Source organism: Carlito syrichta, unplaced genomic scaffold, assembly GCF_000164805.1.
Source record: "Carlito syrichta isolate Samal-C Ts95f unplaced genomic scaffold, Tarsius_syrichta-2.0.1 Scaffold147036, whole genome shotgun sequence".
NCBI lineage: Eukaryota > Metazoa > Chordata > Mammalia > Primates > Tarsiidae > Carlito > Carlito syrichta.
In genome coordinates this window covers 233,553-305,366 of record NW_007091132.1, presented here as the reverse complement: position 1 = coordinate 305,366, position 71,814 = coordinate 233,553, and the positions used below count along the sequence as shown (strand labels likewise).

At 41.0% G+C, this 71,814-nt stretch overlaps 1 protein-coding gene across 1 annotated transcript; it reads right to left on the bottom strand.

The window, feature by feature from the left end:
• Positions 1–12,460: 12,460 nt before the first annotated feature.
• Positions 12,461–34,875, bottom strand: STOX2 (storkhead box 2). The gene is made up of 3 exons (XM_008050453.1): positions 34,656–34,875; positions 25,045–27,310; positions 12,461–18,969 (listed from the first exon to the last, which is right to left on the bottom strand). Exons 1-3 carry the CDS (start codon positions 34,840–34,842, stop codon positions 18,774–18,776), a joined length of 2,649 nt encoding a protein of 882 aa, XP_008048644.1. The 5' UTR covers positions 34,843–34,875; the 3' UTR covers positions 12,461–18,773.
• Between the last annotated feature and the right edge of the window lie 36,939 nt (positions 34,876–71,814).

Below are 71,814 nucleotides of genomic sequence, written 5' to 3'. Positions count from 1 at the left end.
CCAGGTGGGTCTTGAACCCGCGGGCTCAGGCAATCCACTCACTTCAGCCTCCCAAAGGCGCGAGATTACAGGCTGAGCCACGTTATTTTTAAAATATGTTATATCTCAAATATTTTTTGCATCACAATGATCTTGTTTAAAAAAGACTGATAATAATGTCTCCCTAGGAATACTAAAAATGCCCTCCTAAAAATATGTCAGTATGAGATAGGCAACTACATGCATCTGTGACTTTGTCGGAGGTTGTCCCATCCCAAATGCCTACATTCCCTCTTCCACTCAGGCATACATAATGCACTTATTTGTTCCTTCACTTGTTCAATAAACACCTATGTCTGTGTCAGCAAAGAAAATACAAAGATGACCAAGACACACACAATCCCGTCCCTCAAAAGAGTGTTGCCCACTCACAGGGCAGAAAGACACATATACAGACTATTTTGAAACTATGTAGGTCATGTTCATCAGCATCCTCCTACGGAAGATTATTTTGTCATATGAATACCTTTGGAAAAGAGAACTGTTCAAGGTTGTTCTTGACTTCTCTCCTGTACACACGAGATGCTGACGGAGAGAGAATAGAAAAGTGGCTCAAGATAAATGTACCGATTTTCCATGTTTGCCAAGGGGGCAGCCTTAGGCTTGGCCTTCTCTCCTTATAGAAGGCATATGTCACTGAGTGACTTGAATCCAAAAGCAACTCTTCCTGGGTTTGTGCTGGTGGAGAGGGTGCCAGGGGCACACCTAAACATCTGTGGATGGTCATTACAACGACCTAAGGATGAAGTTTTCCATTTAAATAGGTTTCTTGTAATTGTAGGAAGAATTTTTTTTTTTTTTTTTTTTTTTTAAGGATTTCAGATCCTTGGAAACCTTTGTGGTTGTACAGAATGTCTCCAAAGAATTGTCTTAAGGCTGAGACCTCCTGGCTTGGCAGTGACACAACTTCAAGTGTGGCTTTCTAGAACTACATCTGACGAGGTAGGGGATAAAAGGGAAAAGTGCTCCCTGATTCCTGACGACTGTTTTCAGAAATCACCACCAAGCTTTAAGCTACTTCTTTTCTGAGGAAGGGAGTATGGGTAGAGGAAACAGATTCAATTTTAGCCAGCTTCTTGTCAAAATATGCATGCCTGGGCCCACTCTGGACTTAGTGAGTGAGAATCTTGAGAGAATGAGGGTCTCCTTGAAGACCAAGCATGTATACTTTGGAAAGATTTATCCAGTAACTAATTCACGTCATCCCCATCCCACCCACGGATGAGAACGATTACTCTAGACACTCCGAACTGCCACTCCACAGGAAATATGTTGTCAACTGGAAAGAAAGGGATTCACCCAAAGACTAGAAGTAAAACATTTAGTCAGGCAGAATATCAAGACCACATGACATGTAGCTCATTAATTTACTCAGCAAATATTAATGGAGAGCCTACTAAGGGTCAGGTATTATGTTAGGCTTTGAGGGTACAATGAAGATCAAGAGAGACTCAGTAACTGGTCTTTGCAGGTTTATTGTCAGAGAACAGAGAAAAGTAAAGAGAGGGAGTGGTTGCCCAGATGCACCACCTGTCCCCCACTGGAATGAAGGATGTAACCACCGGGAATGCCACTGTCAGACAGTTTTTAGCTCTCACTCTCTTTAGGAATCATCTGGGCTCAAAATAGCCACCGTGTCCAAGGAAGTCCTCGCATCCCAGGGGCAGCCTGCATCCAACGATTGACACATGTAGTGTAGAAAGGTCGGACTCCTTTACTCTGTCAGGGGACAACTCTACAGAGCAATCCCTGATCGGAGGCTTTCTCTGGGGCTCAGCTATGGGCTTTGATGAACCCGCAACACAGCAGAGAAAGAACAAAAGAGCAGCCACTGGTATTCAGAAGCTGGTCCAGCCCTGTTATTCTCCTACTGGATAGAAACAGTTTCATGGAATGCCAATCTCAAGTAAGGGTACACTGAGACCACGATGAAAACGAAACAGCACAAGGCCTCTTCATAGTTTTGTCTAAACACAGACAAAAATAAACTCGCAATGCCACTCAGAAAGATAACAAACTCTGCCTCTATCCTTCTTGGCTAAAACAAGTGATTGCTATTCCTTCCCCCAATACAATTTTATCCTCATTTTATTCCCCTTTCCGTATCAATAAGATTTATTAAGATATCCAATCACAGAAGTGCTCCCACTTTCTGGCAGCATCCAATCTAGAATTGATTTAGATCTTCTTCCAAATCACTCATCTGAAGCCCAAATCCTATAATAGGTTCTTTCTAACATTCCTCTACTGAGACACTCCACAGCTGCCCAGGGTCTGTGTTCTCCCTCACTGCGATGAGTAAGAAATCCAACTTATTCAACTGTAGGTGTTTTCCTGGTGGTCTTTATCAGAAAGGTATTGATCCAGCTCAACTTCTCCTTGGCCAGTCCTGCTTCTTCCCTTGTCTTCCCCATAGGGACTGATCCCAAGAGTATTCCGTCCTGCACAAATCTTCACCTCAGAGTCGGCATCCTGGAAACCTAGGCTGTGACAAGAACTTCCCAACTCTGAGCTGCAAGTGTTAAGGGAACCCTCACAAGAGCTCCTCCAGGCTCAGCAAGCTGGGGCAGAGGTCAAGGAAACCTAAAGACAGAATCATTAACGGTGCTGTCACGGGGATGGTGGGACTGGAAGACGCTGCTCCAGCTCTCTATGCTAGTATTTCTAGTGCTCTGGAGGCAGCAAGGAGACTGAGCTGAGGTCCTGGCTGGAGCCCTGGAAAGTCAGCCCTGGAGAGAGGGTGGAGAGACAGAGGTGGGAACCAGGGCCAAGGGGACCTTCCAAGTTCTAGTAAAGAGTGGGCGCTAATTTACCTAACTGACTCCTGAAAGGATTTAAGCAGGGAAGAACATAGTTAGGCTTGTATTTGAGATTAATGCCTCTAGCTACAGTGTGGCAAAAACAGGAAGCAAGAAGTCTATGAAGAGGATGCTGAAATAATGTAGGTGAGATTTAAGGGTGGCCAGGATGAGCATAGTGATGGTGGTGAGGCTGGAGTTAAGTGCGCTGACTCAAAAGATACTTAAGAGGTAAACAAAGACAACCTGGTGATGATTCCCTGTGAGATGCGAAGGGGAGATGAAGGCCCAAGGAGGACTCCTGGGTTTGTGCCTTAAGCAAGTGGGGGCTAATGAGATTATTTGCAGAGACTGAGGGCATAGAAAGGACGGCCAAGTTCTGATGGGAAACATGCAAGTGTAGCTTGAAATATTGGTTTGGAAGAAATGGAGATGTCCAACCTGAAACTCAGGGAGGAAGTCTGGGCTGGAGATTTAGATACTGAAGTTGCTGACATGTAAATTAACGTAGGAGGCTCAGGAACAAGAAAAAAAGAGACCTGTAGATCAAGGAGCACCAATAATTCAAGGGGTGGGCAGAGGGCGGTGGAGGAACCAAAAAAGTAAGAGGAAAATCAGAAAAGTGTGATTTGGGGTTCAGAATCTAATGTTGCTATTTAACCATGTTAAATCAAGCATAAAATACAGTAAGATCATGGCATCTTCACGTTCATGACTATGGTACGGCAGCTTAGCCCCAAACTATAAGTATGTCAGAAGTCTGGAAAATGCATTCGGCTTTTTCTCTACCCAGGTGTAAGTACATGCTTTTGTGAGTGATACTTTGAAACCTACGCATGAATTTGACTGTCGGAACGCGTGACTGTGTTAACATTAAGAAGGAAGAGTAGCCCAAGTGTGATGGCTCACACCTGTCTGCAATCCCAGCGCTTTGGGAGGCTGAGGTGGGAAAATCACTTGAGGCCAGGAGTCCAAGACCAACCTGAGCACCATGGCAAGACTCAAAAATGACAATAATAATAAAAAAGAAAGAAAAATTTTTTTAAAAAGAAGGAAGAGCAGTTTGTCAGAATCAGATCAGCAATACTAACTTGGCACCAGTCACTCTGCCAGGCTCTGCATCGCAAAACATTCCCATCTTCAAGGACTTTGTAATCCAGCTGGGGACACACAACATATTCAAGGGGAAAAGTACAGAACACAAGAGGGAATGTACCAAAACAGAGGGCTTTGCATCGAAAGTTAGTCAAGGCAATAACTGAAAGCCAGGGGTGGGGGTAGTGGCTCCACGTGAAGACAAGACATGAAGCTGTTAACAGGTGACAGACTTTCCATGGGCCACAATCCAATGCTCATCTTTAATGTTCTGTAGCAAAATTGTGTTGGAAAAATTATTTGTGATGCTAATTTTCCACACCTTTCATATACACAGCCAGCCTTTATGATGCTAGACCTTAAGTCTAGAGGAAGATTCATGACATATGTACCAGCTGTCTTGCAAATGCTGTCTGCTGCTCCTGCTTTTAAGCCTTTGTTATCCATGCCTGAAATACCTCCAAATCCCTCTGTCCTTACCCATCTCAGACCTTCTTTAAGGGCCCCACGTAAATTCCAACTGTCTGTAGTAATATCACAGACACAATAGCACAAAGTGAGCTCCGTATCCCCTGAAGCGGCACTACAGCGGCTTTACCTCTTACCTGGTAGATATGGCTTTCATGGCTCTTGATTAGTCCTCATAGAAGTCACTGTGAGGCAGGGAAAGCAGGACCCATCCCCACTTTAATAAGACCATAACCCTGGCCTCAGAGGTCAGATGAATGATGCTGGCTGCCTAATCCCGCAGTCAGTGAGCAGATGGGGTGGTTCTGGAACCTGGCAGGTGCTCTCTTGTGCTATCCGGAGCATTCTGCAGTCTGGCTGCATCACTACTTTTCCAAGTGTAGAGGTGACTTTCCCTTCTGAATCCCCTAGAAGGCAATGATCACATCTTTTACTTTGTGTCCTTAGAACCCATCAAGATAGCTGGGTGCGGTGGTTCACGCCTGTAATCCCAGCACTTTGGGAGGATGAGGCCAGAGGATTGCCTGAGCCCAGGAGTTCGAGACCAGCCTGAGCAACTTGGTGAGACCTCGTCTCTACAATAAATCATAAAATTAGCTGGGTGTGGTGGCACATGCCTGCAATTCCAGCTACCTGGAAGGCTGAGGCAGAAGGATCGCCTGAGCCCAACAGGTCGAGGCTGCAGTGGCTGTGAGCATGCCACTGCACTCCAACCTGGGACAGAGTGAGACACTGACTCAAAAAAAAAAAGACAGAAAGAACCGATCAAGATGCACAGCACCCATGAAGAAAGCACTGAATATTTGCTACTTAAAATATCCTTTGTATCTAAGTTAATAGCCAAAAGACATTGTGATGCTTGCAGGTATACATGTGCATAATCTTTCTATTGACGGGTTCCTTCCTCAGTGTATTATTAATTTCTGAATTTGGAGATGCAGAATTCAAGGTACTATCAAATTTAAACCTCATCTATTAAAATGCAAAACCTAGTCTATAGCAAGAAGGTCCTAAATTAAAAAAAAAAATGCAGCCTCCATACCATGTGGACTACCTTTTGGGGTGATATTGTTAGGACTTAGATATATGTTTCTGCAGATTCTGATAAGGATTAAGCACACCATTAATTGACAAATACTAGATTTCTGGGTCCACAGGAAATGTCTGAAGATTCTCACTTAGATTCTGAGGGAAAATCAATTAGTGTTGGCAAACCATTCGGGGAAAACGTTTGCATATGGAAATAAAGATTTCAAAGAACAAGCTGGGCGTAGCGGCTCATGCCTGTAACTCTAGCTACTTGGGAGACTGAAGCAGTAGAAGTCTTCAGTCCGGGAGTTTGAGACCAGCCTGGGCAACATAGTGAGACCTTGTCTTTTTTAAAAATTAGGAGAACAAATCAAGCACCAGCTTAAACTGACTACAAATAATTCATTTGTTCTCCCTACATGATGGTTTTTTTACTGAGGGAAGAAACAGCACTTAATCTGTAGTCTTCCCCCGCCCCCACTCTTAATCCCACCTCATATTAAGAAATTCTGGATTGTGCTTTATTGAGACCAGGAGAATCTTTTGGCTCTGGATGGCAGGAAGCACATCAATTTGCAACTTGAGAAAATTAATAAGGCTTTCCATACTTCAAAAAAAAAAATCCATCAGCTTCAAAATCCAGCCTCCATTCCTAGAGGTGAAGTAGCTGAAAGATGCCATGTTGAAAGGAAGGACGTGCTATCCAGAACCGCTGAGTACAAGGGCTTCGAGACAGAATCCCCGAAGTCACAACGTGAAGCCTTGCTTCTGTTTATTGTACCTGTAAAACATTCTATTTTTCCATAAACAGTGTTCTGACTCTAGAACACATGCTTACTGTAGAAAAATTCTAACAAACAGGCAACTCAAATTAAAAGGGGCATTTTTATGAAGGTAAGGTTTTCAAGAAGTGTCGTTTTGGAAGCCTGTGTTCAATTTACTTATAAGGCCACATATCCCAATGGGAACTTGACTTTTTAGTCCTTCAGCTCACCCTGACCTGCACCCAACCCAGGCTGTGTCTGAACCCTGATGCCACAGGAATAACGTCATTCTAGCAATTCTACTGAATATGTCAGTTCCCAGCATCTCAGGTAAGTCAGAGCTTTGAAGACTCTTGGTACAATACTGGCTCTTTTTTTTTAAACCAAGCTGAATATTTGGGAGTAACAGCAAGTAATTTTTTAGGGTTGGACCTCCCTGGTTAAGCTTTAAAAATAGCCACATTATGGCTACAAAATGAGTTAGTAATAATTGGAGAAACTGTCTAAGAAGATATGAAAAAGGTTATCAAGAAATAAAATTCAAGGACTTGTTTTAGAAGCATGCAGGGGTTGGGGGGAGAAATGAGAACATTAAAATGAAAAATTAGCTGCAGGCAAAATCCCACAGATGCACAAAGAGAAGGAGCAGGAGGTTGGGGGGGAAATGACAAGAAACAGAAAGAAAAACATGCAGCCAAGATGGGGGTGGGCGGGGAAGAAAACTTAAATCAAGAGAGAGAATAAATTTTTTGTTATACTTTTATGGAACGTTTGCATAAACAATAGTCAGCTGTCTTTAGATTTAAGATACGGTTAAAAGGAAACATATTGTGACCGCGGTCATAAATACTCCAACCACTTTAGGGCGAACCTGCCCCCTCGTCTGCAGCCCTGCCGAGCACACAGCCTCATGGTCCCCCCACAAATGTACCACATGGTCCACCCAGCAAGATTAGGCTTCTCCTGACCTGCCTGCTCAGTAGCTTTCCCTTCTCCTCTTCTGACTCCCCTTCCACCTGGTGTTACACACACACACACACACACACACACACACACACACGTTGAGGAGTGTCATGTGGAAACACAACTGCTCTGCTCTGTCACAGCCAAGAACGAAGGACCAGGGCCTCTGCAACACGTGCGCGTGCAACAGGAAGACCAGAAGCTTCCTGCTCAGCTTCTTATCTTTTAACAACTTCTCAACATTTCAAAAGCCATCACTTAGTGGTTGGATTTCTTTGGCTATAAAGGAAGACACGTGGAAGCAAAGAGGAAGCAGCAAGCTAGTGAGCACCTTCCCAGAAGACACCTGGGGGGAGAAGCAGCCTTGACCAAGAGTATTCAACTTTTTTGAAATCCTGTTCCAAGCCCTTGCACTGAGCCTGTTTCTTGCACAAGGGAAGGTCCCTCCAGGATATCTAGGAAATAGCATTAAAATGGGGTGAATTGTTTAGCCGAGGGTATGGTCTTGGGCACAAGTCTGCTTTTATGACAAAACATGAGAACACAGGGCTGGAAATGATACATGTTGTACTGTAAGAGAGGGAAAGAGGACATGCTTTCACTAGCTTGGGAGTAAGAAGGATTCTCCGAGAAGCCCACGTGAAGGAGACAGCATCTGAGCTAGACCTTGGACTATGGTGAAAATTTAGATATTCAGAGATGGGATGGGTGAAGACATGTGGTATATATACTATTAAGTCAACATATGGCTTCTTTCCAAGTTCTAACAGTACAACAAAAGGAAGAACACATATTGAAGATTATTCATCATGCCTCTTTTCCCTCTGAACACTAAATTTTTTAGAGCAATCCCATTAGGGCCCAATAAGTTTACTAATAAGCTTATAATCTTCACTGCACTGTCCCAGTAAGTAAGCCACCTACTAGGATTAATTTGAGAAGCTGTTTAACTTTTTCTTCACTATTTCCATACTTATCAAATCAGTTTTACAAATCACAATGGATGAACAATTACACACATTACTGCCATTGAACAATCAACTAGAGGGATGGCAGGTGACGGGAGGAAAGTTGGAGGGAGAAATCACAGACAAGCAGGGAAGGAGGCCAGAGTGACCCATGGAGTAATGAACTGGGGCTGGGGACAGCAGTAAGAATTCATACTTGGCTTAAGAGATTCAGATGGTTACATACAGAGCTATCTATAGATATGTGTACAGACAAAAATTAGTGTACGTACACATATCTCCTCACTATGTCAATTGAAAGAACCAGCAGTAATAACTCTCCAGCAGCAACATATGCACCAAGCACCCAGACCTTGGTTTCTAATACCATTCTCTGGTAAAAGAAACCAGGGCTCCTTGGAAAAATGGCCAATTCCAGAGGGGAGGGGAATACACACTAAAGCTTTTTACAGTGTGGGGGGCAGGGGATTAGGACATGTTCAAAAGCCAAACACACAAGAAAGCCACGATGATGGGGTATGTCAAAGGGATACAGGAACCATCTTAAAGAACTCTCAGTGCAAAAGTTGGAAACATTTGAGCAATAAAATAAAATAATAATGGACTATAACCCGAAGTATAAAATAAATCTCTCCCATGAATCATACCAATACGAATAAATTTTTGAACCCATAAATTTATGGCGAAGAAGAGACAAATCTGTGTAGGGCTCCAAATTATGTATGCAGACACTCTGCCCTTAAGGAGGTGGAGCATGACTCTCTATATAGCGAATTTCTTCCGAAAAGTACAGGATGAAAACAGAGAGAAAAAGAGTAACTTGACAGTGAAGAGACTTGATAGGCACTACCTCAGGCCAGATGGCCAAAGTGAACATCAAGGCAGAAGGGCCCCGAGGAAGGGACGTACTCAAGGTGTGAAGTGATGTGAATGGCATTATCTCTGAGGTTCTCCTGCCCAAAACACAGAACTCCAGTGTAACCATGAGAAAAGCATAAGAACTTATGAGAAACTGAGGAACTCGGTACAAAGTACCTGGCCAGGACACCTCAACACTGGCAGTGTCATAAGAAATGGGAAGGGGAGGGGTGGGGAGGAACCAAGATTAAGAAACTCTCTCAGACCAAGAAAGATTAAGGAGACATGACAACTCACTGTAATATGGCATCCTGAAGAGCTCCTGGAACAATAAAAGGACTGTAGGGACAAACTGAGAAAATACGAATGAAGGATGAACTTTAGTTAACAATAATGTATCAGTAGTGGTTCATCAATTGTGACCAAAGTGCTGTACTAAAATGTACGATGTAAACAATAGGAGAAACAGGATATAGGATATACAAGGACTCGCTGTACTATTTTTGTAGTAATTCTGTAAATCTAAAACTGTTATAAAGTGAAAGGTTTATTATGCAATGTAATCTAAGTGCTTTGTTCTCAAATGCTACAAAATATGCAGATTGCTGAAATCCCTAGACAAGTTTCTCTCAAGTTTTGGTACCTTTACCAACTCGCTAGAGCAAAAGTCAAGTGTATGTAAAGGATACCCTCTATTCCACTAATTTTTCTGACTTCTTATGGAGTCCCCTAATCCACCTAATTAGGTCCCCTTTAAAGATAGAAGGAGACATGGAAGGAAAGTTACAGTGGAAATGACAACTTCTGTTTTCATGATTGTTGCTCTAGCCCAGAGAATCTTGAAACTTTCTCAGTCTGAATATCAACCCTTTGACATTCAACACAGATGTCTTCTCATGAACTGCCTTCAAATAACATATGAAGAAAAGGAGGGGCAAAAAAACCTGTCTACTCTGACCCACTTATGATTTGTTAGTTATCTGTCACACTTGTCTAATCAATAATGACCAAAAAAAAGGTGAGGTTGCCCTGTGTCAGACAGACCTACTGATACCTAAATGCTAGAACCATTGAGCTGTTACTAACTTTAAGAGATGTTTCACACGGGGCGCAGCCAGAAAGGCGGCTGCCCCCTCACCCATCATGCACTGCACATTCGAGGGGAACCTGGTGCTAAACCATTCGTAGACAACCTGCTTCTGGGCTGGGCTTTTGCAGGTAGCAGAGCAGCTCCCTCATGGTGATCTATTGAAGGTCAGCCCTCGACACAAGGGCTTGTAAAAACAAAAGAGATGTGTCAGGTGAAAAAAAACCTTTTCCCACAATATAGCATATGATAAAGAATGGCAGATAGGAGAAGATTCCAATATATTTTCCCAAGATGAATTCTCAACACATTCAAAGGAAGCAACACAAAAGCCAAACAATGTTCTTTTGCATGACATCTCCTTCTGTTTCATTGCTATTTTCAGACTATAAGAATAGAGATCTTTGGTCTAATGAAATCTCTCTCTCTCTCTCCCCACCCCCAACCCATCCATCATCCATCCACCCACTCCTCCCTCCCTCCATCCATCCATCCATCCATCCATCCATCCATCCATCTCTATAAGCTACCAGTTATCTAACAGGCCTCTGATAAATCAGCTTGCAGGAGATAGATGTGTTGGAGAACAAACGGCTTTTAACACAAAGGTGAGCAGAAAGGGGATTGAGGGATGACAGTGGTCTGTGGACCAAGGAGGGAAAGGCAATATAAACATGAGATTTAAAATACTAGTCATCGTTGTGATTATCAATAAGTGAGACGAGGAATGATTCCAAATATTAATAGCATAACAACCACCAAACAAAAATTCTTGGTATTATATGAAGAAAAAAGTAGTGAAGTAAAATAAACCCAAGGTAATAGAAAAGAAAAATTATGCATGAAACTTGCCCCTAAAGCCTAGATCTGCCTGAGAAAGAATTTGCCTTTTATTGAACATCAGCAATTCTATTTTGCCCTCTGGATTCCAAATGAACTTCTCTGACCTCACTTCTCTTGTCTAACATATCACATCACACTCTTACTCTTAACTCCATATTTCTAGTATGATTTTTAAAAAGAAGGTTCACCAAAAAACTCTACCCAGCCTCTCTTAAGTGCAGGTGCCTTGAATTTTCTTGAAGTTCCTGGATGTGCTGGGTATTCATCACACACGATTAACTATCTGCTTGTCAGGAAAAGGTTGAAGTCACTGAGCCTGAAGAGGGGGGATATCCCTAAATCCACATATTCCCATGGTAGGGAGAAGACTTTACAGTTAAATTAAAGTCAGGTGAACAATTTCTTTTGATTATTTATTAGTTCTTGGTTTCACAGCCACCAGCAGGATAGGAGGCAATAATTGAGTACTCTGCTTGGATTTTCTTAATGAAGGGGGCAAAATCTCATTCCTCTAAACACTTAAAAACTAGGTTAAAACCATACCATTTCCTTTGGAAAGAAAATATTTTTATGAACTGTGACCATTCTCCCAAAGAAGTCAGAATTCTGCTTTCCATCTTCTTATTAAGTCTCCACATTTTCTCCATGTGTCTAGTTCACTGCGTTGCCCTCAAGGGAACATATAATTACCTTTCCTAGACCACAGCAGCTTTTGATCCTAGAGTAAAACTCACAATATACTCCTAGTATCCTTGTCTTCCTAACTTCATGCCTGAAAAAGGAAGTATCTGTATTGAGACAATCTAAAATATACAAACATACAACTAAAATAAGACTTGATATTCAAAGCAGTCACCTTAGGGTCTCCAGACTTATCCAAAGACACATCATTGTTCAAAACAATTTTTGGAAGTCTGCTTTGGGCATTGCATAATTTCATACAAGAAAACCAGGCTCAACTTTATGGCTCCATATTGTTTTTTACTAAAAATACCGTTTCCTAGCTCCATCATTAACTTCACAGCAAATCACTTTAGTTTGAAAAAAATTAGGTCCATTCTCCAAGAACAAAGATTTGCCACACCGAGGAGAAGCAAAAGAATGTATAATAGGTTCTGAAGGCAATTAAACATGGAGGCATTCCGAACCTGTGCAAGTGACTCACCGGAATATGTGAACAGCCTCCTAGTGTTTACTGGGGACAGAACCACAGATACCTGGGGACAAAGGCTGTGATAAGAGTGCTAATGAAAAAGAAACCCCCAAACTAACCACATTCCTCAATAACTTTATACAGAAAACTTAGTTATATGCATCTCTAATCCTCACTGTTTTAAATTGTTAGCTAGAAATGTGACTTTTTTTGCAACATTCGTGGAAAAATATTTTTTATCAGAAATTTCCATTTTTTAGTTGTTTTGACTCAAAAGCTCTAACAATAAAGACTGCACAAAAAACAATTGTTACAAAATATTAACAGAATAGAGAAATAAATTGACCTCACGTAAAATATTTTTTCTCAAGTACCAAAAGAAATCCACTTAGACATATAACCAAATGTTATTTAATATCTTAAAAAGTAACACAATCCAAAATGGATATTTCACACAACACTACATAAACAACATGAACACAATATTACCATATGGAGGGACTTTCAAATATAGACTTACAAAAATCCCTGTCCTTTTTTTTTCTTTTAAGTTATTATACTAAGCATGACAAGTAATCATCATTTACAATATGGTACACTGACACGATAAAAACCATGTTACAAATGTGCTGTTATAAATCAGTAACATTAGGGAAGACATTTCATGAACTGTAATTATTTCATATGAAATACTATACAATATAAACAGAACATCCATCTTGGATGACCTTTACAGCAACCAGAGACCAAGTAATTTAAAATTTTTTTTTTTCAGTGCAAACACATTTTATTCAAGGCAGTCTTGGCTGCAAAACTCCTTTCTAACATACAGTAAATCCCACTTGCACTTAATTCATTTACCCTAATGCAATAGTCACATTCAGTCACTCAGAGAAAGATACCTGCAAAATTATGATCCCTTTAAACTTGACGTTTAAATTTAATTCTTTTTGAAAGTAGTATCTATGACAACTGCTCTAAGGACTTTAATTTGTAGCTGTCAATTCGTTCATGAAGGTGACCCTAGGGCAGCCCTATTCCTAACCCAGCAAGCGTGCACAATACTGCACAGTGTTCTGCCCTTCCAATGTGGAAACCGTGGCGGTGTGTCTGTATCTAGGCGGGGTGTGGGAAGGAGGACCTCAGAGGACAGAGAGTTGCTGCTGAGTGTGTACTTCATGACCAATCTCCTGAAATGTCAAGGACTGATATGGGAGGAGAGCTCAGGTCTTGCACTTAGTACTTTTTTGGTGGGAGCAAGGGAACGGGGGTGCCAAGATCCGCCTTGGGACACGGAGGTAGGCAGCTGTACGTGGACCAGCGAAGCTTCTATCTTGATGCTCTACCCAGCCTTCCAGAGTCACCTTATTCCAGCCCTCCAGTCATTGCTGCCTCGCTTGGAAACACCGCACTCCCTCGTTGGCATGATGTGTGTGTGTGTGTGTTTACATATGAAGCCAATAATGAGCAGTTAAAGCCCTGTAACTGATTATATACAATCATCAGAAGAAAGTTGTGCCTCCCTGGAGTCCTGCGGAATTTGGAATCTTGCAAGTCATCAACGGTAAGTCACAGAACAACTGTAAAGGTGCAGGATTATGTTTTAGGGAAGCCATCTCTGTGAATCTCTATCTGGGTGCTGTTGCAGAGATTAACTAGGGAGGTGCCAATGTTTGAAACACACACGGAAATTTAATAATGGATTTTTTTCCATGTATGCAATTTATAGAATGTCTCCCGAAAAAAAAAAAATCTATGGGAAAATATTGGATGCATCCTTAATACTATAAAACCTTCTGGGAGAGGAATGGGGCGACAGCTGATTCTTTTATCTTACTTGACAAAGCTCAGACTGATAATAATCTCTTTCCTGCCCATATTTTACTAGCCTAAAGCAAAACAATGTTTTTCCATGGTTTTGCATCCATCTTTCCTGTGCTCTAGCTTCCCCAAGCCCTAAACATGTGCAGAAGAGTCACTCACTATCAGAAGAGTGCTGGATGACTTTGACAATGGGCAGGGCAGTCCTGCGGGGAGGGGGAGGGGGAGGGGAAGGGGAAGGGGAAGGGAGAGATCGCCTCTGCTTGGGCCCACTGAGGTCTGACTTCAAGTTGGTTCTGTGACTGGCTCGTGGTAATGGAGAAAGATCCCTGTCAAGGATCTTCTGTCTCTGAATTTCAGAAAACACTTAGAACTGGATGAGCTTCCTCAGAAACCAGATCCTCCAAAGGAGGGCTCGATATATTGTACTGAATTTCTACTGTGCTAGGGAGCACTGTGATGAGTACTTGATAAAGTTTTTAATTAAAATTTGTTTCAGCACCTTCCACTGCCAGGAGCAGTCATTTTCCTGAAAAACGGCAATTGAGCACGGGAATTCTAGAAACCCAGCATGAAACTGTAAACAAGGGTGTGTATATCCAGATCTGCCTCTGACTGCAATGACATCTGGGTGGATTTGTCAGGCTCTCATTTCGCATGTCAATACCAGTGAGGTGTGCTGTGGTGTAAAATTCCAAACACCCTGAACTTTTTGAATGAAAATGGACAAAAGTGTAAAGTTGTATTTGTTTTCTTTGACTTTATTAGCACACATCAGAAAAATAGCATTGTATTTAGTGATTTCTCAGGATGGTCTATCAAACAGATAGAAAATAGATCATTGATAGCTGCCACTATGTTTCTGGATAATCTTAAGTCACTCCTTTTTATTGATTTCAAGTATGGGTATTACAAAGATGACCTGCTTTGTTAATTGTTTACGAATCTAAATGCTTTGGAAGCACTTTGAGATCCCAAAATAAACTAGGCAAAGTCATTATCAATTGTTGGTTTTTAAATCAAGCTCTGAATACTGCCCATGTTATAAATGGTGAGACTCTCAAAAAATGATCACTATTGTATTGTGAATAATATGCCTATAATTTAAGTTAAAAACTTTATTTTCAAGTACACTTGGTGGTGATAGTGGTTTATCCTGGGTAGAATTTCACAAAGCTGCGCCAGCCTAAAAAAGGAACGATGCTTCCGTTTCCACTGCACAGGTTTCTTTTCCCCATGGTGACTGCAATGCAATTTAAATTTACACTTTAGAAATGCTGGTTGGGTTATGAAAAAGAGAGATCTGGGAACAGCTGGTGTTCAGATCGTTGTTCCTCCAGATTAACTTTCAATGGAAGCTTTCTGAACTTGAGCTTCACAACATCAGAGAAGCAGTGATTTGTTGTTTTTGTCCTGCATGTCCCCTTTCACCTCTTCTACTTGTTTTCTCTGTCTGATGGCACCCCCCCATTTCATATGCTCATTATGGTCCCCTGAGATGTGCAAAATATATATAATGGAATACAAATGGTTTAACAGAAGTTGTGGAATGCACAGCACAGCTCTTTCAACTAAAGTGAAGTTTGGGCTCGATGTGGCAGCATGCGAGTGAAGGCGGGGCCCAAAGTGCTTCAGGGTGGCAGTCCAAATTTCCTGTGTGTCTTCCGTGACAGAAAGCCTATCCTTCAAATGAGATCTCAGGAGTCAACAGCTCACTAAATTATGTCTACAGCCTGGCTCTTCACCAGAGAACTTCTAGCAGGAATGGGAAGTGAGATGGGGGGGCACTACAATTTTTGAACTTCTGTTGACTCGTAACAAAATCAAGTGCGCTTTTGTGGGGAGGAGAGGAGAACACAGGATTACATCTGAAAGCCAAATAATGCTGCAGGAGGAAGCCATGGCCATGGGACAGTCATGAGTCCACATAGGCAATCGCCGACACACACACAGAGAAGGCCATGGCCTCGTGTGTAAGAAAGTTTCAGACTCTGCTTTTCTGAACGATACGCTTGAACACACGGCTGCCATTTCATCAAATTTATGGAGGTAGTTATATGTAAAAATAAAAATTACCATAAAGTAATATGCTGTATCATAATAATACATAAGTGTGCAAAATGCCGACAGATGTGTTGACCCTTTAACAGAGATTCAACCAAATTCAGTTTTGTAAACCTTTCAGTCAATAAACTCTAAGACTGGAATAAGCAGTCGTGGACACAAAGCTATGATTTCATGGAGGAAAAGGAAATTGGCGACGCTTGAAGGCCCCGGGGTGTGGGCGTTGTGAGTCTCACCCTCGTGGTGAGACCACCTTGGCATGACATCTGCTATGCGCTTCTGGCCACCAGTCTCCCCCATTCGAGAATCCTGATTAGACTCACACGGGAGTAGCATTTCTACACGGAACTTCTGCTTCTACAGCATCATCTTAAAAGTCCATCATTTCTACACTAATGGCTGCTGGTCTAAGGGAGTTTTTTTGTTTTTGTTTTTTGTCTTTTTTTTTTTAAATCATGTACCTCATAGCATCAGGCAAAGAGTGTACACATTTTATTTGAATAATGTCTTCTGTAAACCTATTTCTCACGAAATAGCGATAAACTCTTATTTTAAAGCTTCTCTTAAAGGTAATGCTTTCCTTTCCTGTTCACACAGCATTTAATTAGTTCAATGGCTACTTTCAGAGGACCAGCTAGAGGTTTTATGTATTGTTTCAATGGTTATATTATTTTTGAACTGATGGTATAAGAAAAATTTGAGAGCAGGGTTTTAGAAACAGTGAATTTAGACGGAAAAAATTAGTAACCGTATGGTATACAAGTCCCCAAGGAAACAGACTATGTAGTCTATTAGATACATTATCATTCCTTCTGGACATATTTAAGCAATGAGACAAACAATGGATTTCTGAGCAATCAAGGCATGCCTTGGAGGAAATAAGGCATGAGACTGAAAGCCAACTGGCTTAAGCATTTCAATGATGTGGGAGTTTACCAAGAAACATGTTGAAGTTTCACTACGATAAGCACAAAAAGGAACTCAGACTAAATGTGAGGAGTCCAGTTTGATCCAATGTAACTTCCAAATAACTGAAAAACCATGAGGGAGAATTCAAATGTTTCAAGAATTCATCCAACTATGTATATGACTGTGCTCTTTAAACAGATTGCTAGTGATTAACCCTAATAAGGAAACAGACGTGTCTCACAAATTTTATGCCAATTACTGAAATCTGAGGAGAAAATATTTTAGATTTATTTTTGGATATGTATATATTTTTATGGTGTATGGCTCCAAACAGCAGATGCCGCTAAACTAAATAAAACTTTATGTCAGATCCATTTATTTGTGTCATATGTAACCCTTTTGCAAGTAATTTTCCATTATCTACAGGTCTATTCCACTGTTCTCAGAAAATAAAGCATGGAAACTCCGAAATGTCTCTTTCCTATATGACTGAAATAGAATTATCTGTAATCCCTTTGCTGCTGGATCTTCGTATTCAACATGACATTGTAAAACAAAGCAAAATGTGAGCAAACCATTTTGAAATAAGTTGGGCTAATAACTATACATCCACCTAAAAAAAACACCTCCTGAAATTGGTTACAAAGTATCTTGTAAACATTACTCTGGCATAGTTCATGTATGCATAATTGTTATTCTGATAAGTTTTAGGGGAATACAAATTATGATTATACCACACTAGCAGAATGAACACATTCTGTTGGTTCATTACACGGGCACATGTATATTTCTAATCAAAAATTATTTTTTAAGTTTTCTCTATAGACATCTTCCCAGGAATCAAAGGCCTGAAGTTCAACTCTCCCTAAATTTGCTCTTTCCTATAACCACTAAAAATTATCTCCCACAGCCTAATTTAGGCATTCTATTTAAAACTACATAAAATAGATTTATGTCCTTCCATTAGAAAGAATAACATCCTCGGGCCATACTCTTCATTTGTATCACAAAGAACATTTTGCTTTTAAACAAACTAATTATTGTATCTACTATAGTAAGATAGGCTCATCGTAAGTATCACAAGGAGGAAATTATCTTCCTTCAATATTCGATTAATACCTTTTAAACGTCCACCTTACCTCTTCCATCACTTAGTGCTGTGCCCCAGGCAGACCGGGAATTCCCTTTCTGTGTCCGCTTCAGATTCAAAGGCCTATATTCCTGTTTGTGATTATGGAAGGTTAAAAATCAGACAAGCATCTGTTATACTCGAGCACAAAACCTTGAAAACAAACACTCCCAGTGTCTCCATTGCGACCCCTTCTCACACACTTCCATGGGCTCCTGCAAAATAGTGTCACGAAAACTCACAGTGAAAAATGACTGGTGCAAAAGCAATTCACACACAAAGGGTTGGGGTCCCATCTAGTCAGTTTGGCATTAATTTCCCTCAAGGTGGACCCTTGCATTTGACATTTTGTGGTGGCTTCGTTTTTTTTGTTTTTTGGAAGTGTCAAGGATCAGTTCTGTGGCACCATTTAACCACAGACTGGGAGCAACACGCATCTGTGGCATTTTAAAATGGAATTGGCAACTGCATGACATTGAAAATGCATATTACACTTACAGTGTCTAGACTTTCCTATGTGTGCTCAGATACAATTAGTGAAGCAAAAGTATACATATCACCCCTACTGCTATTCAGTTGCTACAGCGCCATAAATGTGAAAAGCAATATTCTGAAATAAAGATTTTTGTTTTTTTTTTTTTGCCCTAGCCTACTTAGCAGCACAGTTTAAGTAAACACAAAAACTGTGGTTGAGATGCTTGTCTTTCCAAAGATGTAAACATCAGTCCCAGTGTCGTAAACTTTGCTGTATCGAATGAGACAGAAGATCTGAGGCAGAATGACTATCACACACTAGTAACAGAAGCTTGCAAGCAGCTGGAAGGTTTCTGTAATTTCTCAGCTTCATTTGTCGGGGGATCCGTGCTCGCTCGGAAGCTGAAGGCTGGGCCAGCTCCGCCATGGGCTGGGCTCAGAGCAGGGTTCTGTCGACGGTTACTTTCAACAATGCTTGATGTGTTGGAAGCCAGGCTCTCCCGAGTGCTAAAAGAGTAAAAAGGGGTTGTTTTGTTTTGTTTTGAACATAAATAATTATATATTGAGCCCCAGAGGAAGAGCAAATGATGTCATTAATGGATTTCCTCTGTTAGTTCACAATGTCATATCAATGTACATCTCAACTGATTATTCACATATGCCTCTCTATCATAGGCCCCAGAAGCTTCCACAGACATGTTATAATCAGCAGCATGCTAAGTGAATAGAGGGTTTTTAAACAGCTAAGTGCACTTTGAAATGTCTTCCCCTTCTTTTCACATTTAAACAAACAACTTCAAAATGTGAGGTGACAGTTATTGCATTAGTTTTGAAAATGAATACTCAAATATATCTAAGTCATGATTTCATTTCAGACTTAAAATTCCATGGCATAACTGCTCTTGAATAAGCTCTAACGATTTCATTTTCATCAGATTTTGACTTGGGTGGACTCGAAGCATGCCACTGGTTAGCTGGCTACACTGATGGGGAAAAAAATTGTTTTTAATGCTTTACACCTGTTTCAAATTTTAACACTTTGGTTAAAATATGTGATATTTTCAGATAAAGGACTTTAGATTTTTCCCATTCTTTTGTGAAGTTTCATTTCTGACCCCTTTAGCAGAAATATTTTCTTTTTAAAAGAATTCTTATAGAATGGAGGTGGTTTTGATGGACTATTATGTAGCCATAAAGAAGGACAAAATTATGAACTTCACAGCAACCTGGATGGAGTTAGAGTCTACAATACTGAGTGATCTATCACAGAAACAAAGAACTGAGTATCACAAGTTCTCACTCACAAGTGGACCTTGAACAATTATCATAATACTATAAGAAGAGGATCGGCAGTAGTGGGAAACTGCCAGGGGGTGGGGCGGGATTGGCAGTAGTGGAAATCTGCTGGGCGAGTGGGGGCACACCTCATTAACAAGGGGACCTGCATAATGAACACTTGTAGACCTAACCCTGAATTGTACCCCACATCTTTGAAATAAAAAATTGGGCCAGGCTCGGTGGCTTAGCCTGTAATCCCTGCACTTTGGGAGGCTGAGGTGAGTGGACTGCCTGAGCCTGCAGGTTCGAGACCAGCCCTGGCAACTTGGTGAGACCTCGTCTCTACAATAAATCAGAAATTAGCTGGGCGTGGCAGTGCGTGCCTGAAGTTTTGGCTACATGGAAGGCTGAGGCGGAAGGAGCCCAGCAGGTCGATGCTGGGGTGGCCATGAGCGTGCCACCTCATGCCAGCCTGGGCAACGGAGTGTGACTGTAACTGAAAAAAAAAAAATTAAAAAGAAAAAAAAGAATAGAGGTGTTTTAAAGATTTATATTTTGATTTCTCTTCTAATTTTTTTAAGCTATAAATATTTGAATCTATTTTATTGCTTTAAGCAAGTTAGAACATTTATGATTTCAAATGTATAGGGCAATGGCAGACATAAGATCACTGGATCTGAAGAGGGGAACCGAACAGGTTTCATATTCAAGATCCTCAACATAGCTATAAAAAATGTAATGGCTTACCCAGAGGTTGAAGAAGCCATAAGCATTCTCAAAACACCCATCCCATGGGGTACAGTCAATGTTTAGAAAGTATTCTATGAGAGTTGTTCCCCATAACAGATTTAAGCCTGCTCCAGCTAGTCAACAGGTCAAACTCCTATAGTGAAGACATTCTCTTTTCTCCTCTTTCATTCCCATCTTAAGCTGATAGCTATTTTATCTGAATACTATATCCTGACAACTCTTTCTAACACATTATTTAAGGCTAAGTCCTCATGGCCTTGAGTTTGCTTCTCCCCATGAAGACAAGAGTTAGTTGTTTAAAAGGCAGTTTGTTCGTCAACTATCAAATAGGCAACTGGACCTTTCTTGAATGTAGAGGGTATCTCCAGAAAGTTAGACCATTTATAAAGATAAGTCAAGTTCTTTCTTTATGTCTATGGTAAATCTAGCCACGCCTAAGGGATACTCCAAAATGTCATCCCTGAAAGGATGGAAAGGTGCCAGACTTATCTACTTACCTGCCTGACACCTTCTCTAAGAAAATTCATCAGTAACTCACCAGAACTACAACTGAGGCATGGGGTCAGGTGAAGGAAGGAGGAAGGGCAATAAATATGGAGAACCTCAAAGATTTCAAGACACATTCCTTCCATTTCATTCTTAATCATAATGGTAAATTTTTGTAGTATTTGAATTCCTTATCTCTAAACTGGGTAGAGTCACGACGTGATTTACCTGCTCACAGGGTGACTGTGAAGAAGAAATAAGGATCAATGAAGAATTTGTGCACTAAAAAGCTACAAAAATATACATTATTTGTTATACATCGAGTAATGAACTAAATAGTGAGTGTGAGTTGCCTTGGGAATTGATATTTACTAATGACATCTTTTCTATGCATTTTAAGGCCCAAAGACCAACTTCTAAAACCAGCTTTAAAGAATTGGCTTAACATTTATTATGTGCTATATGCCAGGCATTGTAAATACCTATCATTGCAATGGACCATCTATGCTAGCATCTGTCTCTACTGTAAGATTCTTTTTACCATCCTCAATCATATCCAACATATTAATAGTGACAAATATATACAATACTCCAGTTTCTCCACAGAACATATTTCATTATTGTTGTAATAATAATGATTGCAGTCTGTGACACTCTCACTGAGGGCTCTGGAGATGATGATGAAAAAGTTAATGAAGATGAAATGTTACAGTAAGAATATTCTTCAAATTTAAAAGTGTGTGTGTGTGTGTGTGTGTGTGTGCGCGTGTGTTTTAAAGAGAACTCATGGAGTACAACCTTAAAGTAAGCTTTCAGGATTTTACAGGCAGGAGAAATGACCCATGCGGCTGTGTTAGTCACTGTCCTGCATGCGTGTGTCCCCAGGCTTCTCCGTAGCACATGTTCATGCAGTACATTAAGCAGACACATCCCTGGAAGCCTCTCTGATTTTCATACTGTGTTTACCAACCAGGTTTTGGCCTCAGATTTGGACTAATAGGCTTTTCACGGCAAGAATTTTATTTTCAATATTAGATCTCATAGCATAGTTTGAGTTTCTTTTTTTCCTTCTCAATATTCTGTAATTCCAACAAAGGGGGTTAAATAATTTCGGAAATGTGGCTGGGCATGACTTCTGAGCCAGCATCAGAATCCTGGGGTGTGGAGAAAAATCTTCTTTTTGTATTTTTTTTTATTCGGTTTTAGTTGCTTAGTGAGTTATTTATTCAAAGTGTCTAATAAATGGGGGGGGAATATAATGTGAGTCACATTTGTAATTTTAAATTTTCTTGCAGCCACTTTTTTAAAAAGTTAAAGGAAACAAGTGAAATTTATTTCAATAGCATAATTATTAAACCAATCTTCAAAATATTATCATTCCAACATGTAATAAACAAGAAAATTATTAACAAAACAAAAGATTCCCATGTCTTACAGCGATGGAAGGGTATCAGCATGCTAAATAATGTTATTTGACTAAAATACTCCTCATACTGGTGAGCAAAACTCTTTGTAAGTCAAATATTCTTTGTAGAACATCATAATACATTAAAAAGACAGTGACTCTATTAAGGTGTAAGAGAGTAAGTTTGTCACCCAGCGTCTAATCAAAGAATATTAGGTATAAAAGGGGTAAAATTAGGAATATTTCTGGTAGATCCACTAACTGCATGAAATTTACGGGTGATATCTGTATTACATAGAGAAAATTCTACCTACTATTAGTGGACAGATGTGTGGCTAATGTGTGAAGGTTGTCTCCTTAGAACAACCTTTACCTTCTACCATGACAAAGTAAGTACATGTATGTGAAACATAAAAAGAAACTTACTTCAAGAAATAATCCCAGTCACGAATTCTATATTCTGTACCCCAAATTTAGAGATAATAAAATATAATCTGTGGAGATACTGGTTCAACCATTTCATGAATATTTCTGTTTACCCTCAAACAAACAAAAAACTTCCAGCAAAAAACCAAAACTATTCTGCAATGGTAAGTTTTTGAGTTGGAACCCATTATGTTACTCCCATTGTCTCTTTAGTAACTATCTCTGGAGTATGGCGGATTTCTGTCTCTGGAAGCCCAGGGGCCAAAAGGGCAATGTGAAGGGTTTGAGACAGCTGTGAAAAGCAGGCAGGCAGGCAGCATCTACATAATAGTTAACAGCAGAATGGAAAGATAAAGGCAAATAAACCACGCCTTCCATCACTGATGGCTTTGAACCTCCACCATGGCTGGCGAGCCTTCAGTTATACTTATCTGGTATCCATTACTAGAAATTCAAGAGGAAAGAAAAGAGAAGAACAGCAAAACAGGATAAAAAAGATAGGTGAAATAAACTAAGATCTGATTTGCGATAAAAACTATCTAGCAAAAATAGTTTCTTAGAAAAGTAGCTTAGTAGGTCAGTGGTTCTCGGGCGGAGGGCCACGGGTCCCTGAAGTCTCAGATGTTCCTCAAAGGACGGGAAAAGGAGAATGCGACTTCTCATTTCCCACCATCTGTTCAGATGTTAGATTTCCACACACATGCCAACTTGGAAGAAAGGCTCTATGACCAAAATAATCATAATCCCAATCAAGAACCAGCCTTTCAAGAAACCACAAAGGCCTAATATGATTAGGCCTAAACGGATGAATGATTCCCAATTCTGATATTGCCAAGCTCTCTTCCAAAATTATCCAGAGATACGGTGAAATCATCATGACAGAATTAATTTTAATTCTTAATAATTAAAATAAATATACAAAACATAATCCTATCTGAGTACTTGTTAAAATGATAAGTATAAAATCTTGGGAACCAGAGCTCACGAGAAAGGTCAATCTCTCGTAGTATTTCTGCATCTCAGAGTCACCAATCTGGAGTAAAATTTAGAAGGAGAATTAGATCCCATGTTGCTCTTTGAGAAGAAGGAAGAGTGAATGAGAAAAAGGAAAGTTGCATAGACCCTTGTTTGCTTTCTTAACTCCTGAACAACTTCAGAGTTTTGGATATCACCATTGGATATTACAAATTCTCAACTGTCGACTGTTTGCTGAGTGACTAACCTACTAAAAAGAGGATACTATGGTCAACCTTCCTAAACAGGTTGTGCCAATCCTGCAGGAGGAGAAATAAAAGCTCTGGCACATGCTTTGATCTAAAAGAGCACAGGCCCCTAACCTTGCTGTGACAGGAGCCAGTTTCCACCTCTCTGTAGCCACATGGACGGTGAGAGGACGGATAGGACAAGAGGGACAGGCTGCACAGAAAGCAGGAATCACAATGGCAACAAGCTTCTAGACCCACTAGAAAGGTTTTGATATCTGCTTACTAGAGGACATCCCCCAATCCTAGCATCAGTCAGTTCACTCCCAACCCCTACCTCCCACTGACTATTCATTGTAGTCAAAAAGTTATTGTTGGAGAGCTTAAAAAACCCCTTCCTTAGCATAACAGCCAACATGAACACAGAATAAAAAATACTGGGAGCCGGGCTCGGTGGCTCAGCCTGTCATCCCGCGGCTTTGGGAGGCTGAGGTGAGTGGATTGCCTGAGCCCGCGGGTTCGAGACCCGCCTGGGCAGTGAGACCTCATCTCTATAATCAATCAAAAAATCAGCTGGGCGTGGTAGCGCATGCCTGTAGTTCCGGCTACTCGGAAGGCTGAGGCGGAAGGATCGCCGGAGCCCAGCAGGTCGAGGCTGCGGTGGCCGGGAGCGGGCACTGCACTCCAGTCTGGGCGACAGAGTGAGACTCCAACACAAAACAAAACAAAAAACCAAAAACCAAAACCAAAACAAAAAAAACTGGGAAATGGTGGTCTTAGTTAGATTGGACTGATGCAAGTTTGAGGGAAGGAGCCAACCCACCAGTCCAGATTGGTGATCTCTACAGCTGCAGAAACATTTTTTTCAATTCCTGAAAAAGAAGTCAGAAATAGGTTGCTAACGATACAGCTCATACAACTCTTAACCCTCATTCACAGGACAGAGACTGTGAAATCAAAAACTTTTCAAGTAATCTGCAGAAAGCCCCAGGCCCTGATAGGTGTATGTGTGTGCAGAGAGACACCTCTCCCTACCGTGGGGAGTTGAATCCACTGTCCACCGTGATGCTGCTGCTGTCCATGCTGTCGAGCCGGGCTGAATGGGTGGCTCTCTGGTTGCTGCTGCTGTCGGTTTCTTTTGGGGCAAGAAGGGTGAGGTTCTTCTCAAATTTCCTCTGCAAGTCTCTTTCCTTCTCCCTCTCGAGGAGCCACTGCATGGTACCCACATCATCTCTGTTTTTCTCCTCCTCTGTGTTCTTGTTTGCCCCTTCCTCAGAGTCGTCATCATCGGAGACGTTGTAATAGTCAAAAGAGGTTTCCTGGTTCCCTCCTGACTCCTGCTGACGCTGGGATGCCGGCACAGCCTGTGCTGCCGAGGTCCCCAGGGAAGGTTCCAGTTTCTCACATCGGCCCGGCAGTGCGTCAGCAGGTGTCTTCGGGTGAGATTTGAGGAGGGACAGGCTGGATTTGTGATAACTGTTTACAGACAAGGTGCTGTGAAGAGGTTTGAACAGTGTGTCTTTGCTGAATATCTCTTTCCTCTTGTCCAAGCTGCTGGGCTCGGCGCCGTGGTGCTGGATGAGGCGTCCGTTGGCCATCCCCTCAGCCGCGCTGCCCGAGGCGGCTGGGCCCCCACCTGGCCCTTTGGGGGACTCCTCCTTGTGCCCTACAGGCTCCCTGGAGGAATGGGGGGCCTGCCTATCGGACGGGGACAGCTTTTTCACCCCTTCTGCCAGGGTCAGAGTGTCGTGGTCCTCCTTGTTCTTTCCCAGAGGAGAGGGCGCCGTGAGCACTGTCTCACTAGAGGTGTTGCACTGGAAATAATCGTCTGTGGCTGCTTTTGTTGGACAAGAGTTGAGTTCACCATAGGAGGGCAAACTCTCGGGGGGTTTGCCTGGCTCCAGAAGGCTACAAGCACTGGAAGGCTCCTTGCCGCCACTGATGATTTCTGGGATACACACTTCTTTATAGCTGGTGGACGAAATGTGAGCCCTCTGATGACCAACCGTCTGCGCAGGCCTCAAAGTACTGTCATCGATGTAGGATTGGCTGGGGGCCTGGTCGTCTTGGCTGCAGCCTTCGGCAAGGTCTTCAGGGGTCCCCAGAGAAGACGCTCCCAGAGGGCCTTTGGAATTATCCATCGATCTAGATCTTTCCTTGGCTTTGTTGGATCTCTCATTCCTGGACCTTCGGTCCTGGGTATGGCTGTGGCTCCGGTGAACTTTTGAGTGGGAGCTTCCCCGGGAAGGTTCAGGAAAAGGCATCTCAGTTCTCCTTTTGGCCAGTTCTCCAGACACATCCCATTCTGGCGTCATGGGGAAATGGGACTCAATCACGTTTGTGCTGCTGTGCATGATAAAGTTATCTCCCTTGTGCTCGATGATGAAGCAGCCTTCCCTGGGGGCCCTGGTGAGAGGGTCACAGAAGTCATACTCTCTTTCACCGGGGATATCCAGGTGGGAACCATCGGAAGGGTCTCCCTTGGACACTCGGGTCTTGCTGTGAGACCGAGACTTTCCGTGGGACTTCCGATGCGTCCGACTCTTTTTACTTCTTCCGCTGTGATGGGCGGACGACCCAGCTTTACTTCGCTGGGCCTTTTCTTCCTCAAGCTTCTTCATTAGTGCAGTGTGTCGCATGACGTTTTCCACGGTCAAGTCTGGGTTGATCCGCCTAATAATTTCCATCTCCACTTCCCGAGGGATCGTGGTTGGCGTGTCCTCATCTCTCAGGGGCCACTCTTCAGGAGGAAACTGGGCAGAAAAATTGGCCAGCTGTTTGGTCTTGTCTTTTTTAAAACTGAGCCGGAATAGCTTGAGCCCAAATTTTTTGGACTGCTTCTCGCTATCTTTAGGTTTGGAGAGAGTTTCTGTCTTATAGGAAAAATTGACAGTACTTTTGCTCTTTTCAGTGGGTGGCACCTGGCACAGAGAAGGGGGGCAGTAAGGGTCCTTGCAGTCCTTGGCAGACTTCCTCTGCAGGGTCGACGCATGCATGTTGTGCAGGTCTTCTCGGCAGCAGTGGCAAGAGTCGCAGTGGTTTCTGGGCAGTGTCCTTTCCCGGACACAGCCTGAGGCAGAGGGCGTCATGGTTCCGGGCTGTGGAGAGGTACACTGAGACCGGTCAGGTATCCTCTCGTCCAAATGGTACCATTTACTGTTAGTTCTTATGAGGGAAGGAGTTATGAAGTAAGTCTGTGGGGTCACAATGAAGTAGCCATCTGGAGTTGGATAGATCTTCCTCTCCCGTACCAGTGTGTTCAGCGTGTGCCGCAGAATTTCTTGGCTTGGGGTTGGAACACCTAAAACCCAATAAACAAACTTGTAAGAATGAAGAGAGAACAGGTTCTTGATTCCCGACATTCAGAATCCTATTGGTTTTGCCAAGATTCAAAGTGTCATCATGTGGCAGATAAGGCGGATTCAGACAAACATGTTCGTTAAGTTTAACAGGCATTCTAGTTTTGAATCTGGTAACTGTTATACTACTACCTAAAGAATGAGAAAATAGAAAAGCTGGGAAGAGAGAGGTGGAAGGTAGACAAAGTTAGATTGCCACTGTTATTACAAAGCCTGAACTAAATCACGAAAGACAGAATATTTTTAAGTGAGAGAAAAAATGATTTATATAATATGATATAAATGTACAGAAAAGCCTTTTTCAATAAAAGCAACTAGAGAAGCAGAGTTAAAATAGCTACCTTGGTAATGAAAACAAATCTACCATATGTAGAGGATACCACATGGAACAACTCCATATGCTCATTTCAAAAAAAAATTACATTTACTTAATAAATTTAATTTTATAAATTATGTAAAAGGACAACTAGACTTGACCACTGTTTATGAAGTACCCTCTAATTTAAAAATCATCACCTCCAATTCTGAAACTGGCTATTGCACTGGTGAAATTCCAGTGAGAACACTCTTATTTCAGGCATAAGTCAGCGAGGTGGAGGGGTTTTTTTTCCTCATTTCTAAACAGAGAGCCCTAATAAACACAAAGTAAAAGCTTTGACACTTTATTATCTGTTTGTCCAACATTCCTATATTTGCTAGAAGAGAAATCCCAGAAAAAAAGATAAAAGCTTCTGTGTACAATGACTGATATTGCTTTCAAAGGATTTTGTGTGCATGTTTATGCCTTGTCTACCTTAAGAGATGGAATTAAGAGTATACATTCCGGGAGTATAAATCCTCTAGGTCACAGCCTGTTTATTTTATTTTATGGATATTTATCATTCCTCAGTACTGGCTAGGCACATGAAGAGTGATAATACTTTTAAGAGTGATCTGAATGATATAATTTGGTTGAATCATATAAAACTGCCAATATTTAATTTAACTGTGTCTTACCCACAAAAAGGGCAATTTCATGTGGTCCAACCTAACACGAGTAAGGCAGTGTAATTTGGAGATGAAAAGCTTGAATTCTAGAGCCAGACTGTAGAATTGAAATCCCAGACTCCACCACCACTAGCTGGTGACACTGGATCAGTTTCGGGCGTGCCCCGTTTGTGTGTTGAAATCCTAATCCCTAATCTCCCTGTCAAATGTGACCTTAGTTGGAGAAAGGGTCGTTACAGAGACAGTCAAGTTAAAATGAGGTCATTAGGCACTAATCCAATATGATTGATGTCTTTCTAAAAAGGAAAAATATTGACTCAGAGACAGGCCTAGAAAGAAGATGCTACCCAGAAGCCAAGGAGAGGGGCCTGGAATCGCTTCTACTCCCATAGCCCTCAGAAAGGACCAACCAATCTGCTCACATCTTGATACTGGACTTGTGACCTCCAGAACGATAGGAAAATACATTTCTGTTGTTTAAGTCACCTTCATTTTGTTACAGCAGCCTACAACAAACAGAGCTGGAGTCACCTTAGGCTACTTAACTTCCTGAGCCTCTGTTTACTGTTATCGAAATGTGGACAGTAACAATACCTACCCTTCCAGAGCTATTGTAAGTCTAAATGAGTTTGGTATATGTTGAACAGAGCCAGACACACAGTGAGTAGGCAATAAATATTAGCTATGAGTTAGTCTCAACTTTGGGATAGGCCCCATGGAATCCAAATTACCTTCAAAGAACATTATGCAGCAACCTAGAATAGCTGGCTGAGCTGAGAAAGTTTGGGTACCCCCAATCCTTCCCAAACTACAAAAACAAGAAATAAAGGCTCAAGAAGTGGCCTGGGATTCTCAAGGGGAGAATATCCAGGAATATGAGGTAACATACACACGTCTTGTGTTACCATCTTCAGAAGGCATCCTTAAGTGACTGAGAAAGAACAATGAGCACTGTTCATAAATAACGTATTATTTAATATCATCACTGAATTTTTGTATCACATATTTTCCTTTTGGCCTAATGCTCTCCTCTTGATAAGTGTACATTGGTTCTTTTACAAATGATTGTAAGACTGGTATGATAAAATTTGTCTTGTGCAAAACAGAAATGAATTCCAACTGAATTAGCGATACGACCCAAATCATACACATGCACGCAATTCTTGAGCATCATGATAAAACAAAAAAATGCTTGCACGTAAGGTAAGCAACTTACAAGAGCTTCTACAACCTATTGACAATCAGGGCCTTCTGTCAAGTAAGTGCAGGGGACACCATTCACATGGAATACAACTCCTGAGACGAGGACATGTCATCTGCATCATATTCTCACAAATGATGCCTACTTTACTGTGTGGCACAACAAACCACAACAACAAGACCATGTTTAAAACTGACTATCTCTCAAATGGTAGCCCACTTTTAGTCAACATTTTAACAAAGTTTTCCAAAGCATTTTAAGGTTTATTGCTAAGAATTCACGATTGACCAGTTTACCACGGCTGCTAATTAAGGAAAGTTGAGGTGTATAGTTCTTAAAAATAATGATTACCATATACAAAAATTCAGGTGTATTTGCTGTTGACTGCAGGCCTTCCAAACGACGATCTCAGAAAATTCATGAGGCTATGCAGAATGATGACTGCAATGTAGTCTTCTTCATTTACCTTCAAGAACAAATTCTTTGGTTGTTCTCAAATGAAGAAATAAAAGAGTTTCCATAGAGAACTGGTATTTAAGTTTCTTTTATGTCTTGTATTTCCAGGTGTATCAATCAAATCATGTTTAATTTGAAAAAACAAAGCAGAAACACTCTTTGTTTTCTGTTCAATTTGCCATGCTTCCTTCCGCCTGTGAGTTTTCGAAGACTTAACTGAAAGTTGCTGATATTTATGATTACTATTTATAGTTATTGATATTTTTACTTGTCGATGAAATCCACCAGAAATATGTTGGGTTGACCTGAAAAAGTGATGGCTGTGATGGATGTCTAACGTTTGCATATCCCATCACTTCCAGATTCAACTCCTAAAGTTCATCATGAATTTGGATTTTGAGGGCTTAAAGAACAAAGATAGTCTTTACATCCTCACAGGGCTGAACCTGACCTCTCTCCTTTCGACGCCTCTGCATCTTCCAAAGCAAAAATAGATATTTATAAAAACACTGCATGACAACGTGATGTTACTTAGACCTACATAGTGCTGTAAACCTGCAAATCTGACACTCAGAACAAAGAGCACATATACATGTTCTATTTGTTCAGCATTTTAGGTGAAAACGTTTAATGGGCATCTTCAGACTGTTCTTGTTGGTAAAGAATGCTGGCTGAGGGAGAATTCAGTAAGAACCAGGCTCGGTGTGGTGGTTCATGCCTGTAATCCCAGCACTTTGGGAAGCCGAGGTAGGAGAACTGCTTGAGCCTGGGGGTTTGAGGCCAGCCTAGAAAACCGTGTTTCTACAGAAAAAAAATTTGAGCCCAGGAATTTGAGGCTGAGGTGAGCTGTGATTGTGCCACTGTACACCAGTCTGGGCAACAGAGTGAGTCCTTGCTCTAAAAAAAGAACCAATGCAAGGGGATGTACTGGAGACAGAACAGCGTGTATAACGTTAACATTCTCCAGCAATCTCTTAAGTTGACTTCAACTCTCCTACTCAGTCTTGTAAGTCTAATCCTATGTCCCCGAAGGTCAGTCTTCCTCCCTGGAAGATCCAATGTAACAACTTAACAAGTACTAGCCCAATTTAAATGCTCATCCCATTCTGGATGAATGGATAAATAGTTATTTAGAAATCTGAGAAGCAAGTATTTATTCTTTTTAAACCTTTAAAAATATTCTTGATCCTGTAATGAAAGCTAGTATCGAAAAGTTGTTGAGTTGGTTTTTCAAAAACTCAGCTGTACAGAAAAGTGATCAAAAGGTTTAAGTTTCAGTATCTAAGACATTTTTACTAGAAGACTTTTCACTAAAAACTTTCTTTATAATATGGATGTCCAAAACAGAAACAGAAACCAAATTCTAGACTATTCTTTTTAGTTATAAAATACGCATTAAATATGAGAATTCATATATTTTAATAATATTTAGACTTGAAAACTTCACTTTCAAGTAATAAGATATAAAAGAATGAAATACTTTACTCTTAACTTTAAAAAACAAAAACATCAGCAATATTTACACCTCTCCAGAGTTGTAGCATTGTCACTGAAAACACATTTTTCGAATAGAATCTGAATAGTGTATTCTAAAGTGCTTTGTTCTGCTGTAGCTGAAGTGACAGGCAAAACAAAGGCAAACAGATCGAAGGAAAGAAAGGGAAGCAGGGGAGGAGGTAAGAAAGGAAAGAAGGCAGGTAGGCAGGCAGGCACGAAACAACAGCTCATTCATTAGGCAATACTCATTTAAAATCTGAGCGCTTTGCTGCACAAGATTTTAAATAATTACCACCATGCGCTAGACCAGGGGTCAGCAAACTTTTCTGTAGAGCTGTATAGCAAATATTTTAGTTTTGTGAGCCCTATGATCTCCATTGCAGCTGCTCAACTCTGCCACTGTAGCAGAAGAAGCCAAAGATAATGTACAGACCAACAGGCATGGCTGTATTGTAATAAAACTTTATTGACAAAAACAGGCAGCAGGCCACAGGAGGCCTCGCGGCCACAGATTACAAACCCCTGCCCTAGATTTAGGCTTGTACAGTGTACTAAAACTCATCAGTGTTATGTAGAAGAAAAAGGTTTAATTTGCTCCTCTCCGTCCATATGAAAACCAAGGCCTTGGGATTTGAGTTCACTTCCCACAAAAGCTAGCAAAGCAATTATCCTTTTAAGTACAAATGACATGGATTATGCTGCAAAATTTCCCAACTTAGTGATACTGTTGTCAGTTGTTGGACAGTGATGAACTCTTTATTATTACATACTAGCTTTGTGTTCTTTAGTTATTTTACAGCCCAGAAATGGGAGGTACATAACCAATTTCAAAATGGCTATGTGATCTCTCTCATGAAGTTATATAAAAACATAAGAATTTAAAAGCTGCCAAGTTGTTTGATGTCAGAAGTAGCTACCCACTGACAAGGCCAAAGGAAGGGCCTTCCCGGGAGAGCATTGTGTTTGCAAGCAGCATCTGTCATGGCTCAGATAGCTCTCACCTGCGGTTCTGCTTATCTTACTACTAAAAAGAAAAGGGTCTGCCTTGAACTCAACAAATAGAGACCATCAGACAGTGAGATGTATCCAGAGATTATAAATGTTACAAAATTTAAGATAATTTTTAGGTTACAAGGGCGGGCTCATGTTAGTTTCTGAACTGTATACAAAATATAAAATATGTGAATTAGAATACTGAAAAAGGAGGAGAAATCACAGGGAGATAAAAAATTTCTGAGGGGCAAAAGGAAAAATGAGGAGTCTCAATATGGTCTATTAGGTCACAATTTAGCTTAAAATTAGTCCTTCTGTCCTCTCCTCCATGTGTGGGGTGTACTCCCCCACACCCTGACCTTGAGATTGACCGAGTTTGCTCTGGTTAGTACCATGAGAGCAGGTGTGAAGGGCTTGTGCAACAGGCTTGTGCTCTTGTGCCTCTGCCAACTCCATGAGCAAAATCCACCGCACTTTGGCTCCTTTTCTGAAGGGGATGGGGTCCAGGCAGAGCAGAGCCACCCGGCTGGGCCCACCTGGATCAGCTGACTCCAGGGAACCCACAGACACATGTGAGAAATAATCCTAGCACTTTGGGTATTGTATGCTTACTGGATGGTCCTGGAGTTCCATGGTTGTTTGTTACCTGGCATCGTTGCAGCAAAAACTAACTGATTCTGTCAACAGTTTGCATTTACTGAGGTCTCTAACTAAGTGGAATGAAAGTGTATCACGTGTTCATTTTCTTTTTCTCTTTCTTTTTTTTTTTTTTGGAGTCTCACTCTATTGCCCAGACTGGAGTGTAAGGTGTTCATTTTCAATATAATCTCCACTTCAATCTAGGAGTAGGCTGAGTTCACACCAAGCTGGAAAACTGGTGGGCCCATAATGTGTTTTCTTTGACCTGCTTGTTGCTGGCATGCACATGCTAAAACGTGTATGCACACACTTGCCAATATTTAAAGAATTCTAGCAATTTCACTTAAAAGTAAATTTACCGATTCCCTTGAAAAATGAGGCTTGGCTCCTCTGGCAGGATTCTCTATTTGAGGGTGGGGTGGCAAGACGCTGGAGCTGGACAGTGGCTGCCTCCCAGAGACGGGCACATATTCCCTTGCTTGTCATCATTCCTAACGCCTTCCAGCACTGGAAGTATCAAATATCATTCACACAGCAGCTGGCCTGCTGCCTTCCTTTTATAACATTTAAGAGAAAAGAAAATACTTATATTTTTCTTTTAAAATAAAATCATAGCCAGGTGTGGTGGCTCAAGCCTGTCATCCCAGCACTTTGGGAGGTAGAGGTGACAGGATTGCCTGAGCCCAGGAGTTTGACACCAGCCTGGGCAACTTGGTGAGACCTCGTCTCTACAATAAATCAAAAAAATTAGCCGGGTGTGGTGGCACATGCCTGTGGCTCCAGCTACTTGGAAGGCTGAGGCAGAAGGATCACCTGAGCCCAGCAGGTCGAAGCTGCGATAGCTCTGAGTGTGCCATTGCACTCCAGCCTGGGTGACAGTGAGATTCTGACTCAAAAAATAAAATAAAAAATAAAATAAAATAAACTGATTTATCAAATATTTTCTTAAAACTCATCAAGTCATGCCTCACACAGAAGATATGTTTATTTTTGACATTTCTCTTTGTGTGGTTTAAATCCTTGAGATCAAAATTGTCAGCTGTTTTTGACTAGCTCCGTGAGCCCTCATGTTCATGTATTTAAAGAAGGTTGGCTGAGAGGAAAGGATCGCCAGAGCCCAGCGGGTCGAGGCTGCAGTGGCCAGGAGCATGCCACTGCACTCAGTCTGGGCGACAGAGTGAGACTCCAACTCAAAAAAATAAAATAAAATATAAAAAATAAGAAAATAAAGAAGGCTGGACTATAAAGGCTCAGTGGAATCTGGTCATTTTTGCCAGATACTCCAGAATTCTGATTTAATTTCTTTCTCTCATTGCCAATTTAAAAAGTATTACAGCTAAAGCAGTTAAATTATTTCATTAAACTATTTTTGATGTAATACAGGTGCCTTGATTTTTAATTATAGAAATGAATAATTTTTTCCTATTTAAACATGAGAGGAACAATTCATCTGAAGTCCAAGATCAAGCAAGGCACACATCAGTTTGGAAAGTGTTATGTTCCTTTCTCATTACCTGGGAAACATGTTGTCAGGTGCTCCATCAGTGCTTCCTGGGTGACAGGTTTTCTTGCAGAGTTCATTGCTGAGATGGCCAAGCAAAGGATTTCTCCAAGTGGAATAAACTGAGACTGACTGATGGGAGACATACTGATTGGTGATACATCACCTGCAGAAAGACAATTTTCAAGTGAGTAGCTCATTAAAAGACCCAGTTGGCTGTCATGTCCACACCTTCACACATCCACACACCGCCCACCTCCTACCCCTCGTACTACAAAGACAGTCAACTCTGAACACGAATGGTGTGATAGCCACAGCCAATCCCATTCAGGTGGAAATGATTCCACATAGATTGTATGCTCCCAGTTGCCTCAACAAACACAGCCTTCCCTTAATACCTGAGGGCTCACTTAAATAGACGTAGTACTGAAAGGCTTGAAACAATGAACCTTTGAAAAATGATTTGTTTTTATTAACTTAGAGCTGATTTATTTAATAACTACCATTCACATCTCGACAAATGCATTTGCAGTAACTTGATCATTCATTCATTCAAATTTTGAGCACCTTTACCTATCGGGGGACTGGGAGCTGCAGACCTGCAGACAGAGAGTCTGCTCCCCTGCCCCAAACGTCCCTGCTCTCAAGGAGTTTCTATTTAAATGGAGCTAACAGAAAAGGAGATGGAAGGTCTTATGACAGGTGCACAAGAGAAGACTGAACTGAGAACAAGGAGCAGAAGGCAGGCTATCACAACCTGGGGTGTGGGAGGGTGGGCTTAGAAACAGGAAGTTCCACGGAGTGCAATCTGAACCCAGCACCAAAGAGCAGGATGGCTGGGGGTGGGGGGTGGGGGGTGGAGATGCAGGAGATAGGACCTATAAAGCAGGTGTTTTCTGGGGCACAGTAGAGAAGGGGCGCAGGGACAACTGTGTGGCCAGAGCTGAGTGTCCAAGCCCTTCATCCTTTGAGGGAAAGCGAGCCATGGAAGCAATGAAAAGGATTGCCAAAAGCGGATGCAAATTTCAGAAAGATGACTGTGGCAGCCATAAAGATGACGGCCTGGGAGGCGCAGGAGAGGGCACATTATAATCCACTCAAGAGACTATGGCCTCCTGCACACGTATGCTCAATAAAAGGGCCGGGTAGGCAAGAAAGGCCAATGACCCAGGAAGGAAGGCGTAATGGATGACTCCCTCAGGTGTCAACCTGCAATGCAAGTATCTGTCTTCATTTCTGAAATCTTTACACCACGGTGTGGAGATTTTCAAGTTATGCTACAAGGATCCTAGAATTTCTGGGAAATTTCAGGGGTGGGAGTGCCCCCAGAAGATGCAGAGGCTGGGAGAGCACAGGGAAGTTTGCTCCTGATACCTAAATCCCACCTGTTTAATACTTGGGGTTTTGTAAGAGCTCCCTTGAAAAGAAGTGCTACAGAAAGAGGGTGTCAACTACCAACAGGGTATAAAAACTGAGCTTCTAATGTTATTTCCCACCTCACTTTTTCTTTCTTTCATTCATTTTTTGTTTGTTTGTTGAGTTGGAGTCTCACTCTGTCGTCCATGCTGGAGTGCAGTGGCACGCTCATGGCCACTGCAGCCTCAACCTGTTGGGCTCAGGCGATCCTTCTGCCTCAGCCTTCCAAGTAACAAGAATTATAGGTGTGTTCTACCACACCCAGCTGATTTTTTTATTTATATAGAGATGAGGTCTCACCAAGTTGCCCAGGCTGGTCCCAAACCCCTGAGCTCAGGCAATCTTCTCCCCTTGGCCTCCCAAAGTGCTGGGATCACAGGCTTGAGCCACCGCACCCAGCTCATTTTTTATTTCTTAAGCATGCTTTCTTTCTTGTAATATACCACCATGGCTGGGCAGAGCCATGATTTGGGTCAGCCTGTGGGATTAAGCAACAACCTCCCAAGAAGGTGACTGACTGGTCGGGGTGTGCCGGCATCCTCACTGCCAGCCACTTAAAGTTGTGCCTAGCCACAATCCCTGGTCACGGGAGAAGTGCAGAGGTCCCTTGGGAAATAACTTGAACCCTGCTTTGATGGACTGGATGGGAAATAGCTTGAGGGATAAAGTCAGGCACTAGGGCATGGGAGTGAAGACTCCATGTGTGAGGACAAGTCGAGCACGGTGCATCAGATGAAGCAGTGGGACTTCAGGGTCCAAGGTCGAGGCCTGACCCCTCCCCAAGCTTAGCTGAGCTCAATGCTCCCCTTCGCCTGGGCCACGTGGGCTCCAATCAGTTCTGTTGCAGTGCTACTTTCTGAAGGACAGATGGGAGAAGAGTAAGACGTTGTCCCAGTGGCCGGAGGGGGGGGGGGGGAGAACCCAAATCCAGAAAAGGAGACCAGAGAAAAATCAGGAGCCAGGAACTAATCTAACTTAGGACCCACAAACTTCTGGGCCTGTGGGACAAAGCTTCACAAAGGGAAACCCTCTGCGGAATTTTTACACTATTGGGTGGGGCAGCAGAAGGCAGAAGCTAGTGCGTGGAATTCTGGGCCACTTTGGGGGACATAAGTTTCACTCATTGGCTGGGGAAACTCAGTTCATCCGGGTGACACAAAAATGGCAGACTTATGTGGGCTGGAATCATCTCAGTGAACAAGTTTGTGACTTCCAGAATAGTGTTTTTAAAGCTTAAAAAAAGAGAAAAAACTCGTTTTATCTTTTATCCCAACAAAATCTTACTCTAAAACCTAATCTGTAAGCCTCTGAACTCACTGGTGGTGAGTTGTAGCAGAGATAGGAGTTGAGAGCTTCACCTGTTCGACTCTGCCCTCCCCACGGCAAGCCTAGAGTTCAGCCACAGACACTCTTAGACTCTCTCCTCTGCTCCCTTCTCTCTCACTCTCACTCACCATTATAGAAAAGTATGGGCGTCACTGAGGCCAGCTTCCTTGCTGAGCTGCTAAGTTTAGCCGTGGACCTCAAAGTCACCTGGAATGACCTTAAATATCAGGTGCAAGGGAAGATGGCAACAGCTGGCAAGGGAGGCAGGGGTCAAAGCAGATTTCAGGACCTTTGGACTTGGATACCATCTGGGAGGTTAACACCTTCTAAAATGTGCCTATCATAACTAAGAATGTCTCACAAAAATGGTAAATACAATCCAAAAAATGCAGGTCGGACTATTTCCTTAGTTTGTACAGGTTACAAGAGGAAGCTGGAGCTCTCTGTCAAAAAGAAATGACTATTAGCAAAATTAACTGCTTTAGTTTAGGCAGTGCTTGTCCTTGTGTATTTGGCTGAAATGATTTGCTCAGTTTCATTGCCATCTTCTCAGTTCATTTCCTTCATTGTAGCCAACTCTAAGAGGCAGCATGCGCTAAGTATGACTGAGCTGCATTTGCTCTGAGAAAGCTGCTTCACTATAATAATGAGTATGTGCAGTAACTTTAAACTCAGGGTATAGTACAAAATAGAACCTAGATGCTCAAATAACTCTCTCCATGTCATCTCATTTTTATACTGCACTAAGGTAAATTGTTTCCCATTCTTTCCCCATCCCCAAGTCCATCAGCAATCCTGTCTACTTTACACCCAAATGCTTCTTGGATCTGTTCCCTTGACTCTATCCCCAGCACTACCCCCAACCACCAGCATCTCAGCCAGCCCGTTATAATGGCATGATGAAGCTCTCAGCCTTCCCTTCTCCCTCCCCTGTCCACAGAACAGCCAGGTCCTCTTAGGAAAGTAGAAAACACACCACTTCCCTGCAAAAAATCCTTCAGGGACTGCCTGCTGCCCTTAGAAGGAAATCAAAACTCCTTGGGAGGCCTACAAGCGCCCACAGGATCCGAGCCTGTCCACCTACCTCGGGGACCAGGCCCTGTACACTTCCGACCTCCCTCCCTGCTCCACGCTCACCATCCCCTCTGTTCTCTGACATACCAGGCTTTTTCTCAACTCAGGACCTTTGCAATTTTGTGTGCCCATGGCCTGGGATGCTTCTTGGGTGAACTTCTTCAGGATCGGCTTCTCACCCTTTGGGTCTCAATTCAAATGGCGCCTCCCCAGAGAACCCTTCCCGAGCACCCAATCTCATGCTGTTCCAATATGACTCGAGTTCACTGTCTTCACCTAGAGAGTGAATGTGTGCGTGTGTGTTTGTGTTCACTGGTTTACTGTGTGTCTCACTCACTAGAATATAAGCTCCATGATAGAAGGCAAAGTGATGGCCACATTCCCAGTACCTAGAAGGACACTGTGCTCACATGAGAGATTCAACTAATGCTTGTTGAATGAATAAACATTCACTTAGAATGCTGTAATCCTCAGGGCATTCACTTAGAATGCTAGAATTCCTCAGGGCATTTTTTTCAAGAATTGTGATTTTATTCTTTTTTTTTTCTTCTAAATAATTGCAAAACAAAGAAACAGAAATAGATCAAATATATTCAACCATGCAATTTCTGACTCTCCCTGATTAATTTCATAAACAGTTCCCTAAAACACAGCAGTTACCATAGAAAAATAACTTTACATAACTGTTAAATAAATCATAAAATAAATTAAAAATTAAAAAATTACATACTAAGTGAGGTTTAGAACATGCCTTTAAGAACTGTATTAAAATAATCACAATTATCTGTCATTACAACATAAACATTATTCAGGCTTACTATAATTTTCCGTGGATCTTTTATCAACCTGCTTAATGAGACAACTAGTCAGTCTTAAAATATGCTACTAGAATGTTCTTTCAACTACTGTACCACATTTATTTCTTAAAATAAAACAAGAAAATGTAAATGCTGCTAAAAATATCATTGGTCACTATAATCTACAGAAACTATCACATTTTGCAATAAACTATGAATTATAACTTACTTGCCTATAACTTATAGGATGGATTTTTCTATTGTCAGAATTAGTTCTGTACACCTTCATAAATACAACACATCTAAAAGCTCATTGGTACTTTGTGGGCTGATAAATTCTTTCTAAACTGTGATGATTCTGTTTTACTGTTCTAAAAAATGAGTAAGTAGGTTTTAGTTCAGCCTATTTTCTTACAAACACTCATTCAAGAACAGTCCTCAGGGGACATTTGTCAGATGTAGTCTAATTCAGTTAAAACCATTCAGAGTACAGGGTTGGATAGAGCAGGCATTCAATAAACTTCTAAGTCAATTTAAAATTCAAAAAGACACAAAAATATTAGTTGTGAGCAAACTTCAGTTTTAAGAGCATTTAGCATTTAAAATGTGTCAGTGAGAAGTTTGGACATTGCTTTCAAGAAAGGACTTGTTGGCTGATCGTCATGGAGAGGAAGATTAGCTGGTTGGAGGGTGTGGGGAGTGAATATGGACCCCTCCATGGGAGGTGGGGGAGCTGGGATGCTGAGTGCGGGGAATGGTGGCAGATCACAGTGAGATAGAGAGAAAAGTAGGGGCCAGATCTGGGTTGACCAGAAGGCTTAGACCATATTCTTGATGGGGCACCATATAGATATGAATCCCTGTTCTTTATAAATGCCATTGTCACTTTTTTGCAGTCATTAATTCAAGTTCTCTGAACTCCCTAGACCCGACATATGTGGGAGGGTAACAAAACTCCAAAATGTGAATTCCACGACAACTTACATGAACATCCCTTCCTGGATGATATCCATAGTTTCTAGAGAAACAAACATAAATCTATTTTATTTCATCTTAAAGCACTCATCCTCATACAGATGTGTAAGAAATGGCAGGTGAACCGCATCAAGTGAACAACCTTGAAAGCACCAGCATCCACCTTCCATCTTAGCCATCTTTAAATAATTTGTTTTTTTCAGTCACCAGCATTCCATACGAATTATCCTGTTTATTTTTAAGTACTATTTTTCATTGTAAATGTTAACTTAATCTGTTCTCTGGGTTGAAGAGTTATCATTGGCCCTAATGAAGCTCATGTACCAAAACAGCCTATGACTTACTAATGCAGTTCTGAAACTGTACTAGTTTATAACTGGGAAATTCCCAATTAAAAAAGCATTTAGGAAATATTCTGATAACCACCCAGTCTCGTAAAACAAAATACAATCACCCACCCTGCGCCTGTTTCCTCATCTGTAAAATGAGGGTTTAGATGAAATGATTTCAACGATTCCTTCAGGCTCCAAGATTCTATGATCCTATATCAACGTAGCAGAATTCTGGCATAAAAGCATAATATAGTACTCGTGTCTAGCTCTATTCCCATCGTACCAGGGAAATTATTTTAACGCTCATCTGATCTGAAAAACTAGGCTTTCGTTTTCAAAGTAATGTCTAAATATATTGGCTATTAATTTTTTCTCTTGTAATAAAGGCTTCATAATTTTCTCTTTCTAATTCAAAGTCTTACTTGGCTTTGTTCCTTAGGACCAAAGTGTGCCTTTTTTGTTCTCTGTACTGCCAAAATTAACACTAAAGTTAAAATTATGGGTGTCAATAAAATTACCACATGAATAGACACCGTAACTCCTCATAAAAATAGTCATACAAGTCTGTAAAATGCACAGTGGGCACGGGACAATACAACTCTATTCCTTTAAACAGACTACTCATAGAACTACTAAACTGCCAAGTTTCATCTTAAATGCCCTTGGGCTTGGGGAAATTGTAAGCTCTCTGAGGTTACAGTTAAGCGAACAACTTCTCTGATGCAGAGCAGCAGACAAATCTTGTGTTTTGCAGTTTAATTCAATTTATTAACCCCAATTTTCTGTATAAATGTGTCTGGTTCTTGTAACAGAAGGTCTCCTACAGTGTTTCTTAAAAAGCAGTTCTAAGGCAACACACAGCCCTCTCCCCCAACTTTCCTGAAGACCACAGCATGGCGAGGGGACGGAGCATGTGGCTCCCATTAGCTCACACGGCTGCGGCATTTTAAGCAACCCCCCTTTTGAAACCAGATTACTAGACTTGACTTTCAAGTGTTTGTATTTGAAATTTAAAAGAAAACTGGCATTGAAAAGGCACTTTTACCAGTTTACTGCAGGTTTGTTTTAAGTGCCACTGATTTCAAACATTAAGGCTGAGCCCGATTGCAATAGTTGATGGAAGGAAACGACACAAAAAGGAATTTTAGAATATTTAGAAATTCTCTAACCATTCTAAAGTTTCCTAATGCTGTATTTCAACACTTGATGGGTCTCTTAAAGAAGGTCCAATTTCCTGAGCTATTATTTGAATAAACTGTAATTCAAAAGAGAATGTAAATAGACTCCTATGAATAATACTGAAGTTACTGGTGTCCACTGGCTATGACTTAGTAAGAAACTCCTCATGAGAGTAGAGTTAAATAAGAGTAACCATGGTGGCTAATGGCACCAAAAAAACCAAAAAACAAAAGAGTTACCGTTCCTATATCACCTGACTTTTTGTGCTTATCAGTCTCTCTAATATGGAGACATGTCACTGGGTGAAATGACAAACCATTTGACTCATTGGTTTCCAGATGAAACCCATTGTCTTCCCAGTCTACATACAATTTTTTGCCCTTTCTTCAGTGTTAAATTTGTCCACATGCTCATTTCAGGTCAGACCTATCTACAAGCTTTCACTAGTCACATTAGCCATTCTCTTGTGACTAAGATCTGACTACCGGTTAAAAAACTGACATTGAATAAGCAGAGACAGACAAGCCAGAAAGGCAACACATCAGGGATAAAAGGACCACCCACAAGCAGTGGTGGGGGAGAACTCCCTGCTGGGGGAGGCTCCTTCCCCATCACCAGAGATGATCCTGGACATCTTCTCCGATATGACATAGAATGCTTTTGGACCATTCAACTATTTGTAGTGTATCTGTAGCTGAAAAGGTAGGATGGAAGTATGAGCCATCAAGCCAATTTCAGGCTTCAGTAATTCAAACCTCTGCTAAGCCTTCACATTATAACCCAACAATTACTATAAGGGGGGTATGTGTTACGCACCACGGGATAAAACCTAGCAGAGTGCCATTTACAGAGCAGACCCTCAAATGTGTGTTGAATAAAAAGGTCCTATATATATAGACAAGGCAAGAAGCTACTACCTTACACGAGGCTTTCCAACACTTGCTGCCACCTGCTTTCTCCAGTTCGGTCTCTCATCCAGAATGAAGTTCAAGTCATTCACCACTAGGAATAAAATCATGATGAAGTACCAGTTGACAAAAGTTGCATGACATCTCTCAGATGGCTAGAGAGTTACAAGGATGTCAAAATGAAATTCTGTAAGGCACCTAGTAACAAGAGTTCATATTCTTTAAAATAAGTGCATCACATAAGACAGAACTAAATCCCTATTTTAAGCCACCTTATACTTCTCTTTCATCTCCATTCTATAGCCGGCCCTGGCCTAACACTAGAGACATTAGATGCTCCAATTTCCATGGATGATAGTTCCCAGCTACAGTTGAATCAATCAGTCTAACGTCTCCAGGGTCATACAGTCTCTTCCCTTCTTTTTTTTTTTTGAGTTGGAGTCTCACTCTGTCACCCAGACGGGAGTGCAGTGGCCTGATGGGCTCCAGTGATCCTTCCGCCTCAGCCTTCCAAGTAGCCGGAACTACAGGTGCGCGCTACCACGCCCGGCTAATTTTTTGATTTATTGTAGAAATGAGGTCTCGCTGCCCAGGCGGTTCTTGAACCCACGGGCTCAGGCAATCCACTCACCTCAGCCTTCCAAAGGCGCGGGATTACAGGCTGAGCCACCGAGCCCAGCTTCTTCCCTTCTTTTTAAGCTAGAAGCACTACAGCTGTTTCTCAGTCTTTGAATTCTTTGCATTATCAGTTTAGGTATAGCAACTATACTGTGACTAATTTTTATATGCAGCTGTAATAGAACAAGAAAGCCTAAGTAAATACAGTTCAAATATGTATAGGCTGACAGTTCTCGAATTACAACAAAATTATACTGACTGACTGCTATGGACTCCCCAACAAGTGAACACCCCACCACCCCTTCCAACTGCCATGGCAGTCGTCAGAAAAGAAGTATGTAAGAATTTAGAGGAATGAGAGAAAGTACAGAGGTCAGAACAGATACACAGAGACAACTTCCAATTCACTATCCCAAAAAGTTACTTTTCTCTCCTAAATTTGACATTACGTGATGGTGGAAAAGGCCAAGGGTTTTGTAGTCAAAATTTTAGGTTCAGAGCCCAGTTGTTCCTCATTAATTATGTTCTTTGGGGCAAATTATTTAAATTTTTGAGTTTCAATTTCTTCTTCTCTTTTTAGTTGGTGTCTCATTCTGTTGCCCAGGTTAGAACGCAGTGGCACGATCATGGCTCACTGCAGCCTTAACCTTGTGGACTCAAGCTATCCTTCCACCTCAGCCTCTCAAGCAGCTGGGACTACAGGCACACTTCAACATGCTAGGCTAAGTTTTTTATTTTTTAGTAGAGATGAGGTTTTGTTATGTTGCCTTTTGTCAAGAACACATAATTACATTCACCTCACTGAGTTATTGAAGGGATTAAATGAGATAATAGATGTTAAATGCTTATACTGTCCCTGAACTCTAATCATATTTAATAAATAATAGTATTAAAAACATCTTCCCCAAGCATATCTAAACTTACTCAGTTTACTCTTTTACAGGAACCTGAATTTCTACCAAAATGAAATTCATTTGATTCTAAAAAGAAGGCTTCTTTTAAAGCTGAAATATCTTTGGGGATTCTAAAAGAGCAGTGGTCTTACATGAGTATGAACTAGTTTAATCAGATTGCTTTCCTCCTGGTTCTCAGCTGTGAGTGTTTGAACAGAGTGAATAGAATGTTTTGACTGGGAGGCAGAAAAGGTAAGATATACAGAACACATACTACTGGGCATGTGTTACTGGGCTGGGAGAGAACGGTCTTAAAGTAAATGGGAAACCTGCATTACACTAGGGATTTTGGAGGGAGAAAAGCAGTAATATGGGAAATATTGTGGCTAGAGAGTTACAAGGATGTCAAAGAAAGTTGGCCTATTTCAAAATATGGGCTGGGCCAATCTTTCGCCTAAGAAAAGGAAAGGAAATAGCACGTAAGTGCTCAGTACTAAATATGAATAACACTAGGAGTTCTGTAATGTCTGATAGGAGCTGGGATTGCCATTCTGGAGAGATCTCCTAAGGAAAATGTCCTGCAGGATTAAAAAAAAGGACTTTCACACAAACTCCCCAAATTTAGCATACTCCTTGTAACTCAAGGACGGCTTGGCCAATAAAATTCAAGTAAGCCACAATCAATGTCTATATTTAAGGGCCTCACATTCACATATGTTCTTAATGACAACAGTCCTTTACAAACAGTGTAAGGCAGTTTTCCTGGCTGTAACGATTTCCCAAGGTCAGAACAATCTTCATTTCTGGAGTGACTTGCTCCAACTCCCAAAGTCGACTTTAGCATCCATCGACCCAGTGAAGCTTCTTAAAATTAGCAAAATGGATCATTTTAACCCTCTATGACAAATTAATGCTCTTAAAACTCTTTTCCTATTCAATTACTTATTGAGCAGTTTCCACATACAAGAAACTGTTAGGAGATGTAAACTGTAGAAAAAAGGCAAGAATCATAATCCCTGCCTTCAATGAGCTTCCAATTTAAGGAACACAAGACATACATGTGTGAAAATATCAGCCATTATAAAACATTCACCTTCCTGTTAAAGCATCTTCAGAAGGGCTATGACAAGAAAACAGATGAATGACTAGAAAATTAACTCTACAACAGAAGTTTTCAGGACCTAGAAATGATCTCCTGCTGGGGCAGTCAAGGAGAACTTTCTGTGGGAGAGAGATTCTTGAATAGCATCTTTCAGGATGAATGGAATGGTTGGGTTTGGGGATATCCCAGAACTATCATGACAACACACTATGCTTGTGTTTTCCCCAACCAAACATCCTTTAAAACTGACTCAACTTTTCGACTTTGTTCGAAAGATGCAAAGTATTCTGTATAAAAAGAGACTCCTTTGACAAATGAAGAAATGAAACATGCCTTCTTTTCTTCTGTGAAAGGGCGAGCTATGTGGCCACAAAGAGAAAGAAGTTCAAGGGGCCTATTCAACAGAGAGCTTGCATTGTTAAAAAAGTGTTCTAATTATTCTTACCAATTGCATAAGGAATTCAACACTCTCAGAGACACCCCTAATAACACAGTGCTAAAACCATATATGTGATGAAGTGGTAAAACCATACTTTTAGTTGTGCCAAGTTTTGCTTTCAAAATGAAGCACATGATGTGCTTTTGAGGACCAAAATTCACTACGTCACTATCTTTCTTTTTTTTTTAAGCTTTTGTGCGAAAAGCCCATGGATGTTATAAGAAAACAGCTCTGTCACAGTCTGAATCCTAAAGCAGACTATGATGAAATATGCTTACTTCCTTAGTAGTTAATAGCAGGCTCAATATGATGTTAGTCTTGGATACAGTCCCTGGGCATATAAATCAGGCTTTCTTGAATTATAGTGCACTGTAGGTAGGTTAACAGGCCAAAGAACACACAAAAATTCAGGCACTCTATATTAATTGAGGAGAAAAAAATCTAAATAATATTTACTGAGTGCCTCCTTCAGAGGCACGCGCGTGAGAGATATACAGCTGAGGGGAATCTGAGGCAGTCTAATTATTTCCTATTTGCAAATCCTACAGCTGTTGGCTTTTCGGTCCTGATGTGGGACTCTGGGATGACTCATGCTGGTGAGGCTGCATGTGAGGGCCGCCTACCATGTGCTATCTGGATGCCCTAAGACTGAGGATGCAGGGGCAGCAGAACAGGACAACCCGTTTCAGAATACCCTGCAATCTCATCACAGAGGTTGTCAACATTTTACCGTATTTCCTTGCATACAACGACTCTTGAAATAAAGGCAAGGGAAACCTACCTGACCCTTTCTGGACTGGCTCCATCCCCCAAGTAGCTCTGACGCTAAAACCTGGTGCATGCTAGGGGGTTGCATCCAGCACACAAAGGAGCCAGTAACAGAAATGGACGTCCTAGAATCTGTAATAAGAAGAAAGAGTACACTCGAGAGTAACAGTATCCTACATGAGCATTTCCAATGGGCTACGGAGGGAGGAATCTGGTACTTTACCTTCGTAGATCTACTTTTAAAAAATGAATTCCAGAACGCTCAGCTCTTCTTACAATTCAGGGCTTGAGATACTGGTACAAGTTCAGTTCATAAGCTGGCAAAAAGCACCTTAAAAAGGCTTTGTGAATGTACTGTGCTGGTAACATTTTTAGGAGGAAAAAAAAAGGACTCTTTTAGCAGTCTTTTATCCTATTTGCATGGAACAGCTGGAATCCTGTCCCATGCCCATTCCATGTATCACAGCCACTTGCTGAGGCAACATCCCACTGCAGTGCCTCGGGAATCTGCAGTGTCACTCCTCTTCTGCTTGTTCTCTGCAAAGTGAAGTCATAGGGATGGATCAGCCAACCTGACTTCTCACTACCCTGCCCAGAATCCTTTGTGAACTGAAATGAGTCATCGCTCCAAGAAAAGCTACAGCCTCTGTTTGCAGGCTCCTTTGTCTGTGCAGTGTGGAGACTCTGGGTCAGAACGTACCCCGGCACGGGGCTGCGCGGGGTTCAGCCTCCTCTCCAAGGGGCCAGGTCCCCTCACACGCATCAGCACCAGCTCAGACTTTTTCATTCTTAAAACAGCAAAAAGGGCACATACCTCCAGATGCTTGAAGAAAGAACACACACGAGCATGGATCTAGCGTCATATACTCACCAGTCCGTAATTATAGACCTGACATATTTTCCTATTTTTTTTTTAAGGCTGACTGTTCTTTGATGAAGGATGGATCTCCCTCTGGTGTGTAACAGGCGGTTCTACTGTACACCAGATCAAAGTTTAGCTGCAGTGAGCTCTCTGTTATAAATTCCAGTTGCCGTGCAAGCCTCTGCAAGCCCGGGTCTCATCACCATCGACACAGCCGGCAGGCTCACAGCCCGCCCCGCCAGCAGCTGCCGAGGACGGCGGCATTGGGAATGAGGTCACTATGTCAGGAACTTGCTCACAGCAGGAGCTTCTCCCCAGCTCACAGCACAACTCAAATCCACCGAGAGGCAAGACTCGGAGCATTTTTTATGTCGCTGCTTCCTCTGCTTTTTCTTAAAAATGCCTACGTCTAAGGTGAGCAAGGCCAAAAAAAAAAAATCAGTCCCATATCTGTGTAAAGATGTCCTTTTTCAATGCATGATGTGCACCACTTTCAACCCTGCACTGAATCACTCATGCATGGATGTGTGCCCATGTTGTATTTACACACACAGAGACACACAGAGGAACTTATTTCGGCAGGGCCACAGAGAAAATGTTTAGTCTTTATTTAGAGTACAAGCAGCAACACACGAACATCAAACATCTCAGGAGGATGCAGGGGCGGGAGTCGAGAGAGGAAGGACAGGATGGGAGGAGTACCAGCAATCACATACAAACCAGAGAAAAACAGAGTCAGAGAGGAAAAGGATGATGGAGGAATGAATGCTCTACGGTGGTGCCCAAACTCTCTCAAACTAAGTAACACCAAACTAGGTACCTTTCGCTATCTCAACCCAGGAACCAAACAGATGCCGATCAATTATCCTGTACTCAGAAATGGAATCAATTTGGGGAGCCGAGGATATTTGTACAGCAAGTTCTCCCCCCATCCTCATGAAGACAGCAGCCAAGCTACGATGGGCACACACAGTATAGGCGCAACCAAAGATGTGCAGGACGAAAAGTACTGAAGCTCTTAGTAAGACTGTCTCAAAGCTCTGAGTTAGAAGGGTTAGAAGGGTTCTCGCATCGTCCCTAGGCTAAAATCCCACCAGCCTGGGACTCAGCCTGTTCTCCAGCACCTCTTTCCCACAGAGCTCAGGGCCATCACAGGCCCTCCTGAGAAGGCCCACCTTCGGGTCCAGTCCAAATCGATGTCCCCTGGCATGCCCACACAACTAGTCCCATTCTGTCACTGGGAAGCTGAATAACAATTCAACAATTGTTATAACATGCATAACAATTTCTGTCTGATAACTCATGCACTAGCTACAAATAACACCCTGGCCCCCACGTCCCAAGATCTTCTCTGGTTGCCTACCCTCTTGGACCCTCGGTGAGCATGCAGAATGTATGCTCAATTACTGATTGACTGGAACACTTGATTTGAACATTATTAAATAAAACCTCCTTCATGGCTTTAGCCGTTTGGAGCTTTTTGCATTCTTCGCTTTCCTGGGTTACCCTCTCTGCCCCGGTTCTGGTGCATCCATATGCTTCTTATGATGCGGTGTCTTCCAGCTGTGTCCTCCCTGTGGCACTGTCCTCTCCCTGTTCTGGACCAACGTGTCACGCTGTGAACCGCCAGAGAATGTGTTCACACAACCACCACTGATGTGCTTTTTAGAAACCTCAACAATTTTACCCTTTACACTTGATCAGAAGTGTATCCTTTCCAGCATACAAATTCCTCTCCTATTTGATATATCACAAGGTTCTGATCCAAGCCAGAGATTGAGCCTAGGGCCCCGCACCAGGGCCTCCTACCAAAGCAGCTCACCTTAAGTCACCTCTCTTTGAGTTTGGGTGTGTCATTCCTTCGAAATTCAACCAAATCCACCTAATTCAGTCCATTCCTGTCAGGCACAGTCTAATCACTGTAAGGTCAGAAACTATGCCTAGTCAGTACCTACACACCTTAGGAATGCAATGAGGTAACTATATAACAAATGTATTAAAAATTAAGATCTAGAGATAGCTTTAGACCTGGCAATATAAGAGTCTCTGGGAAGCTCTAGATCATTGTTCAATCTCTTAATAAGGACTCAAGTTTCTTCTATGACCTACAGAAGGTTATGTGAATAAAGGGGAAAAAAAAAGACAAAAAACAAATACATGAAGAAAAGAGGTGGAAAAGTACCAAGAGAATGCACTCGAATTTTCTGGTATCCAAGTGTGTATGTTTCCATGTACATATGAGCCTACTATGTCCACATTTAGAAACTCATCTAATCTTTACAAAGACCCCATAAGGTAAGTGCTGCTAGGATTCCCACTTAAAAAGAGACAAACTGCCTTCCTGAAGGTCACTTGACCGGTAAGTGGCAGAGGTAGGACTTGAACTCGAGGCAGCTAGCTCTGGAGTCTGTGTTTTTAACCATCACACATGCTGCTTCGTGAATAATCAGCAATATTCACGAATAAAAGGAACACCAAAAACAAAATAAAGGTTTAAAACCTACACCTCAGCTTTTAAATGTAAATGGAAGCTTATTTGCTTACTTGGCATGTTCACAGGCTGGGACTCTTCCGTAGAAGCTGCCTCTGCCTGGTTCCCCGACCCCTGACCAACTGCCCTCCAGCCTCAGCCAGTGGACTTTTATTTTGTGACCATGCAAAAGAGCATCAATGATTAGGCCAAACCATAAGCACAAGCCCATCTTGCTGTCCCATGAAGAGCAAGACGGGTTTTATGATGGACACCAATTAGCCCCCACTAAGAAAGACAGACAAGAAAGGCCCACTGAGATTCAGATACCAGTGTCTGATGGAGAGAAAAGATCAAAAATCAAACACAACCACAATTAGCAGTCCTCCTTCCCACCCTGGTGCTTCTTACTCTGAATAACAGCTTCGGTGTTACAGTAAAGATTTACAAACATCACATAGAGCATCGCAGAGGTGATTTGCTCAGTTGATAAGGTGTGGGCAGAGGTTGTGCCTGGCACTTGGCTGCTTCCTTGGCAGCAGCTTAAGTAGCGGCGCCACACGGTGACATAGGCAGGATCTTAATAAATGCTTGACTAATGGTCTTGCACGGGCTTAGAACTGCTGCACTTGACAAAGCACAGAGCAATGAATACCCTTTAATCAATTAAAATACTTATCGGGTGCCTAACTGCAAAGTCCTATGATCAGTTTGAGAATGTAGACATGTTTAAGGTGGTGTATATAACACAAGATGTGAACCTTGGTACACAAACATTCTCACGAAAAATGGCATGGTATCTGCCCTCCAGAAGCCAAAATGCACTTGAGGAGATAAGATACTCACACATAAAAAGAGCAAAGAAGACAAGGCAGTGTCTGTCAATAGAGGGAACAGGTATCCCCCAAATACAGAAAAATCCAGGTCAAAGCAGTCAGGAATGGCTCCCAGGGAAAGGCAAACTTGCTCCAGAATCTGGACAGGTGAAAGAAAAGAGAGAGGGCAACCTGCATGTCAGAACATAAGCCCCACGAGGAGGACATTTTCACATGCTTTGTGTTTACAGGTGTATTCCTGAAAAGCGCCCAGCCAACAGCAGGCCCTAATACACATGTGCTGAAGGAATGACCGGAGAGAGGACTATGAACTGAGGTGTGGAGGGAGTTGGGGACCATCAGGCAGGCCTGCCTGGGACTGGGGGCTCACGGTGGGAAGTAGAGGACAAGGAGGCAAGAAGTAGCCCAACGTCATATTCAGATCAGTCTTTAATGGATGAGAAAAAGACCCACCATCTATGTGCAATGAATTTCACTCAGCATTTGTCAGAGCCCTTAGTAAGTCTCCTCCCTAAGAAGCATGGCACCTTTATTCTCCAAAAACATGTATAAGCTTAGGGCAGCCTGTAGGAGGGAAGGGATGTTGACAATATAATCACAAGTGGCTTCCCCAGGGACTTCTCTGTCTCCCGTCACCACTCAGCAGGCTGTGACGCTGAGATTCTCTCCCCTTTGAAAGACTGACCAAAAGGGGAGAAAGCAATCCTGGTCTGTAACAATATTCTACTAAACCTACTTTCAAGTCTACAAACATGTACAAAATATAACACGTGAGAGCCCACACTTGTTGCTGAAGTCAGTATAAAGATGAACAAGTCGCAGCTCCCACCCCAGCAGTTGGGCATCGACATCCGACATCCCTGTCATTCAAGGCAGAGAAAGAAAGAGGTCCAAAACAAAGACAGATGGCTATTTATGATATGACAACGAGGTGTCAAAGAAGCAGGGTGGGAATGGGAGAACGCTTCAGGATGGAAGAAGCCCCACAGGATGGGTAGCAAAGGTGTGTTTGGAGGAAACACGTCCTTTCCAGGCAGCAAAGGAGTTTAAAGATAATGTAATTAGAGAGTCCAAGATGTGTTTGGAGGATGGCTGGTGGTCTCTTCAGATTGGCTGGGATGGCGGGAGCTATGAAGGAGACTGGTAGAAACGAAGCCAAAGAGTTAGTTGGGCTGGAACAGGATTTTGAAGAACATTAAATATGTGGAGAAAGGTACTGAAGAGTTCTACAAGGAGTGATGTTACTGATGTTGAATGGGTTACTCTGGTGACAGAGTAGATATAGGATGTCCCCAAAGAGAGGAGAGTTACTGAAATGGGGTAAAAAGCCTGTTATGGGAGCCTGAACAAGATGTAGAGTGCTTATATAGGGAGCAGAGAGAAGTGAAGAGATAGGAGATATTTTTCTATTTCACAAAAGTACTGCCCAACATTTCCTAACATATTAGGACATTATTGGAAATGCACTTCTTGAAGTATCACAATGGACGTAACACTACTTGCCCAGAATCTATCCAAAAGACTCTGTGCTATAGTAGTAGCCTGACATTTGGAGCCGTGCACAGGGTAGAATATTAATTCAAACTGAGAAAGGGAAGAAGAAAAATCCTCTCAACAAAAATCCCCAAGGGCCCACAACACATCAGACGTTCCTGGTTGCGCAAAAACTGATAAAAAGGTACACATTAAAAATTCAACAAAAGCAGTTTCAAAACCAGAAAGTTCCAAAGTTTTCAGGGTCTTTAGGGCCAGGATTTACTGAATTAAGCGCACTGTTGTAATGGTGGAGGAAATGATTTCAGTTAAAGCTGGATAAGATGCAACACTGTACAACAAGTCCCCTATATACAAACGAGCTCTCTTCTGAGAGCCTGTTCATAAGTCTAATATGTTTGCAAGTCCAACAAAGTTAGCCTAGGTACCCAACTAAGATATAGAACTGTACTGTAATAGGCTTATAATACATTTCACACAAATGTTGCATAAAAAACAAAAAATAATTAAAAACATTTTTAATCTTATAGTATAGCATGTGACAATATACACCAGACAACGTGAACTAACTTACATGACCGGACATTTGAATGTATGTTCGTATCTTTGAAAGTTCACAACTTGAAGGTTTTATATGTAGGGGACTTATGTACATGCAAGGAAATAAAATATTTAAAGAACAAGTACACTTGGTATCCTGGCAAGTATTTGAGAGATCAATATGAACATGAAATGAAGAACAAGATTATTGTTACCTGTTTAAATTCTCAAATGTCTTTGGATCAGGTCCATTGTTAAGCATTAGGAACACAGAACAATTGCAGTTTAGAGCTGGAGGAGACTTGGGAAGTCATCTGGTACATTATCATTTAACCAAAGATAATCCTAGAGCCCAAAGGAGGAAGATGACTTTCCCAAGGTCATCAAGAGCTAGCAGCAAAACCAGAACAAGCACTTAGATTTCTGGATTCTCTCCAAGATCCCATATCACCTTATAAAATATATTAAAAGAAAAGTAAACTCTAAGGTTCTTCCAGATGCACTTTGGCTAAGAAATTTAAAAGTAAGCATGCAGATATTTGATTTTTCACACTACACTGTAGTATAAATTATTTTTCTGCCCTTGGTTCCTCTAATCAACGTCCAAAGAAGACAAGGAAGAGAGAGATGAAAGTGAAACGAGAAAAACTGAGAGCCTGTGACTTTTCCATTAAAAAAACTAGATTTCAGGCCAGGCTCGGTGGCTCAGTCTGTAATCCCAGCACTTTGGGAGGCCAAGGCGAGAGGATGGCCTGAGTCCGCAGGTTTGAAACCAGCCTGGGCAACTTGGAAATAAACAAGTTAAAAATTAGCCAGGTGCGGTAGCATGTGCCTGTAGTTCTGACTACTTGGAAGGCTGAGGTGAAAGGATCGCCGGAGCCCAGCAGGTGGATGCTGGGGTGCCCACGAGTATGCTACAGCACGCCAGCCTGGGTGACGAGTGAGACTCTGAGTCAAAAAACAAACAAACAAAAAACGGATTTCAAATTCCTTGTTTTAATACCAAACAGGAAGAAAACAATGAGCAAGCATGGGAAATGAAATGCTGCCCTTCTCCATTATAATTTTGTTACAATAGCATTTAGAGTTAGAGATTATTTGTTTCTAATCTACTGGGTTAAAACACACCTGAGTACATCACAGACATTTCTATCTAGTATTTCAACTGCAAAGGATAATGATGGTATGCCCAAGGATACCCACAACATGCAGGGGAATAAAAATAAGATTCTATTGTGAAGACGCCATAAAATTCAAGCAAGTTAGGCATCCGACTCTGTCAAAGATCCCTGCCTGCCCGAATAGTAAAAATTTAAAACTTTTTACATTTAAAACTATTCAACACTACTTTTTATAATTTACAAGTGAACTGACCCTTTAGGGAGATCCTCCACATTTACCTTGAGGTTGTATAAACCTGCCAGTGTATGGCCCCAATCCCTTAGGGCAAATATGCCCCCAATTTGAAAAGCAACAACTACATCTGAAAATTCACCCTGAAAATGGTATTTCTTAATTAGTTTTCAAAACTATCATCAGTGTTTCTGTTGCTTTAAAGATATACCACCATTGAGTCCTAGAGTCCTTTTAGCTGGAATTAGTTATAAGGTCAAAGAGCTGAGAAACTGAATTACTTTATCACTGGCTTATTTAATTATGACCAAGTTATCCTCTCTGTGGGTTGCATTCTTCCTCTGTGAGATAAAATCAGGAGAAAAAATATGAAGGCTGCAAAGGCTGCCATACTTCTAAAAAGCAGACATAGCTATAGAACTAACCTCTGACCTCAAGGTGCTTCCAATTAAGTGAGGGATGAAAAGTAAACACACATGAAAAGAAGGTATCACAATACTTCCAAAAAAAAAAAAGGGCTATGAATAAGAGGGAAAAAAATTACTCCAAACTAAGTCCAGACGGAGTGTAAAGTACAGAATACTGGCCAAACATTCTCATCACAAAGCTGAACTCAGCATGACCAGGTTGAATGTGTGCTCTTACAGGACCCAGCAGAAGCCATAAGAAGGGGCAGGCTGCCACCCAAAACACATGTTTTGATTTCACAAGCTCTCTCCTGACAGCTCAGTACATCCTGGGACTGACTCCTAATGTCATCTCTAATTCTACTGACTAGAATGAGAATGGGATCTAGCCTGTCACCACTATATTTTCGGTATCTATAACAGTCAGTATTTGATGACTTAGAAACAACAACAACATTATTTGGACTTTGATTTCCTCTACAGCTTTAGTATCACAATCACTAACTTCTACTTATGCATCACCAATATTTTCAACTTTCATTAGGTCAGTCCTCAGTATCACCCCCGTACATCATCTCCTGGAAGCTAGATCACACATCCTCATCAATAGAGTGTTTAAACAACCAGAAAGAGTCACAAAATTCTGATGACAAAATACAAAAACTTGTCATGCTCTCTGTCATTGCGCTATAATGACTGAATAAAAATAGAAGTTCTTTGCTTGTCTGGGTCACAGTGATTATATAAACATTTGCATTTGTGCTGTCCAATAGAGCAGCTACCAGCCATGAATGGCTATTTAATTTAAATTCAATGAAATTAAAATATTAGTTTCTCTATTTCTAGTACTCAATAGCTATATGTGGCGAGTATTATTTACTATATTAGACAGAGTAGATACAGGACATTTCCATCATCTCAAAGTTCTATTAGAACTGATCTGGTTAATCAATAAGCAATCATAAGAAAATCAGGCATCATTCACTTTTACCATGAAAACCTCTATTTTTAACATAATTTTAAAAACTAATATGTACAAAATTGAGGCCTTTTTTGATGTACAAGTGTGATGTTTCCTTTGTTTTTGTTTTTTAGTTTGGATCTCACTCTGTCACTCAAGCTGAAGTGCAGTGGCACCGTTACAGCTCACCGCAACCTCAAACTCCTGGGCACAAGTGATCCTCCGAGTAGCTGGGACTGCAGTCATGCACCACCACCCCTGGCTAATTTTTTGTAGAGACCGAGGTCCCTAGACATAGGCTGGTCTTGAACTCCTGGGCTCAAGCAATCCTCCTGCCGTGGCCTCCCAAAGTGCTAGAATTACAGTCATGAGCTACCGTGCCTGGCCACAAGTACTATCAGTTTTAACACACATGTAGTTTGTCTCATCACCATCATAAGCAGGTTACAGTCAGATACAGAAGAATCCAGAATAAAAAAAACCACATAATAATACTAACTGATTCAGAGAAAAGTACAAGATCCAGCATACATTCATGTTAAAAGCGCTTAACAATCTAGGAATAGAAGGCAGTTTTCTTGACCTGATAAAGAACATCTACAAAAATCTGCAGCTAACAACATACTTAATGGTGAAAGAATTGCATCCCTGTAAGACTGGGTTCAAGACAAAGATGTACACTTTCACCATTCCTATTCAACATCATATTGAAATTTCTATCCATTGGAATAAGGCAAGAAAAAGAAATGAAAAGCTTATAAGCCATAATAGAACTATTCCTATGAGCAAACTGACTCATTAGCCATGTAGAAAATCCCAGGAAATGTACCAAAAAAGCTACTAGAACTGCATTGTTAGTTGGACCGTAAGATTGTATAGCCAGTCTAGAAAGCAGTTCAGCAGTTTCTTATGAAGTGAAATAGATTCTTACTATACGACCCAGCAGTCCCATTCCTAGTACACGTAATCGTCTCAAAAGGTTATATGCTATGTGATTCTGAAAATGGCAAAAATAACAAGGACAAAGAACATATCAGTGGTTTGGGGGAATTAGAATTATGTAAGGGACAGCATAAGGGAGTTTCTTTGGCTGCTGGGTTCCATTTGCAAATATTTTTGGAGGATTTTTACATCCACCATAAGAGATATGGGTCTCTAGTTTTCTTGTATTGTACTATCTTTGTATGGTTTGGGCATCAGGATAGTGCTGGCTTCCAAAAAGAGTTGGTGAGTGTTGCTTCTTCTTTCATTTTTCTTTGAAAGAGATCATGTAAATTGGTATTATTTCCTCCACAAATGTTTGGCAGTATTCGCCAGTGGAACCATCCAAACTTGGAGTTTTTGTTTTACTAGGGTTTCTTTTTGTGTGTGTGTGTGGTAAACTTTTAACAATAAATTAATTTATTGAAAGGAAATAGAACTATTCATGCAATCTACTTCTTCTTGATGAGTTTTAGTAGCTTGTTCTTCTTAGGATCTTGTCCATTTTGTCTAAATTGGTAAATTTATGCACATAGGCTATTTGTGATATTTATTTATTCTACTTCCGTGGGGAGTATAGTGATATACCCCTTTTCACTCCTCATATTGGTAATATGTGTCTTATTTCCTTTTCAATCTGGCTAAAGATTTTCCAACTCAACTGTTACTTTTAAAGAACCACTCTTTGATTTCACTGGTTTTCTCCGTTATTTTTGTTTTCAAATTCATTAACATCTACTCCTATCTTTATTATTTCCTTCCTTCTGCTTGCTTTGGACTTACTTTGCTTTTCTTTTTCTAGTTCCTTTAGGTGCAAGGTTAGATTTCTCATTGCAGATATTTTTTCTTTCTAATATGAGCATTTAGCCCTACATATTTCCCTCTAAGCTCTGCTTTAGTTGCATCACACAAATTATGATATAGTGTATTTTCAATTTTGTTAACTTCAAAATATATTCTGCTTTCTCTGAGACTTTCTCTTTGATTCATGGATTACTTAGAAGCATGTAGTTTAATTTTCTAGTATTTCGAGATTCATCACTTATCTTTCTGTTGATAATTTCTACTTTTGGTGATTTCAAATCTTTTAACTGTATTAAGGTTTGTTTTATGTCTCAGGGTATCATCTATTCCCTGAGCATATGAAAGGAATATGTATTCTGTTATTTGGGGGAGGAACATTTTCTAAATGTCAATTAGATCAAGCTGTTCGATGATATTATATCCAGTTTTTCCACATCCTTATTGGTTTTCTATCTACTTGTTCTTGCAATTATTGAACTATGTTGAAGTTCCCAACACTGACTATCCATTTCTATTTTCAGTCTTATTCTGTTTAATGTACTTTGAGGGTCTGTTGTTAGGTACATACACTTTTTCATGCTTGGTATGTCATCTTGGTGAACTTACTCATTTTTGTTTATGCAATGTTCCTCTTTACTGCTGGTAATTTTTCTTGCTTCGTCATCTACTTTTTCTGATATCAATATGGCCACTTTGGTTTTCTTTTGATTAGTGTTTGCCTGGTATATTTTTTTACCTTTTACTTTTAACCTGCTCATCCCATTATATTTGAAATGTATTGCTTGTAGACAGCATATCCTTTGGTTATTAAAAAAAAAAACAAAACCATTCTGACATCTCTGTTATTCAACTGGTATGTTTAAGGCATTTATACTTAAGGTAATTATTTATACGTTGGAATTTAGATTTACCATTTATTATTTATTTTATGTTTCTTCCTCATTTTGCTCCTGGTTTTCCTTTCTTACTTTCATTTGAGTATTTTTAGTATTCTATTTTAGTTCATTCATTGAGGTTTTACTATATTTCTTGATATAGTGTTTTCTAGTCGCTGTTCTCTGCATTTCAGTATACATATACTAAACTTTTCATAATCTACTTAGAATTTTAAGTGGTAAATCTTACTACCATATTGATCTCTTTGCCTCTTCCCTTTATGTTACAGTTGTCATATGTGTTATATCTACATACATGGGAAACTTTATTAATGCTATATTTGCTTTCTATCATTATATATACTTTAAAGAACTTAAGAAAAGAATAATTAATGATGTTTACCCAATTATGTATCATTGTTGCTTTTTCTTTCTTTTTTTTTTTTGAGTTGGAGTCTCACGCTGTCGCCCAGACTGGAGTGCAGTGGCCGCTCCTGGCCACCGCAGCCTCGACCTGCTGGGCTCCGGCGATCCTTCCGCCTCAGCCTTATTTCTTAATGTTCCAAGTTTTCCTGTGGTATTGTTTTCTGTAAATCAGCAGTTTTTTTTAGAGCAAGTCTTCTGGCAGTGAATTATTTTAGTGTTCTTCTATTTGAGAATTTCATTATTTTACTGTCATATTTGAAAGATATATTCACTGTATACTTTAAAGATAGTGTTCTACTTCATTCTGACCTTTGTGGTTTCTAATGAAAAGTTTGCATTCAGTTTGTTCTAATATATGTTATATATCACTGGTATGTTTAAATGTACCAATTAAATCTGCTTGTTAAATGTACCAATTAATTCAACTTGTTCTATTATACATTATGTATCATTTTTCTCTACTTGCTTTCAGCATTTTTTCTCGCTTTAGTTTTCAATTTATTATGTGTCAGGATATGCATTTCTTTGAGTTTATCCTCTAAAGTTTTGTTCAGCTTCCTGCATTTGAAAGTTTATGTCTTTGAACAACTTTAGTTTTCAGCCATTATTTCTTCAAATATTTTTTTCAAACCACTGTCTTTCTGGAACTTTGATGACACAAATGTTGGACATTTTTGGTATTGCCCGTTACATTCCTGAATTTGTTTATTTTTTCCAATCTTTTTTCTCGGCTGTTGAGATGGAATAATTTCTATTGATCTACTGTCAAGTCCACTGATTCTTCCTTTTATTATCTTCATTCTGTTATTGAGCCCATCTATAAATTTTCAGTTGCTTATTATATATTTCAGTTCTAAAATCTCCACTTGGTTCTGCATTATTCCCACATTTGTGGGACCATGATTAGAATATCTGATTTAAAGTCTTTGATAATTTCAACATCTGTGACACCTCAGTATTTGCAATTGTTAATTGTCCGTTCACAATACAAACTGAGATTATCCTAGTTCTTCATATGATGAATAATTTTGAGTAATGGTGATTATTATACTATGAAAGTTTGAGTCTTTAAAGGCTAAGGACAATTTTTCTTCTTTAGGCACGTGATCAACATGGTTAAGTTCAGGCTGCAATTTCCAAATCACTTCCTGCCAGGTGAATGTCACTTCCGTGCTCAAAACCTTTACAACTCTATCTGGGTCTGTCACACGTGTATACCATTCAGTGGTCAGTCTTGGACCTGCATGGTGGTCTGGTTCGTATTTCAGCTCTCAAAGGGTTTGTAGCGCTGCTTAGAGTCAGATCCAAACATGCACAGCTCAGAAGTGAGTCCAGGAGTTCACACAATATTTTATGCAATACCTCTCTTGATCCTCTCTGTGATCTCCCCAATACAGTCAAGTTCCCCGGGGGGCCTCTTTCATGCGGGCTCACCATGTCCTTATGCCAGAATGCTAGAGCTTTAGTTGCCTTGTTCAGCCATGTACTTCCAACAACTGCATCTCAGTCTGGTGCCAAGTGGTGGGAGGATAGGAAAATGAAAAAAGCTCTTGGGAGCACAGTTCTCTAATCAGAAAAAAGATCCCCCATCATGGGACGCCTGCCCGGCCCTGACTGCTACAGTGCCTCTGCAGGACTGACTATGGATTCGAAAAGGAGAAAAAGCACAGAGTGACTTCCCCCACTCACTCCAAAGCTAGGAGTCCCTTTTCCTGCTCCTCATGTTAGAAAGCGAGGGCTTCTCTTGAAGATCTTTCTGTCCACGTTGGTGTGACCTACAGGATTTGGGGCTACCTTTGAGTCTATGCCAGATGATACCAGAGGGTGGGAGAACAGGGTACTCGTAAGAAGTCTGTGGTACTTCAAGTTCTGATCTCCTTGCCTAATGTGCCTGCTACCGCTTACTCTTCAGAGTCCTCAGACATAGGTCTGAGGTCCATGCATAGGTCCAGGGTCCACAGCTATACGCAGTGGGAGAGGCAGGACGAAGCGTGCTTGCTCCATCTTGCTCAGATAATTACTTCTTAATGTTTGAAATGGCACTGCTAGCAGGAGAGGCAAATATGTTCACTTTGGACTTTGTTTTCCTTTTACAAAGACTTACTTTTATTTTAGGACTGAGTTTTTTCTTTTTTTTTAAGTCAGAGTCTCACTCTGTCACCCAGGCTGGAGTGCAGTGGCACACTCACTGCTACCGCAGCCTCGACCTGCTGGGCTCAGGAGATCCTTCCACCTCAGTCTCTCAAGTAGCTGGAATTGTAGGCATGCACCACCATGCCCCACTAATTTTTTGAGTTATTGTAGAGATGCGGTCTCACCAAGTTGCCCAGGCTGGTCTCGAATCCCTGGGCTCAAGGTAGTCCTCTTGCCTTTGCCTCCCAAAGTGCTGGAATTACAGATGTGCGCCACCACAGCCATATTTTTCTTTTTAAAGTTTTATTTCATCCTCAAAAAAGATACCATTTCAGTTCATCCATTTCCCACATGCCAGGTGCTTCTCCGTGTTCCCCCTCTATGATAATGGTGGACAGGCATGGTGAACTAAAAGTTACCTCCTTTTCTGTGGTTCTGGCCTCATGGGCACAATGTTTTCTTTAGAGTTACTAATGAGAAGCTAAACTGATTGACATGAGTGCTGTTCTCTCATTTCCCAAGTCCACCCTCTGGCACAAGTACTAAGGAGCTCTGTTATCAGTGTTAGGTGAACCAGGAGAAAAATGAGGCGTTCATACTACCCACAAACCAGATCATTAGCCTTAAATGTAATTATTGAGTTCGTTGCTTCTCTTTTTGGCCCTCCCTATCTATACCACCATACCAAAGTGATGGGTGTTTTCAAAGACTCTCTTGTTAGTCCCAGTGGATGCTATTACAACGGAGATGAGAAACAAGTATGGCCTGAGACTTTTACTCAAGAATGCTCAGTTCTCCCACTTTTACTTCAAACTGTTGGTATTTGGGGTTCCCACAGGAGTATCACTCAAGTATGTTCACTGCATAAGCATGACTAGCTTCTACACTCTATCAACACAAGAAACTCCATACAAAACAAAACTTTCAAACATTACATCCCAACAATTCTACTCCCATGCATAAATAACTTGACTCCAAAATTCTAATGGCTTTCTCATTGGAGAATATGATGACTGCATGGTTATATTAAAAAGAGCTCCAAGAAGGCAAAGTTCGTAACAAATATGTTAGAATGTCACAACAAGGGCAGTTTATTCATCACAGCACTGCAAAATGGAGGCTGAAGAGAAATCTTTGGTGGATAACATGAGGAATGGGTGAGATGCATTTATAATTAAGGAACAAAACGTATTAGAGAACAAAATCTGAAAGTCATATACGCAATCTGAAGTATATTTGCTAGAAAAGACTTATGTATAATGGATAAACTTTTCTACTCGACTTAAACGAGCATTTCAATTTCTGGCTATCAGCAGCAGCAATTTGGTGGGTAAGAGAGAGGGGGGCAGAGAATAAGTCCACTCAGCCCTGTGGCTGGGCAATTGTTTGGGCTGAATTATCAGCGTGGACACTGCTGAGAGTCTTCAGAGGGCCAGGACTATCAAAGATGCCAGAAATACCACACTTACCACTGTCTGACTGCAACCATGAGAAATCCTACAGTGAGTAAAAGCTGATTTTTAAGTCAAACTCAGGACTGAAAATTCGGCTAAAACTACACTCACATACCTACATACATATGTACATGTGGTTATAGACTGAGATTAAGAGAGCTGACATGGCTGCCAAGAGCCACGTGGCCAGTCTATACTGAGAGGGGAATGAGTAATTGATCAGCTCCTTTATATTCTGTTCAGAGCTGTGGTTCTAAATCAATAGCTTCCCCAACAGCAGATATGTAACTTTATTTATCTATTTTTTGAGGCAGAGTCTCACTGTCGCCCAGGATGGAGGGCAGTGGCACACTCATGGCCACCACAGCCTTGACCTGCTGGGCGCAGGCGATCCTTCTGCCTCAGCCTTCCAAGTAGCTGGAACGACAGGCACATGCCACCATACCTGGCTAATTTTTTGATTTACTGTAGAGATGAGGTCTCACCAAGTTTCCCGGGCTGGTCTCGAATCCCTGGGCTCAGGCTATCCTCTTACCTTGGCCTCTCAAAATGCTGGGATTATAGGTGTGAGCCACGGCGCCCAGTTCAGATATGTAACTTTAAAACGTGCAACCCTAAAAATTATAAGCCCAGAGTTAATATATTAAGAATGCATACAAATTAAACCAATTTTTAAAAGTAAATGATTCCAAATATTAAGCTGCTAATATAACATAATTCTAAATTTACAAAATGCATCCAAAAAAGTCATCTGTAAGCTTTTTTATAATAAAGGAATCACAGTGCACATTCTCCTTCCACATTTTACCTTTTTATCCCTTTCCCTACTGACAAGTCAAGGCCATACCAAGTTTTTAATATCTGTTCAAGTAACACATGCCCTGATGAGGCAGACTCTTAATGATCTGTTCAGATCAGTACATTTTTCTGTTAAAAATCAACATGTCTACCACATTTATATTTTGTAATAATAGAGTCAATTCTCACAGGAATAGCAAAACTGGCTTCTTTAAAGCTCCACACCTCATAAAAGACTCGTTTTAAGAACAAATGATGAAGGAAGACATTATTCCCAATGTGATACCATATCCTATTCCTTTATGCTAGAGTCTAAAACGTTCTCGCCCATACAGCTTAAAGGCGCATGCACTTAATCACTGTAAGTCTTTACAATTTCACCTTCTTGTGTTATACTGTTTACCTTTTATCCTTTGCATCCTTACTCCCTCTTTGACCCAACCTACTCTCAAAAAAAAAAGAAAAACAAAAATTCCTGGCAACAAAGAGTCTTTTGTCAAATTGGCTTGGGGCCACTAAGCTGTCAGGGGGGAAGAGGGCTGGTCTTTTCAGCCCTGGGTTTGTAGCAGCGGAGGTGACAGGATTCCTGTCTCCCAAGCAGTCCCGATCTGGTCCACCCTGAAGCTGGGTCAATAACTTCCAAGCTCTGGTCAGGAGATCTGCGCTTATGTGGGCAATTATTTCCCCACTCCACAATAAAAAGAAGGAAAAACAAGACAATGTAGAAAACTGTTAATAAAGATAACTTTGCTTGACTAAAAAGTATTTTATTACGCTCTTCTTCCCTTTTGCTTGTGTTTGTGTACGTACATGTGTTAAATGTCCTCTCTATTAATGCAGTGATGGCGGCAATGGATGATACTTCTGTAAAAAAGCACTCACTTACCAGAATTAAAAGTTGGCAATTTTATGTTGGTTCACACCAATTTTACTGAGATGTTCTTGGGGGATGGGGAGAGGGAGCCAGAAACCCTTGCAATAGATATGAGGCAGTGAGGTATGGCTGGGAGGGGAAGGACGCAGGTGTTTATAGTCCTAACACACATCCCGAAACCATCTCCCTGCCTCATCTGTGATGTCCAGAGTTTTGAAAGCAAAGTGTTACCCACCCTGACATCTCTTGGATGAATAAAAAGCACTAACATTGCTTTTCAACTCACAACAATTTTCAGCTATTTTCCCCTGGATCCCCTCATGTTTTCCTTTGAGCTCTGTCTGCCTCATTTTATCTTCTGCTGTTAAAAAAATTGACTTTCATAATTCACTTTCCAAGATTAACATTACTAAGCCACTGGTTTATAAGTTTCAACATTTTCATGCTTCCTTAGCACTGGTTTTCAGACTCCAAATTTGACAATCTTTTAAATCCAACACAAGGCTATAACTACTTTCCCTCCTCCTATCACCATTTTCACCACATCCAACTATGTCTGATTTCAGAAAACTAACCCAAAGCAAACAAAACAATTAGAGCACAGAGCACTCAACAAATTTTCTAAGGTAGGTATGCCTTGGATCCCAAACATCTATCAGGTGTAGACACCACCCCTGTTAGACCAATTTACTTTCCAGAGTCTTCTCACCCTTCCCCCATTCATCCTTCAACACCAAATACCATCATGTTCCACTTTCTTCCTCTTGTACTATTCACTTTTCTGATAATAAATATTTTTACGGTGTGCATACTTCTCATTGTCTTTAATCACTTTCCTCTCACTTCCAATGCCTACCCACTACTTTGGAGTATTTCTCCCTCCTGCCTCCTCTTAATAACAATAACTATACCTCACTGACTGCTAATACATTCCAAGTATTATCAAAGGGGCTTCCCACACACCATGGCATTTATTGGCCATGTCCTGGAATGAAATCTAGGAGATTTAGGCAACTTGCCCACAGTCACAGTTTAAAGCTAGATAAACTAGATAATCTAATAGCTAAAACGTTGATCCAAGTTCAACAATAAAAGGAAAAAAGTTTTGAAAAAAAATTTGACAAAGAACAATTTGCTTGGTTTTAGTATCCCCCAAAAGTACTTAGAAGACCAGCCTGGGCAACACAATGAGAGTTCGTCTCTACAAAAAATAAAAAAGTCAGCTATTGTGGTGCACACCTGTAGTCCCAGTGACTCGGGAGGCTGAGGTGGGAGGATCACTTGAGCCCAGGAGTTTGAGGCTGCAGTGAGCCATGATCATGCCACTGCACTCCAGCCCAGGCGACAGAGTCAGACTCCCACTCAGAAAAAAAAAAATTATTTAGAAGATTCAGACACAGTTTTCACATGTGCCCTAGGTCCTGGCCTCTAACTGTAACTTATTGAAGCACTCATATTAAAGGTAGGTGAGAACTATTTTTAATTCTATGCCGCCATTTTGAGTGTTCAGTATCTCCTATTCCCCAGAGCTAACTGCAACACTTTGAAGGTTAGAGTAAATGTGTGGTGTGGCCTGGGTACACAGCACCACTAGGGACAGCTACTGGAGAAAGCACTGCTAGGAGGTGACTGAGGAAATGGAGACCCATCCATCTGTCCATCAAATGCAGAAGAACTGAGTTAGAACACCACAGTTCTTTCCAGCTTTGGCTTTTTGGTTCCAAATGGGCGACTCACCCATTTCTTTAGTGAAACCCATCACGCATAAATTACCACAGCAAAACCTGGATTCTAAATTTACATCCAGGGTCTGAGTTTTCTCTTCCTATAACCATTTCCTCTTCTCGTCTTCAAAAGGAGTCCTTGCAAGGGCTCCACTCCCAGCCCTCTTCTCTTCTCCAGCTCTTTGCCCCTCAGAGACAGTCCCACTGGCTGTCCCAGTGGAAACGCTCAGCTATATAAAGCGGAAGGGGGCCCAAACTCCCTTCTGGTCTTAAAACTCTGCCCTGCCGGAATATGCCCCTCTCCTTCCCAGAGGATTCCACCTAGATAACCCCAGTGCCTCAGACTGTGTCCAACATGGAATTTGCTATCCTATAAATCCTGCTACCTCTTGCATCTCCTAGTCTAGACTGTAGCACCACCATCAAGGCAGTCATGTGACCCATGAATGTTATGATTCCTGTCTTCTTCATTAATCACTCCCTTTCCTCATAATCTAAACAGTCATTAGAGTTGGCCCATCCGATGTCTGAATGTCTCTAAATCTGCTCCTTTTCCTCTGCTTTAGGGTTTCACCTGGACTGCTGGAAAAGCCTCCCGCTGGTTTCTTCTACCACCCCAAGCACAACTGCCAGAATTAGCTTCTTATCTGATGCTCCTTTCTTACTCTTGTGGGCCTTCCAAAGATAAACCCCTAATGATCTAAATATGTTGATATCAACCGCACCCTTACCCTATTTTTGAACTGATAAATTTAACCAAGGATGTTGTGTAAGTAAAGGTGATGCAATTTTCTAATCCTATCAGAAAGATATTTCTCTAGAATAACTTAACAGAGTTGAAGGACACATCACTTTCTTTTATCCCATCAGAAAAGATATCCAATTAAAGTCAAATGAATTTGGTCACTTTCGCAATCAAATGTAAACAGAAGATAGAGGCCTAACATTTACTGAGCACCTACTGCATGGCAGGCACCATATGTCAGAAACTTTATGTCAGTTCCCTGAATTATTAATACCCTGTGATGTAGGTGTGATTCTCATGTAAAGCCCCCAAATGAATTTGTTCTGTGTCTCCCAGCAAGTAAATGATGCATCCAAGACTCAAATATATCTGTCCAATATCTCAAACCTGTGCACTCATACCCATTCCACATGAGCACTGGTGGATACACTAGTGCAATGGGTGGTTAAAAGACTCATGTACATGGTGTATAACTGCTTCGATTTAAATTCAATCCTAATACCTCCTTTTTATTGAAATGTCAATTTTCAAGACTATAAGACTTTTATGTTGATTGAAAGAAGATACAGGTAAAGATAAGAAACACTATTTGATGATTAAAAAAGAAATTCAACCGATAACATGTCTAAGATTTCACAAAACCTTTCCATTTCCTGTTTCTGAGGTCAAAGGTAACTTTCATAACTTTTCCACATTAAAAACCCACCAATTTTTTTTACACAACTAAATAAGATACAGCTATCAGTACCTATTTTATACTTAGCAATCATCTAGGTACTATGGGAAGAAAAGGAAGACAAAGACACAGTACCATCTACCTACAAGTAACAAACTATCAACTCAAGATAAACAAGCATAAGTGATCAAGACAGCACTTGTTAATTCAGCATTATTGGTATTATGTATTAGGTACAGCCTCGCCACAGACTTAGTATAAATAATATTAGCTCCAAATACAAAAGGATTTGCTATGTTAAACCCATACAATGTGTAAAATACACCATAAATAGAGGTAATTCTAGGTAACCAAGATCTGAAAATTAGTCCTTTCTAAACATAACACTTGAATACTCATTAGCAACTCATCTGAGAAACTGAAATGGTCTGCAAAATTTATTATCTAAAGCAGCTACCCTCTCTTGTGAATTTTCTAGTGCCACTAATCTGTAGAAAAATTTTTCTTCATAAATGAAACAGAATCACATTTCAGATTAGTCCCTATTTCAATTATTAAAATTCTGAATTAGAACACTGTAAGGTTTTATTTTATTAGAAATAATACAGCATTTTAAAATAGACAAAATCAATATTTTGCATTGAGCTCCCTAGTCTCTTAATAATTTGGTCTCTTAAAAATTATTGTACTGGCACTTTATTAATGAATTTAAGTGTGACCCAAGTGCAACTTTTTGACGTCATAATAAAGTTCAGGAGAACAGAGACCATGTGTTTCTCAGCTAGGGGTAACAAATACTCTCTACTCCTCATGTTTCCATGTGAAGGAACTTCTTTAACTATAAAGATCCAGATGTGACCACTGGTCCACCACCCCTCCCATCTACACCTGGGAGGCAATGACTTCTGTGATTGGTGAGTGTGGGAGAAGGATAAATTTAAAGGGAATAAGTGACCAAAAGTTACACCAAATGCATGTGGAAGAATTAAGATTTTGTCTGATTCCAAAGTCTCTTGATATTCTACCTTCCAGAGGGCCTGATTTTATTCTTCTTTTAGTTTTTGCTTTCCCCACAAAAACTTTTGCTTCTACTACTCAATAAACTTCCTTTCATAAATGTGGTGGGCTTGATATTTGTTTGTAAAGGGTGAATTGTTAAAGCATTTTTTTTTAATTCCTTGAACTCATCAAATTACCTAAAAGTATATTCTTTTTCTCTAACTCTCCCCAGAGGGTAATATTTTAACAAACTCTACAGACCATCAGTGTTATCAATTGCAATTATTTTTGAGCAAAGCCATTTGCTAAGCTACTAGCTTCATTGGACAATATTAGTGATGAAAGAGAAACACTCCAATACTGCATCTGCCATAAATCTCTAAGCATCAAGACTTCCCATCAATCACAAGTCATTTATTGTGGAACCTGTCACAGGCTATTTAGTGACTCGTGCTAGTTGGAACTTGCAATTGCTCTTCTTTGAGGGGGATTTCAAAATAGTCAAAAGCTTGTGAAACATAGTGAATTAAACAGAACATTTCTTAACCTTTCCTTTTATTTAATCTTTAACATGTTGATTTTGCATGTGTTAAATGCTCTCAAATGACTTAATAACGAAGATTTTTGCCATATCATCATCTGATCCATAGAGACATACTAAAATCACCTAAATTATAAAGATTAAAATTTTGCTACATGATTAAGGTAAACAAGTTAGCATGTATTTATACAAAATAAAGATGACTTCCTATGAGATTTAATAAATGTGATTTCTAAATTTTAAAGTCAGGGGAACTTTTAGGGCCTGTAAGGCCACTAATGTAACATATCCTTCCTATAACAACTGAACAGCATCACAGAGGTTCCAATCTTATGCAAACTCTGAACTATTAATGAACCTAAACATTGTTTAAATTAGAAAAGCAGGCTTGAGATTTGCAGTGACACAATTTTAACCTGTCCCCCAGAACTGAAGGTAAGAGATCATTAAAATGTTTGTAGAGAAAAAGTGCCTGTCTTATCAACAGGTGGATTTCTCTTCACAGGATCCCTACATCCTGCCTTGTTTTAGACAAAGGACTCCAGACTACTTCAAGGGCCTCTCCATTCATGGTCTCAGTACAGGCTGTCTGGCTCTGGCATTTGTACCACTAGATAGAATCAACATGTTGGTGAAAATCACAACCCAAGATCCTATTCCTGCCACAAGTATTTTGAACCAATTATTTAAAACCTATGAGATATACCATCACATTCATTTATCTTTGGTAAAGTCTTTCTTATAAAGATGTATAAACAGAAACCACATAGATGAGTAAAAATAAACCAAGCTTTAAATCCCTTAAAAGAACAAAGAAAGTATAGTGCACAGCAAGACTGGCTACTAACTCCAGCTACGTGGCCTTGCATTTGGTAGATGGTGATGGTCAGGCAGGAGGATCACCCAGTTTCACCACATGCCCATGGCCTGACCTCACATAAAGCAAGGAGCTGGCAGAGCTCACTGTTCTATGCAGAAGTAGTAGCAGCCGCAGAAAGCATTCCTTGTCGTTCGAGGTGTTTTTATTCTTTGTTTATACATTTAAAGCCTTATAAATTTTTATGAACTGTTTGCGAAGTAAATACAACAGGGTGGCAATATGACAGCTTGATGAGCTCTGTCCAAAAGCTAGTTCACATGCTTCCCATTTGTGACATAATGAACCAGATCGTCCAACTTGGCCTTACCCCCTAGTGACACACACCATAGTTGGAGATGCTGCCCTAACCTTTCCAGGGCACTAGGTTACTATTTATGAATGTGATAAAACATTCTCTAACCACCCGGCAAAACCCTGGAGAGAATCCAAGTCACTGTGTCACAGAGAACGAGGGGTAGGGCTTAGGGGTTTAGTTCATGTGTCTCTGTCACATTAGCACCTTGATGCATTTGTTTCCACAAACCCCCATAAACATTTCTAGATCTTTATAACTGTAAATATAGCTTCCCTGTACAGCTTTAAGTTTAAACTGTCATAGCATTATTTAGCAGATAATTTTGGATCAGTCAGATATTATGTTCAATTAATGAAAGAGTATTAGATCAATATTAGGGTATAAACTGGCCAATTTCTAGGCATCTAAAAATGAACTAAACCTACTGACCAAGCAAATCCGACACTCTTTACAAACCCCCCTTCTGCCTATTATAAAGACTTATCACAGATAAAAGACTTTAAAAAGTAATCAATGCCAAAATAGTCTCTAGAAATGGAACAAGTTTGCTTACCCAACGTAAACGCACTTTAACATATCATTTATCCACCAATAGATACTGTCAGTGATGCCAGCAATCAAATGAAAGGTTGACTCTGAGCAGAATGATTAACATGGAGGGTTATCTCTTTTTTTAGAATACGCTTGAGATGCTATACGCAGCACACACACGTGTTAAGTTATCTACATACACACATGCACCTATAAAAGCCCCGATAAAGGCAGCTGTAAAACTTCCTAACATGGTGCAGCCAGTAACGAAGGCAAATCGGAACGAAAACACTCCAGCCTGCAGTCTTCGGGAGGCAGGCGCTCACAATCCCCCAAGATCCAGAAGCATTACCTCATCGCCGCCTTGAGACAAGCTGAGCATTCACTCTAGGTCTCACCCAGCATGCACCGCTTCGCACAAAGACAACAGAGGCGTGACCAATCACACGGCGGCTAGCAGGCACCGGTTCAAAGCCCTCTGCCGACGCTGCCCATTGACAGGCTCGCTGGGGCGGCCGGCCGAACTCGTCGTCATGGCAACACATCCCCGCGGCTCACCGAGGCTTGTTCTGTTGCTTTCCCTCTTCACCCCTCACTCAGCGAATGAAAAATGTAGAACCGCGTCTTGCACGTCGGATGCCAACGGAAACAAGGCAGGGTCCTTGTTTTCTTTGCTAGCCTTTTTTTTTTTTTTTTTTTCCCCCATGGAGCGTCTAAAAACGCTGGGAAAAGCCAATCGCAGGACCCTCCCATGAAGTCCCAATACAACCAATCAATAGAGAGGCTGCATGTAGCTCCAGCCGGATGGAATGTGTCGCTAACCCTAATCCGCAGCAAAGCAAAAACCAAACCCTGACCGTCGCCAAAGATGTTCTTCCTGTTCGGGATCTAGACGCCAATTCAGCATAGCTTCTTTATGTTGAAGGAGTCGCATTATTCTTGGTCCAAAACGGCCTTGCGAGATTTTTATTTGGCATCGTTCTGATTTAAAGCAGCTTTACCCATAATTCCACAGCGCAGAGTAAATAAATAAATAAGTCACGGGGGGGGGAAGATCCTGGAAAAGCTGCCAATATGGCAAGTGTTAAAAGAGGTTCCTGGCAAAAAAGCATGACTGTGAACCTGACACATGTTTTAGATTTGACCCCCAAAAGGTACCACTGCTGGGGAAGGGGAGAAACAGCAGACTTGCGGTTGAAAAACCATGGAAAGAAAATGCCAGCTTTTGTTTACCAAAGCACAGAGAAATAAATTAAACCTTTCAGACTGCTGCAAAGATGAAGGCTGCCCCACATATATCACCTAGTTGAAATCTCCCCTTCTACCCTGAGTAACACTTTTATAACTGGAGTTGATACCAAAGGTATTCTTAAATCCTAAGGTAAACATTTATCTTGGTATTTCAACCCTCCATGAAACATATTTAATAGTGTAGAAAAAAATGAAAATTTGAAACTATGTGCACCATAAAGAAGCAGAGATAAGAGACATTAAAGTGGTTTCAAAAGTACAAGTGTTACAGCTAAGGGGGAAGGTCTGCAGCAAGTTCAATTAAAAGAACACCAAGATATCAAAAACGGGCTTGGCTTCTGCCTCCTCCTTGGTTGGCCCACTAATTTTTCTCCATTTGAAATAATCCAGAGCTGTCTGATTTGTAGCATTCAGTCCTCAAATGCAGCGCAAACA

Bases quoted from the DNA above. Each gene is read 5' to 3' on its own strand.
- STOX2 (XM_008050453.1), bottom strand. From the start codon at position 34,842: ATGAGCTACTCACTTGAAAATTGTCTTTCTGCAGGTGATGTATCACCA. The intron at 27,311-34,655 runs GTAATGAGAAAG...ATTGGGTTTTAG, and splicing joins CCTGACAACATGTTTCCCAG to GTGTTCCAACCCCAAGCCAA. The intron at 18,970-25,044 runs GTAGGGAGAGGT...TTACTCTTTTAG, and splicing joins AGTGGATTCAACTCCCCACG to CACTCGGGAGAGCCTGGCTT.